General features: G+C 38.0%; 1 protein-coding gene across 4 annotated transcripts; it reads left to right on the forward strand.

Moving 5' to 3' along the window:
- The first annotated feature begins 14138 nt into the window (after positions 1 to 14138).
- LGSN (lengsin, lens protein with glutamine synthetase domain) lies at positions 14139 to 54267 on the forward strand. Of its 4 annotated transcripts, XM_045070413.1 has the most exons (7): positions 14139 to 14433; positions 26108 to 26231; positions 37240 to 37365; positions 38043 to 38169; positions 38873 to 39070; positions 45206 to 45372; positions 51096 to 54267. In XM_045070413.1, the coding sequence occupies exons 4-7, from the start codon at positions 38082 to 38084 to the stop codon at positions 52293 to 52295; spliced, it is 1653 nt and encodes a 550-aa protein (XP_044926348.1). In that variant the 5' UTR covers positions 14139 to 14433; positions 26108 to 26231; positions 37240 to 37365; positions 38043 to 38081; the 3' UTR covers positions 52296 to 54267. The 4 variants fall into 4 exon arrangements, with proteins under 4 accessions (XP_044926348.1, XP_012902844.1, XP_004775703.1 ...); XM_013047390.1 differs by lacking the exon at positions 37240 to 37365; XM_004775646.2 differs by lacking the exons at positions 14139 to 14433; positions 37240 to 37365 and having other exon boundaries at positions 26027 to 26231.
- Positions 54268 to 72089: the final 17822 nt, after the last annotated feature.

Raw genomic sequence — 72089 nt, forward strand, 5'->3', positions numbered from 1 at the left:
GAACAGAAGAAAGTATTTTCCTAGCCAGAAGAATATAGTGTATTGTGACTACCTATTTGCTACAATAATCTCTGACTCAAACTTCTTCCCATGTGACAGTGGTACACAGGTTATCAGTGAGTTTAAACTAATCCACCTGTTTATTTGCCATTATAAACTTTTTTCTTGAGTTGTAAATAATTTCCAGATGTTTTAGCCTCTCCTACAACTGTATGGCATATTTCCATCTGCCACAGCTACTAACGGACACACACTTAAAGAAGGGTGACTTACTTGCTTTATTATAATTATTACATGCATTTTAAATGATAAAAGTGATCTTACAGAAACTTCAGGAATAGAAAAAAGACTTACAAATCATCTATAAGCCTGCAACACTTATAAAATCACTGTTACTCTTGTGGGTATTTTCTTGCAATTATTTTCCATATATATATATATATGAAAATATAGTTTACATAGCATATAGTTTACAGAACATATTGTTCACATAATTGTTAAGCCTTCTCTTTTCCAGCTAAGGAAATTTATACCTCCTCTCTTAGTGTGAGTAAAATGGGTTACTTTCTAAGGGGAATGTTGATAACATAAGTGACGGAAGACACAACATACTCTTTGGTTTAGCACTACCATGCCTAGAAAAATTTTGAAGGACCTCAAAGATATTATTATTTTCATGAATATTAAGAATATTTGCCAGTGCTTTATAATATTGAAAGTTGAGCATGAGCATAGTGATCTAAAAAAGATGAGATTAATTAAATAAACTGTAGTATAACAACACAATGGAATAACTTAACTATTAAACTTATGTTATAGGAGTGAGTATATTGATTAGGGAAAATGCTTATGGTCTATAGTTAAGGGAAGATTTAGACTAAAAAAACAGTGTATTCTATACCATTCCAGAAAAAACTTGTATGTATCCATATATAAAGGGAGACAATGAAAGGCTAATAGTGATTGCCTCTGGTTTATGAGATTATCATTAAGACAATTTGGGTTTAGTTGCAAGTAAAAAAAGATATTCTAGGAAAGCAATGAATGTGAGACTTTAGTGTTCACAAAATCATTGGAAGAGTTAGAGAAGCAGGTTCCTGACTGAGTTTCCAAAAATGACTCCTAGACTTGCTAAGTTGGCTGCTTTCTCTGCCATGATCTGAAAACTGCCACCATGATCACTGGCTCCAGGACTAGACGAACTCAGCGGAGATCCATGCCAGCAAAATGGTGCAGCCATGAAGGCAGGGAACACTCACTGTTACCTCTGTTAGCATTACTAACAGAAAAACCAATGCCAGCAGGACTGTGCCTGACAGCAAGAAGTAGAGGCACAGACACAACCTCTTTCCATCTGCCAAATCTGTGTGGGTATATCTGCTTAGTGGAAGCTAGGACACACATGGACACTGAGCTCCGCATACGTTTTAATCTAGAGCTCTCCATCATCTGAAAGTGGCACGGGGCATTGGAATAGACTTGTGAACCGATATGCCATAGCGGACCTAAAAACTGATTTCAATGTCATCCCTTTTGATGTGATGTTTTCTAAGGTTATCAGCATTGAGCATATCTTTATGACGGGAAAGAAAAAAAAGATTTTATATTGGGATGTCTCACTGTTACTACACAGGCTAAATACCCATCACTTTTAATAGCCACTTCTTAGCTTCTCAACTGGAAAAAAAAAAAAAAATTCCCATGCTTTCCCTCTGCAAAGTGAGGCCCAATTCTAAATAGTTTCTGTGTGGATGTAAAGTTCCTGAAAATATTTAAACCTGTATGAGACTTAAAACAAAACCACCAATGTAAAAGGAAAAAAAACTTGCGACCTGTAGAATGAGGATCAGGGGCACATGTATTTAGGGGAAAAAAAAAGAAAACAATTTTTCATCTTGATGCAACGATGATGCACAGTATTACCTTGTTGGCCAACTTACAACATGACAAATAAAAATGCTTCCTTACAACTTTCCTATGAGGACTGAAAAAAATGTATTTAGAAAGTGACTCTTCTTGAGTCAATCATGTAAGATTCCACCTGTCACGCATGGCAGATTCAGGTTGGTGATGCTTATGACGTCTCCACCCAAAGAGAGCAGCTTGAATGTAAAAATAGTTTTGTGCTCTAGGGGAGGAATGCTATTTCTTTCCTTGTGATATCCATTTGCAGAGTCACCTCTCTCTAGAAAACCCATTGAGTTTGATTTTATTGCTTTTTAATCTGGATTTTTGAGGTGTTAGCTGGGTGCCTACAAATGTGCAATGTGGCACAGAAACTCAACAGTAGGAATGGGGTCTCTGGTTCTTGGAAAACTTTCTTTTTAAAGCAATGCGTTGAGACACCCACATTTATATAATGGGAAAAAACTGCAGATTTGGTGTAGTCGGGGCAGGAGACATGTAAAGTTGTGCTAGCCAGCAAGCCGTGGGTATATGTGATTGGTGTCTCTTCCAGGCTGAAATACATAAAAGACATTTGGGCATCTCTTTCCCTGTTGGGGTGATGAAGAAAGCCCACTGTTCCTGGTATTGCAGCTAGAAGACGACAGGTGGCCATCATCTTAGACCCCCAAAGTGACGGTGCACCCCACCGCACCACTTCTGACTTGACCCCAGCTTACACTGGACATAGATCGTGAATGAGACGTGACTGTTACTGTGTCGCATCATCATTTGATATTTGGGTATTTGTTACTTGAGTATAACCTAGATAATCCTGGCCAATACATAGAACTTGCTTACCCTTCTCATTTCACGTTTTGTCCTCTTCCTTACATTCAAGGCTTCAGCCAGATCGAATTTCACGTTTCTTGAACGTGCCCACCTCTGATCCTTGATCCTCTGATGCTAGCTCCTTTCTTGATTGCTCTTCCAGTTCTTCTTCGTTTGTCTGACTTTTCGTCCTCCTTTCCTCAATCAGGACGTCACTTCCTCTGGGAAACTTCTTTTGATCTTTCAAGTCTGCATCAGATGCCCTTTCTATAGCCCCTTGAATTTCCCCTCTGCTTACCACACTATGAATTCTCTGCTTATTCTTCTGTCCCATATCTAACCATATATGTTTTGATGACTATTATATTTCTCATATGAAGACTAATGCCAGCCCCAGGGTGAGCGCTCAGTAAATATCTGTTGAAAGAACGGCTGAATGAACAAACTCACCCAGCTGGGGCTAAGCTTGGAGGGCTAGGGCAGAAGGCAGAGTGGCGAGACAGCAGGGCAGCAACTGTAAGGCTGCTATATATTTGCCTTCAGGGCATGTGGTTTACAGTTCTTCATCTTTGCTCTCCTGCCTGCTTGGCTGCTGGGACCAGAGCACCCTTCCTGAGTTGCTCTCTCCCTGTTGGCTTGCCATAATTTATCGAAGATATTGTTTCGATTGCCAAAGATTAAAAAAAAAAAAAAATTCCAACTGGCTCCCGAATACTAAGTGGCAAATGTTTACTAAAAGCCAGAGGAAGACAGGCTGTTCCCGTGCTATATTTTGCTTCTGTGTAAGAAGAAAATTAATCTAAAATTTGATTACTATAATGTCAAGGAGGATCAGGACATATCTGTCTGTTTCTTTTTGAAGTATCCTTTGCACTCTAAGTAATTTTCTTAAAATGGGAGTGGTCTGCTCCAGATTGGAAAAGCTGAAAGAAGGCATGCCACATAATGTATTTTTCTTTTGTTTCTGTTTTCTTCTGGGTTTGGTAATCCAGGAACACCACTTCCCTCTGCTGAGTGATGTTGGGATAAAAATAGTGGTCATTTGTGAACGTATACCATTGTTAAAATGCACCCTGTTTATTTTAGTGAAAGTCATTCACCCAGAAATCTTGTTCCAGCTAGCAAACTGACTCAATCACTGAAAGTAGATGACTTGATTAAAAAAAAAAATCAAATCAAATACCAATTTCCCATTTTCCTCTTCATTTTAAGCCTATTCGTTAATGTTCTTTTCTCATATTTAAAATTCTACTGGGCTCAAGTAAAATGCAGTCCGATAATTAGAAAAGGAACTAAAGAGAAATGCAATGGTTGGATGTTTTTTAGAAGCTCAGAAAAGGTTGAGCGTATCCATTGCCATTTACTTGAGTCTATTTAGGGAGTTAGAGTGCAGAATATTGAACCCAAGCCTTGTGATTTTTCTAGATGTCAGCTTTAGTAGCCAGAAGGCTTGCTCTTCATCAAGACAATCTTCACCCTTCATAAGCTTGGGCCTGAATAAATAGAAAGTATTGATTAAGAGAAGTGAGGATGGGGAATATTTTTGATGTTTCCTAGGTAATATTACTCTTGGGTGTTTTGTTATTTGCATTACTCTCTGTTGAGAGCCTCAAGGGAGTTTCTCCAGAAATGCTCTGTGGTCTGTCTTTAGTAATAAGCCCTTTGGGTAAGTAAAACAGAAAGAGAAAGCTTTTTCCCTGCCTTTGAGGAGTATATTGGAGAGACAATACACAGAGAATTCAAGCCCTGCTAGAAGACAGCAAGGGAATATGGGCAAGACAAACAGGTATAAAGTAGGGTCTATGGAATCAAGAATCAGACACTGTGGGGAGAGCACTGCACCGTGTTTGAGAATACAGGATCCGGACTGCTTAGGTTCAAATCTCATCATTGCTATTTATATTTAAGGTGTGACTTTAGGGAAGTCGCATAACCTCTAGACAAAATAGGGATGAGAGAGTCACCCAATTTGGTTCTCAAGATGAAATGAGACTTAATAGAAGATTCTGTTTTATTCCCAGTATCTCTTTTGCATGAAAACTGTAACAGGAGTAGTAGCATAACCACAGAATTTCAGTCACAAAATTGCCTATTCATCCATATGAATTATGTACACATCATTCCTGAAGTCAACAACTCGAAGATGAAGGTTGGGGAGGATTCTGCAGACATCGATGACCTTAAGCATAGATTAAAGAGCTTTATCTTGAAAAATGATAAAACTTGGAAATACTGTATTTATTCTACAAAAGGAGAGATTAAGGGGAAAATGTGTTTGGTGCTATAAAAATTGGAACTAGGAATAAGCAGTAATCTAACATAACTACTCTTTAACAGCACTACTATTTTGCTTTTGTTACTATTACCCTGGACATGAGAAATTACATTGCCCAACTACTAGAACCTAAAAGGACCAAGTGTCATTATCATTGGCTCATAGCAATCCAAATCATTCCATATTTGGCTACTATGCCTTTAAATTAATAAAACATATATTGTTTTGAGTCCTGGTTCTCATTTACAGGTGACTGTAGGAAAAAAACATGGTGACTATTTTGGCAGCTGCAGTGAACAGAGAACAATTACTTCCTTCTCTTTTTGGCTTTTTTGAGTTCTCAAGGAGGTACAGCAGAAAAATCAAAACCAGATGGCTCTAAAGGAGATTACATTGATTTTTTTTTTTTTTTTACTTATGTCTTATTTCTAATAAAAAGACTTTAAAGTAACTCAAAGTCTCAAATCATTTGCAGAGTAGAAACTTCTTAGTATTCTGGATGGAAGTCTCCCTAGAGGAAAATGTCATTACCATTGTTTTACAAAGCAAATCTTGTGTTCAGTGGTTTAGAGACTTTGTTTGGTTCTTGCATGATGAGGTCCAATGAATTTAATTGCTGTGTCACGAACCCCACCTTAGTCCTGTTCCAAAGCATCTAGAAAATAGAAACTGTCAGAAGAAAAGCATCCAAAACATGTTCTAGATTATCCTCAAAGTTCTTAGATAAAACTGGATAGAGACATGTCCATCAATAATTAACCACTTACATTGTTGAAAGGGAACAACACATTGACAGAGATGAAGACAATGAGCTTTTTTGAGAAAGTGGCTAGGCTTTCCACTCTGACAGAGCTAATCTATTTGTCTCATGTTTTCTTTCTGATGTATGTACAGAAATTATCTATGATACAAATCTATGGTTCACAAGCAGCTTATGTAATTTTCAGGGCTCAGTGCAAAATGAAAATGTAGGCTCCTCATTCAAAACGCAGGAAGAATGCTTTTTCTTCTTTTCCCAGGTTTGTTTCCCTACCTGTGATAGTCTTGTGTATTAGTTATTTAGTAACTTAGTCCCCCGTTTCTTTCTCTTTCTCCCTTCCTTCCTTCCTTTCTTTTTTTCTTCCAAGAGGAAGAGGGGATAGGGACAAAAGAAGAGGGAGAGAGAAAATCTTAAACAGGATCCATGCCCAAGTCCTACACAAGGCTCCATCTCACAACCCTTAGACCATGACCTGAGCTGAAATCAAAAGTTGGATGCTTAACTGACTGAGCCACCCAGTCACCCCTGCAGTGCGATTTCTCACTTGAGGGCAATGTCATACACAGTTCAAATATCTTTGTCACAGACTGAAATAATTGCATTTTCACTCTCATAAATGATAATGCCTATAAATCTCTGTGTTGTAAATACCTGGAAGAGAAACATGACTCTTGCTTCTTTTTCTTGAACCTTTCTGAAGACCCTATTCCTATGAAGACAGTGTGCTTCTTGGAACAATTCTGTAAACTCAACTTACAAGTCTAACAGTACCTTGGTCATTTCCCAGAAAATAGTTCTTTACTGTATTGGGTCTCTACCTACATGCGCATTAGAATCACCTTGGAAGCTTAAGAAAATGCTTGGCTCTACCTTACCTCTTGGAGGGAGAACTAGGCACCAGTGTCTGCAAATCTTCCCAGGTGATTCTAGTTTGTGAATAGTGTCAAGAACCACTGTTCTACTTAGAGCCCAGCCTGACGTGGACTAAGTTCTTCCACAATAGGAGCCTTTTCATTGTCAGAATAAATTTCAAGTCACCTAGCATCATTTCCAGCTAATATGTAATATTTACAATTATATCTACATAGAAATGTGGTCAAGCTAATGCCAAACAGTTTCTTCCATATGCACTAACTCATCATAGTGGACCTCTACCGACATTTTAAGAAGCAGCATGTACGCATGCAAGTCACATGACTTATTCCATCTACAGATCACGCTGGGTGTTTGGTGAAATCACTGTAAGACCTCCCTTGGTCAATCTCTCCAAGTTTTATCTGTGTATGAATTAGTTCATCATGAAATAGCTTACTTGAACTGAGCTTCCTTTCTTTATTAAGATTTAAAGACACACCCTCACCCTTTATAGAGAGAAATATGAGCAACATCGATTTGAAGGAATGTCTCTGAATTTTCCACAACTGTAATTGAAGAGAGTGCTCATTGTTAATTCAGATATGGCCTCCCTGCAACAAGCTGATAGCTGTCACTTGACTCTCCCTTAGCACAAATAGAGGGGCTGCTAATCCTAAATTTAAATGACCGTTCCTTAAACAAACATTCATTTTGCAGTTGTTCTGTGCAAGGCGTGCTTCTCATTCCAGAGGACATGGCAGTAAATTAAAACAGATATAAATTTTTGCCTTTATGAAGCTTACATTCCAATGGGGGAGACAGACAATAAAATAAATGAGTTTAAAAAATTAGATGATGATACAAGTTTTGGAGAAAAAATAACGCAAAGAAAGGGAATAAAGAAAGTGAGGTAGCAACATGGCGGGGGTGGTGGTGGTTATTTTTAAATGGGGTAGCCAAGAAAGACTTACTGAGAAGGTGACATTTTAATAAATATTTGAAGGAGCTGAAGCAGCTAGCCAAGAATGTATCTGGAGAACAGCAAGTGAAGAGCCTGGCGTTTCCCAGGAAAAGCAACAATTCTGTTTGGGGAGTAGAGGGCTAGAGAGTGAGAGAAATTCTAGTCGATGGTAAAGTTGGAGGGATTGTGAGCTTCTGTTGCTAAAGGTGTTGGCATACAATTCGAGCCATTTTAAGGAGAATCTTATCAAAGAATCACTATCTGATGAATACTTGGACCAGATAACTTTATGGGTCCTAATGAGATCCTATGATTCTGGGTTTCTGTTAAGATGCAAGTTATTCTTACCGGGGTAAGTTTCTTCAAATTCCCACTGGGCAGAGAAAGGATAAAAAAGTCAAACTTGATCTCCCCTTTATTGAAATGTAAACTCATTGAAGGCAGAGTGTTAAAGTTTTGTTCACTGCTTTGTCCCCAGGACCCGAAAGTGTGCAAAATGAATATTTGCAGCAAAATAAATATTTGTTTAAAGAAAAATCATGTAAGCCTATAATCAATCCATATCTCCTCTATTCTTGCTAAAGATAAGTTAACTGAAAACCATCAACTTGTTCAGAGCTAAAAAGAATGATTTATGGTTGTAATATGCATAGACCTTTCTTTTATAATCATGAACATATTTTAAAGAATGAAGACAACTGGTCACATTACAATTTTGGCACTTAAAATCCTGTTTTTTTTTTTTTTTCAGGAGCAGATATCTCTTCTTTTAGTTCCCCGCACGCTCCAATTTCTCACTTCTTTGTTCAGATCTCACTTTATTCAAATGTCATTTTCCATGACCACCTTTTCCAAACATGCCTCCCCTCCTTTTACTACTTTCTCTTTCCTTTCCTTTTTTATTTTTTTCATCATATAGGTTATGAGCTGAATTGTGTCTCCACCAAAATGTAACTCCTAGCATCCCCCATTGCAAGCTTATTTGTTAATAGGGTCTTTGTAGTTGTAGCCAAGTTAAGATGAGATTATTAGGGTGGGTCTTAGTCTGAAAAGACTGGTGTCCTTTCAAAAAGGAGCAGTTTGGACACAGACATAGACACGGACAGAAAGAAGAGTATGTGAAGAGACAGGAAGAGATCACCTCTGTGAAGACAGAGGATGGAGGTGATGTACTTACAGTCCAAGAAGAGCCAAGGGTTGCTGGGAAAGCACCAGAAGCTAGGAAAGGCAAGGGAGTGTCCCTCCAGGTTTTGGAGGGAGCATGGCCTTGCAGAGAACTCTATCTTGGATTTCTAGCCTCCAGAACTGTTGGTTGTTTGAACTCGTCTATTGTGTGGCACTTTGTTGTGGCAGCTCTAGGAAATGAATATACCACTTGACATATACCATTTATTTGTTTAACTTCTGCCTGGCCCCGCTAGATTCCAAGTTCCATGAGGAAAGAGACGTGATGTATTTTGTTTATTTTGTACCCCAAGTACTTAGAACAGTCCTTGGCACTCAGTAAGTATTTGCCAAATGTAAGGATAAAATATTTTATTTTTTTTCCTATCCTTTTCTTTGCTGTTGTTTGTTTTTTCTTATCTGAAGATAAGTCCAAGTTCAGGATTGGAGAGGTAGGAAAAAGTTTCAATAACTGTAAAAGAGTAGAGTGGAAAGTTTTACTTCATATTCTATTATGGTTCTCTCTAAAAAAAAAAAAATACTCTGTGGTAGAAACTAATTCTTTGGTAGGGAGAGTCTGAAATATTTCTGAGCATGTCCAGGAAGGCAGTAGGACCAGGATGGAGACATTGGCTGTCCAGGAGACACTGTTGGGTATTAGGATTAGGATATCCTGTGTGTTGTCAGCCTCTTGCCTGTTGATTGTGCAACTCAAAGAAAGTGACAAAATTTCTGGCCGGATTGCTCCATTTCCTTCCCCTTTGCTGTTACTGACCTCTGCTGTTATAAAGCAGCACCTCTACTCACCTCTTAGGGCTGCCCTCTGATTTCCCACCAGGAAAATGCTCATTAACAAATCTCATCATTCTGGAAAATAAAAAATAACCCCTAAGCCTCAAAGGTCACAGTGACTTCCGCCACTCACCTCCTAAAATGGCTTCTTAGGTTTGGAAACTCATCTGTGAGAACCGCACACAGGGTCACAAGCCTTCGGCCTTCAGTGTTACCAACAGAATCAGATGTGCTCAAAAGAGAAAAGGAAACTTGACGCAGCTTCTGCCCTCCCTTGGCCCCTAGATGTGCCTCCTGTAATAATTTGCTGCAAACTCTAGTTATTGAGCTCACGCTACGGCTGGCTGGCTTTCTTTCTTTCTTTTTTTTCTTAAATGTAAAATAAAGCATCGTGTTTCCCCTAATCTTCACCCTTGTCTAACTCAACCACCTCATCTGACCAAAGCCTGAGGGGGAAAAAATTCTATCCCTTCGTTTAGATGAACAATCTAATATGCCTCACAAATAAAGCATTAAGATTAAATGATTTCAGTGAAGTCTTTCTGATAAGGCGGCAGCATAATATTCTAAAATAGAAAGAATAAAAACAAAGAACATGTTCGTGCATAAATAGCCCTTTTAATACACGAGTTTTGGAAAGTCCCGTATTTCATGAATCATTAGCTTGTTTTATCTTGGTGTTATACAAGCATTTCAAAAACAAGACTGTGTAAATGTTGCCACCTACTGTTTGCCTGGAAACATACCCGTGTAATTCACTTTACATAACTATACTCTTCCTTCTAACTGCATTTCTTTTTCTACAAAGACCATTTATCTCAGTTCCTTCTACTTTTAAAATGCTTTATTGAATGACTGACTTTTACGTACTCTACAAAATAATCAGAAGAAATTCTTCCCTTGACATACTGGGAAATCCTGAGGAAGTGACATGATTTTTTCCTTAAATCTTCCCCAGTATATAGAAATGATTTTTAGGTTTGAAAATATATACAGTATGTGAAATTGAAACCCCATATGAAAAATACATTAGTTGCCAATCAAATTCAAAGAAATCAAGATTATGGGATTCCTCTTAGTTTTAAGACTCAAATTTAGGATATTTATAAGACAAATATCTGCTTTTCCCCCTGTAAACATATTTAGATGTCTCTGACAAGGTCTCTTTATAAGGATAAAATGCCAATTAGTCTACCAACCAATATTTACTCCATAGTTTTATGAGGTGTGTGTAGCCTTATTTTAAGTGTGGCATTGATTCAAACTAGAAATAAAGTAAAAATTTTTAAATCTTTGCAACCGGTTCTATTTCAATCTAATTTAGATGCACTGAGATAATCTATGGCTTGCAGACAAATAACTGTTCTAGACCCAATAATAATCATAATTAAAATTTGTGAACTGTTTTATAACATATAATTTTTTGTTTTATTTTAATAAATTTGGTCCTAGTAACAATACTGTGAAGTAATTAGTACAAAAAATTTTTCCATTTTACATATAAAGTAAGACCAAAGGAACTCAACTTACTCATTGAATACTACATGGCCAAAATAACTATAAATTCAATTGTCTTAACTCTTAAGCTTATTCACTTATTATTCCTTATGAACTAGTTAATTTACATGGTAGGTACTGAAGTCTTTTTCAACTTTTGCCTGTTCAGTGATTAATTTTAAAGTGTTTTAAAAAAATCATGCCATTCACCTCCAAATCTTAGAGCAAGTCTCTAATAACTGAAATTTACTGAAATTATTATTATCCTTTGAAACTGATCTGGAGAAGTGGGTCCCAAAATGCTACCCTCCCTAAGTATGTGCTTAATGCTTGGTCAGTTAAGAACAGATCTTTTAAAATGGTATAAAGTACTATACATTTCATTACTTGTACTATTTCTTTTCTTTTCTTTTCTTTTTTTAAGATTTTGTCTATTTATTTGACAAAGAGAGAGAGAGAGCGCATGAGACAGAGGAGGCTTAAAGGGAGAAGCAGATTCCCTGCTGAACAGGAAGCCCACCATGGGGCTCCATCCCAGGACCCCGGGGTCATGACCGGAGCTGAAGGCAGATGCTTGACTGACTGAGCCACCCAGGTGCTCCTACTTGTAATATTTCTATTACTGTTAACAATTTACAAAAAACGTAGAGGCTTAAAATAACACAAATGTATGATATCACCACTTCTGTAGGTCAGACATCTTGACAAGATGGGAGTGTATTTTGGGCTGAAGGTATCAATCAAGACATTGGCCAGACTGAGTTTTTGTGGGGAGACTCTAGGGAACAATACACTTCCAAATTTATTCAGATCAGGGACAGAATTCAGTTCCTTTTCATTGTTAAGACTGAAGTCCCCATTTCTTTTCTGCCTGTTGACCATTGGGGCCAATATGAGTTCCCAGAGGCCACTGATCTTCCTTGCCATATGAATTCCCCTCCATCTTCAATGCAAGTAATGGAAAAATGTTAAACCCCTCTCATGCTTTGACTTTCTCTAACTTCCCTGTCTCTGATTTCTTTCTTTCTTTCTTTCTTTTTTTTAAAGATTTTATTTATTTATTTATTTATTTGACTGACAGAGACCACAAGTAGGCAGAAAGAAGAAGGGAAGCAGGCTCCCTACTGAGCAGAGAGCCAGATACAGGGCTCGATCTTAGGACCCTGAGATCATGACCTGAGAGGAAGGCAGAAGCTTAACCCACTGAGCCACCGTCTCTGATTTCTTGACACAGATAAATTGAAGGGACTCATGTGATTTGGTGAGGCATTCCTGGATTTCTTTACCTTAAGGTCAGCTGATTTGGGAACTTATTCCATCCCCAAGTCCCTTCACAGCAACACCTTGATTAATGTTTGACTGAATAACTGGGAGAAGGTGTTCGCACACCAAGGGCTGGGAATTTGGGGGCCTTTTCAGAATTTTGCTGACCATGCTTGTCATCTGTGCAGCTACAAGGATTTTCTAATTTGGCCTCTAATCTCCAGTCTCTGCCTTAATACTCATTACATAAATTCACATTACAAAGTAGGACCCTCAATGAATCTTTCTAAAGCACAGTTCTGATTAAATTTAATATCTTGCTTAAATTGATAATAAAACAAGCAACATTTTGAAGGTCTTTCATGGCATGTAAGTAAGGTCATTGAAAATCAAGATCTGTGCCACCTGTTTCTCTCTACCTCCCTTCACACATCATTAAATCGAGAATTCACCCTGTTTGTCCTGTGTATGGTAAGCTCAGTAAGCCTTGGCTTCTTCCTCTTTTCCTTACCCTTATCTTTACAAATATAAAATGTTGTTTAAAGGCTGCATCCCAAAACCAACTCTTCAAAAAGCTTTGCATTAACCTCTTCCCCTTCACATGCTTTTGCTTTATTATTTTACTTTATTTTTTATGTAGTGTTCCACCTTGGATTAAGGTAAGTAGTAAATGCCTTGTTGTTCCCATGAATGGTGAATTCTTCTAGGCCAGATCTGGATTTGGTTCATCTTTGTCTCCTTACCACACTGGATAGTACCTTGTAGAGGATTTATGTTGCAAAATGTTTGTTGAACCATTAACTAAAAATTAAAATAGAAACCAGAAGGGGTCAAAAATTCATACATCTTCACTGTAAAAGCTTAATTACATTTCCACATCTTTGGCAGTTTGGACTGATAATCTGTTCTTTCAAGAACATCTGTATTTCAAGGTCATTGACTCCAGAGCTGTGGTCTTTAAGTTAAACTGTATTCTTCAAATGCTTACCTAATAGTGAAAGATCAACTCATTTATGTTTCCTTCTATTTTTTTTTTAACTAGAGAAAAAATTTTTTTGTTTAAATTTAAGAAAACTTTCAAGAATCAGAAACAGATCTTATTTTCTCATTCACACGGAGTTAACCATTATCTAATATTGGTAATATTTCTCTACAAGTCATTCCTTGACTAGTGGGCTCTGTTGTATGAGTCATGCGTGACTCAGCGATTATTCTGGATTTTTAAATGAGTTTAAAAATTTATTTAAGTGAGTTTCAGAAACATTATTAGTCATTCTGAGATGCAGCTTGCACATTTCCAGTTATGATTAATTAAAAATAAGAACAGAATAGATATATACTTGGTAACTTTCTGCATTTTCAAAGGACTTTGGCATAATTATCTAATTTTATTTCATAAAGCATATAACTCATCAGCTGTAAAAAATGGTACCTTGGTTTAGAGATCCCTTTTAGGACATACTGGAATAAGTTATTTTGGAGAAAAAGAATTAGTTTATGAATGAAAAAAGTGAATGAACTTATGGAAAAATGGATTACAGAATAAACTGAAGCAGTTTCAGATGTGCTTCCATCTGAAGCGGTTTCCCTTTGGGCCTTGGGTACATTTGGGAAATTCTGTACCCCTGCCCATGTTTGAGATCCTCTGCTTCTGAACTACATCATTTCTTACTTTTAGTTTACTTTCATTGGGGTAAAGTACATTCTCGGCTAGTCTCTTGAGAAAGAAGGACGATGATGAAGAATGCTAGTGCACTCTAAAATTGCATATTTGAACAACATTCAAAACCTTACAACTTAGCTAACCGCCCCGCCCCACCTTATTAAAACATGTTAAAGAGGAAAGAAAGAGGAAAGAGGGATGAGCCTAGGTTTCATCTCTTGACTGCTGATATAATAACTCTTTAAAGGGTTGTCTTTATTTTTGTGGGATAATGGTATATGTTCCAAAAGTTTATTTGCAAGTTTCTTGATTAGGATCTGGAATATATTTTCTCATAGAAGCAAAGTTACAGATGATGGTTGGATTCCCTTTAAGCCAGTTGCTACAGAGGACCATCGTGGGTTTTGATGAACACGCAGGACTTTGAATCGGAATACTGACAGTAGTGTGTACTTTTAGTCTTCTATCTTTCTAATATAATCACATTGGTAAGTTTATAGTATTATGTGTTTTTGTATTATCATGAATGCGAGAGTTATTGATTGCTTAGCCAAATATTATACTATCATCATTTTTCCTTTACCACAACTCTTTGTTTTCACTGGGGTGAATTACAGTTTACTTCTTTCGTTTGCTTATCTCTCTGTGAGCTAATTATTAAATTAGCCCTACACTCAATCAATAGTCTGAATCTCTTAATACATTCAGACCCACCAGATATTCTTACAAGGCTCATCCTTTTGAAGACTGTCTCCCAGATCTTCAGATGTGCTTCCATCTGAAACGGTTTCCCTTTGGGTCATGGGTACATTTGGGAAATTCTGTACCCCTGCCCATCTTTGAGATCCTCTGTTTCTGAACTACATTGTTTCTTACTTTTAGTTTACTTTCATTGTGGTAGAGTACATTCTCGGCTCGTCTTTTGAGACAGAAGGACAAAAATGAAGAATGCTATGTTTTTTGAATGTCTTAGTACATCATCACACGTTCTCCATAGTCTGACTGGGTAGGAGATTTTAGATTTCTTTCCCTCAGAACTTCAAAAGCACCATTCCATTTTCTTCTACATTATAGCTTTTCTGTTGAGAAGTTTGAGTCACTCAGAATCCTTCGTCCTTTTTTCGTAACTATATTTGTTTTCTACTGCTGTACACTAAATTACCACAAATTTTAGAGACTAAAACAATGTCTATAATTATCTCATAGTTCTGTAAGTGAGAGGTCAAAATGCTTTTGGCTGGACTCTCTGCTTTTAAGGAGACACACACCAACACCAGCATGTCAGCCAGGCTGGGCCCTCAAATGGAGGCTTTGGAGAAGAATCTACTTCCAAGCTCTTTTAGAATTTTTGGCTAAATTTGACTTTCATTTGTAGGATTCAGGCTCCCATCTTCTTGCTAGAGCTCAGCTAGGGGCAGCTCACATTGCTTGTCAAGTGGTCTCTTCTATCATCAGTGAGCAATGAATGGTGTCTTGAATCTTTCTGGTGCTTTCCATTCTGACTTTCCCTTCTGCTGCTGGCCAGAGAAAATTCTCTGCTTTTAAAGGGCTGATGGGATTCGATTACCCATTTGGATAATCTCCATATCTTAAAAATCTGTGATTTGGAATTTTAATTGCATTAACAAAATTTCTTTATAGCAGTACCTAGATTAGTATTCAATTGAATAACCTGATGATGGAAATCTTGGGGGCCCATCTTTAGAATTCTGCCTACCACAGTAACTCTGTACTTTGGAGTGAATGAATTCTAGAGTTGCCTAAATGAGTATGTATCAGGTAGGGGACTTAGTAATGGAAGTCAACTCTGATACGTTTAAACAGAAAACAAACTTGTAAAGACATCAGACAGCTTTCCGAGTCACCGAGAGAGATGATACTGGCCCCAGGAAATGGAGAGAAACAGGCTATAGCTGGAAGAATGGCACCAAATTGACCCTACAAGGGTATTTGCACCACTGAGCACTGGGTGATGTGGCTTGTCCCTAAATCACTCATGGGACACCAAATCCTGCCCCTTCTGCCTCCGGAAACTGGATCTTTCAGCTGCTGCTATCATGTCCAAAAAGAAGTCTTCCCTGTCCCTGCTCCATTGCCCAGTAGCTTTTGACTGAAAATCCTAGTGGCTCTGCTTGATTGGCTGAGTAGAGGACAAATCCCTGTCCCTAGATGAGGTGCATGAAGGTTAACTGTAGGGTAAGAAATGTGAGAATCTGATATTTTCAGCCTCTGTAGTGAGAATTATTCTGTTTCCACAAAGACTCTCAAATACGTCTTTTTCCCCGACACAGGAAGGGTTCTAGATTTTGGGCAGTAAACGAAATGAAACAAAACAGCACTGATATCCATAATGGGCTATGAGTGAACAATGCTTATTAAGAATCTAATTGAATTGATCAAGCAAGAAGCAAATTGAATATTTGTACTTTTAATATTCCCTGATGACAACATTTAAATTGCCCCAGTTTTAATCATTTTTTTTCTTAAAGTTTAATTCCTATATGGGGTCTCACATCATGTTCTGAGATATCTGGGCTACTTCCTTTCTCTTTTGGATTCTGAAAAAATGATTAGGAGACAGTGAGGGCCTGAGAAGCTGACAGCTGCTCTGGAGGGATGGGAAGGTCCTCTCTACCCCTCCCCCTCAGCTCAGTTACAGTAATATCACAGTGCCCTCAATGCCATCTTGCTTATTTTTTGAGACAATTTAAAACTTACAAAAAAGTTTCAAAAATAGTACAGAGTTCCAGTAGGCTCTTCTACATTCTTCTTAAGTTTGTATCTTATGTAACCATAGAACATTTACCAAAACTAAAAAAATTAATCTTGGCACAATACTATTAATTAGAGAATTTACTTGTATTTCACCAGTTTTTCCAATGTTCTATATTTGTTTTAGATCCCACCTTGTGTTTAGGAATGCCATCATTTAAATTTTTATTCTGTTTTATTATTCTCGATACTCTACACACAGAAACTTTACAATTCTTAACTGGGCCAGTTATGCTAGATGCTTAGTTGGAATTAATGTGTGAGGTCAGTTTTCCAGCACAACAATTACAGCCCGGAAGTGAAGGGCTTATATAAAACTTGGAATATACCACAGGGAGCACAAATAAGTGTAGGGCACTCCCCCCCTCAAATAAATGTAGGGTACCCTGGGTGGGTCTCCTTTTCTTTATTGTATTACATAATCATGGAATATTAGAGTTGGGAAGGATCTGAGAAATCATCTTACCCCATCCTCATTTTGCAAAGGAACCGAGATCAAGAAAATTAGGTGATGTGCCTTTAAGGAACAAGGCTTCATCTGGAGCTCTGGTCTTTAATCTGCTGGCTGTTCCACTACAACAGGAGTTCTCAGTGTGGTCCAGGGTCTCCCAGGAGCCCCCAGACCCTTTGAGGAGACTATGAAGTCAAAGTTATTTCCATCCTCAGATGTTATTTGTTCTTTTCACACTCATTCTCTCACAACGTACAGTGGAGTTGCCCAGAGGCTGCATGGCATACGGTACAGCAACGGAATGAATGCAAAAGCCAAGATGAGATTCTAGTGATTTTTGACTTCTAGATATTAAAAAGATTTGCAAAAATGTAAAATGGTGTCAAGCTTCTGTTACATTTTTATGCTTTGGAGAATAAAATATATTTATTTATCTTAACATATACTAGGTTCATTACTATTCTATTGTTAAATATGATAAATGCTGATTGGAATTTCCAATCATTTCTGAGCACTGTCCCAGTATTTGAGCACTCTCCCATTAGTAAGAGGAGAAAACATGGATAACACCAACTAGCAAAGTCATTAAATTAATGGTGTCATAACAGTGTATTCTGTGACACTCCCCTTGTTTTTTTAAATAGAGATCTGGCTGTTTTGGGGTAATTTTTAACTCATTACATGTGACTGAAAGCTCCTTATGCGCCTTGGGACTCAGATTTCATGCTCCTCCTACATTCATGATTCACTTGATTTAACTTTATAGAGTTTGGCTAAATATATGAATAATAATTGAGAATGCTGTATTAAAATGATATTAAACTAGTTTTTTACGTTATCAACTCTATGTAGTTGTCAGGTCCTTTTTTCAGGGAGTAGCACTGTTTTGTACTTATTACTTAATGGAATTTATAGAAGGGTCAGATGATAGGAGAAATTCCCTTTCCAGAACACATGAAAAAGCAACAACAAAAATCCCCCATTCCCTTCCTGTGTGTGTTTTAAGATTTATTTATTTATTTGAGAAAGAGAGAAGAGAGAGAGAGGGGGAGGAAGAGAGAGAGAGAGAGTATAAGCCAGGGAAGGGGCAGAGGGAGAGGGAGGGAGAGATCTTCAAGCAGACTCGTGCTGAGTGTAGATGTGGACACAGTGTGGGGCCCAGTCCCAGGACTCTAAGATCATGAACTGAGCCAAAATCAAGAGTTAGCTGCCTAACTGACTGAGCCCCCCAGGAGCCCCCCACCCCATGTGTGTTTCTGCTTATTCATGAAATCACTGATCCCCTACTCAGCCCTACCCAAAGTATTTTTTTAATGATAGACTTAAAATCTCAATCCTGTAAACAGATCTCCTGTTTCCTTAGAAAATGTGCTGTTTCTGGGCAGAACTGGGGAGAGGAGACGTTTGGGTAGGTGGAGGGAATTACCAGAAGCTGTTGTGATCAGGAGTTCCAGAACTACTGAGAGAACCCAAATATTAGTCTTCACAATGTTTGGTCACACTCTCCGCAACTGAGGGTGTCAATGGCAGGTTCTCTGCTTGCCCGTCACAACTGGGTACATGTGAACGAGGAGCAAACCCAACCAATTTCTAGAACGACCACAAATCTGGAGAAAGAAAAAGTGGGAGTATCCTTCTGTCCCTGTTGTCAAGGCCTCCTGCTGACCCAAAACTATGATTTTTGTCTGAGGGGAGATGTTTAGAAAGACAATTCTCTTCTTCGTATTCATTTATTATTCTCACAAATCAGTTAGGCCCTTAGTCACTTTGGACATGTTTTATCCTATTTCTTTAGCAGTCAGTGCTGAGAACTTTGGGTTCTCATGCATTATTTTGTAACATATAATACACATAAACATGAAATAAAACCAGAATTCTTGTGGTTTCATTTTCTCCCTCTTTTCTTCTTCAGTGAAAGAATGGGTTTAATCTTGTACTCAATTTGCATCCTTTTCTCTTCCAGTCCTGCTAAATAATTCATCAGAAGGCAGTAACTTAGTGGTGAACAACCCACTGTTTCCCCTTGGTGGTACTCAGTAAACTTGAGCTGCTGCAATCTGTTCTCATACAATGAATCCCATCATTCCGTTAATCATTTTAGCCACTGTCCTCTTGATCCACTCAATTAGATTACCTCTTTTTGGCAAGAGAAGTGCTCGCGTTGAACAGTCTTCCCATATGTAGTCTCAGAAGACGGGCAGTGGAAAGACTTGAATCGTGGATTCATGGCTCAGGGTCTGTAGTCATTTGCCTGATGCAGTCCCTGAATATAGTAGGTATTGAACACGTGCTTGTGAATGAGAAATGTTCAATATGGACTTAGAACAATTCACTGTTTCTTCCCATCGATCTCTTCAACGCTTTCTTAACATTTGGCTTCTGGGACACTGATTTTCACAACAGTAAGACCTTTAATGTATCTCATGCTAATATCACAGATTTGGCTATATACCATTTTTCCAAGCACAACAAGTGATCATGGTAGCTGCCTACGGAGTTGCCTGTGATGGCAGCTCTTCACCACGCAGGTGCTAGGCTGTATCAAATAAGGGGGTGAATAAATGGACGTGCAAAACCCCGAGAATTTCCTAACGTGACTTAAAATATATACACATGAACATGTGTGAGTGAAATAGGGGATACCAGCAGAGTTTCCTTTAAGCTCTATGGCTCCTGATAGGCTTGCATAATTGCAAAGGGACAAAGGTAATTAGAGTTTCCTCACTTTATATATATGCATATATTTATGCTTTCTTGGGTTCTGTGTTTTTTTAAGCTTGAGTGCCTTCCCATCTTGCCTTTGTGGTTAAGAGTGTGGATTTTGGGGTCAGGCTATTAGAGTTCAGATCCTGGCCATGCCACCTAAGCTGCAGGGCTTCAGCAAGATACATGGGATTTCTGTGCCTCAGTTACTTCATCTGTAAAATGGGGGTAATAATAGTACCTCATTAATTTTGGGGAGATCAAATGAGTTAGTATCTGTGAAGTACCTCATTAATTTTGGGGAGATCAAATGAGTTAGTATCTGTGAAGCACTTAGACGTTCACCTGTACACACAGAGAACTATGTAAGGGTACTTATTTTATCTCTTATAATATTGCAACAGTGTTAAACATTTGTAAAATTCCTAAAGGTTTTGTCATAATTACAAGCTTTTACAACTCGAGTAGAGGAAGCACGTGGATACTCCAGCTTCGTCTAGATTACAGTTCCAAAGTAAAGAGATTGAAACCCACTATCTAGGCAAAAAGGCTTTTATTGAAGAAGCTCAATTAGTGGGCCAATGAAAAAGGTATCCTTGGAAGGTTTTTTTTTTTTAAATTTTTTTTTTCTAAAGTATATTTGCTTAATTAAAGACATATTACTTTAAAATGTATGATGCTTTCAGAAATTTGTTTGTGATAATAGCATAAAATACACCCATGGACTTGAGATATATACCATTTAGATTATCACCTACCATCTTTCATAACAGCCAGCACACAATGAAAGTCAAATTTTTCAAATGAGATTGTGTCCTATTAGAGTCTAATTCTTTATTTTTAAAAATATTTTGTACATAGATTACAAATCTAATTTGTAGAAAAAAATTATTCATAAGTCATCTAGATTTAAGTAGAGGTACAGCTTATCCTTAACTCTGTCTACTATCTAGGAGGCAATGTGGTGGGAATGTGGCATTCAGTTTGTGAATCGTCCTTAACTGAACACCGCTATAATGATCCTCAATAAACCTGAAATAATATATGTTATTTTCTAAAGTAGCAACCTGGTCAGAGAACACTCAAATGTTTGGCATGTAAACTGTATGAAGGGCTTTGACTTTACCTAAAACATAATCATAATCATGAATACAAATTGTCACTTCTGGGGAAGATGTCTGACAACGGATGTTTTTAGTCCTTTATCTAATGGAAATGAAGCACTCATGATAACTTCAGTAGTTACAGTGAAAGACTGGAGAATGGAGGTTCTCACTTGAGACTAAGTCATCGCAAAATTTTGATTTAGAAAAGCATAAGAGACGGTTTTTTGGCGATATATACTTAATTCTCATAACAGAAGTGTGGTGTTTTTTTTCCGTAGGTAGTAAATTCAGTGTTTCTCATACCCCATTCATTCATTCAACAAAAGTATATTGATCTCTTATTATGAAATAGGCAGTGTTCCAGGTGCTCGAGTTATAAAATAGAATCAAAACCCTCTAGAATTCACAGCTTAGGTGGGAGATATAAAGTCAGGCAAAATACTCGATGATATGATAAACACTCTATAAAGTTATGCAAAAAGATAAAGTGACTAACTGGACATAATGAAATTACATGAGACCTCTTAACCCCCCTCCCCCACCAAAGAAAAAGAAAGAAAGAAAGAAAAAAATCAAGTAAACACAATTGCAAGAACTGCTTTTTGAAGAGAGAATATTAACAATTCATCTCCCCAACACACTAATTTTCAGTTTATTAAAGACACATATGCCATGGTTTAAAGAGTCAAACAGTTCCTCATCCCACTTCTGTTTCCCTTCCCAAGATGTCAAGTCCCAATTTCTTTAGCTGGATCTTTTTGTTTTAACTTAGTATCTCTAAAAATTGCACTTTTCTTACTATTTACTCATCTTTAGTTTTTTGGCATTAACTATGGACTTCTCACATTGGATAAACGAGCATTTAGCTCTCTTTCCTTGATCCTCCCTAAATACACATGCACACTTCCAATTCCACAGTTGTTGTAATAAAACACTGAAATGTTATTAGGATCAATATTTAGTATTTACATTACCATGAATATGTAAAGCTGTCCACAGTTGAGCCATGTGGTATTATTACAACATTATTTTTTCTGGCCCATATCATTTTTTCTTTTCTGTGAGGTTATTAATTGTCTCCCCCCCCCACCCCCGGTTGCTTATGTGTAAGGATTCTATGTATACATTAAAAATTCAGTTTCAATTATTCCCCATTCAGACACAAGAGGTTTTTAATGAATTTGTCCTTTTTGAAAATTATTTCTTGAGCCTTTGTTGTGAAGATATCTGACAGTACTTTACTCTTGGTATTCAGGTGTCATTCTGAGATTTTACTTTATCAGTTTCCCTTTATTCTCCCCCATGCTGGATCTGCTGTTACTTGGAGTTCGGGTTTTCTTCCGTATTGGTTTCCTGTTTTGGAAAATCATATGCATCATTAGTTTTCCGAGAAAGGGTATATGAGTGGTATGTGAAACATATCTCGATTTTGCTCATCCAATCAATAGTTTTGACTCAGTATAGGACGATGGGTTAGGTATTTTTCCACAGAGTTTTGAAGTCTTGTCTTCATTGTTTCCCAGCTTCCAGTGCTGCTATTAAGAAGTCTGGGGTCCCTTGTATGAAGAAATACATTGTATGTGTTAGAGTTTTGAAATTTTATAACGAGCCTTGATTTGTATGAATTTTAATCCATTTAGCTAATTTTCCAGTGTACCCTTTCATTCTGGAAACTCATACCCTTCAATTCTGGGAAATGACTATTTTTGAGGATACCTTCCCCTCTATTTTTCTCTATTTCCTTTTTCTGAAACTCTTATTATTCATATGTCAAACTCCTAGAATGGTCATTTCTTCTTCTTTTTTAAGTCCCTTTGTTCTTATTCTTTCATTTCCTTGCTTTTTTTTTTCTTCTTTCTGAGAAGTTGTACAATGCACATTGCATTGTTTCTTGACTTTTTTCATTGATTACTTAGGATTAGCTTTTGGAGGTTTGTTAAAAGTTTGTTACAATTTGTCCATGTGCTTTCTACCACTCATATCTTTTTTCTGTTGTCCCCATCTCTATTTTCTTTTTCGCTTATGACCTTTGGTTAGATTTTCTTTTTCTTTTTGAACAAACAAAAGTAAATGCTTAAGTGGGTAGAAGAAGAATAAATGAAACAAGATGGGATTGGGAGGGAGACAAACCATAAGTGACTCTTAATCTCACAAAACAAACTGAGGGTTGCCGGGGGGAGGGGGTTTGGGAGAAGGGGGTGGGATTATGGACATTGGGGAGGGTATGTGATTTGGTGAGTGCTGTGAAGTGTGTAAACCTGGTGATTCACAGACCTGTACCCCTGGGGATAAAAATATATGTTTATAAAAATAAAAAATTATAAAAAAAAAAAAAAAAAAAAAAAAAGTAAATGCAAGTATTACATCTGAGATCTCTCTCCAAATGGTCTCATCCACTTTTTAAAGAAAAGTTTATAAAGATACAGATAAAAAGTTATAAAGATATCTTTATCTTAAACAATCAAGTAAAAAATTGGTTGGTTAACCAGGAAAGTCAGCTGAAGTAAAGTATCCTAAAAAGGAGTACTTATTTAAAGACATTCTTTTAGCCTAAGTAATGTAATTATACACTTATCAACCAATCTATTGCTTCTGGATCAATATTTTGTTTTGGATCAATACATTCATTGATTTGAATCTCATATTGTCTCTCATATAAACTGTTATAATAGTGCATCATGTAAGAATAATATAAGATTATTTTTTTATTTAGTGATTAAGATCTTAAGCCAAACCAAAAGAAAACTCTTTATTAAATTATCTTATAATTTATCTTATAAAATACTTTAATAAATTATCTTAACTTTTTACAGGCATATTACTTAAACAGTATTTAGCAACCATTTTTATTAGACATGTACTGCTATTTACTGAATCTTTCATGAATGGGATTTGTACCCTTGTGAAGGAGACTCCAGAAAACTCTATGTGAGGGCACACTGAAAAGACTGCTATTTTACCAGACACTGAATCTGCTGGTGTCTTGATCTTGGACTTCCTAGCCTCTTGAACTGTAAGAAATATATTTCTATCATTTATAAACTACCTAGTCAATGGTATTTTTGTTAAAACATAGAAAACTAAGACATACCATTTTCAAGTCCTTTTAAAGCACTCGTCTTAGTTTTGAAGCAATGTGAAACATCTTCCTTTGAGTTAGTTTTAATTAAACTGCGCATTTGCAATAACTAGTGCAATTTGGGTAAGTAATTTTGAAAATAACTACAATTAATTTTAGTAAATATAGAATTAGACTGGTGGAAGAAGTTGTGGAAGGGACTTATTCAAGTAGCTTATCTTGAGGTTTTGAGTGAGGAATGTCTAAAAACTATTTGACTGGATGGGATTGGGAGGGAGACAAACCATAAGTGACTCTTAATCTCACAAAACAAACTGAGGGTTGCTGGGGGGAGGGGGTTTGGGAGAAGGGGGTGGGATTATGGACATTGGGGAGGGTATGTGCTTTGGTGAGTGCTGTGAAGTGTGTAAACCTGGCGATTCACAGACCTGTACCCCTGGGGATAAAAATAGATGTTTATTAAAAAAAACAAAAAAAAAACAAAAACAACAATTTGACTGGGAGAGTGGAGATGATGTGGTAGAAGTCTAGTGAGTACAATAGAATTGGATAGATGCTCAATGAATAAGTTGTCACCAGAAATTAGAATCTCTGAATTGAGATCTCACTGACTTATGGTATGCAGCTCATGCCATTATTGTGCAGATAAAACTGCTCTGCATGTGACATGAAAACTCTTACAAATGAATAATAAAGGAGTTCTAACAACTTAGTTAGACTTAACTATTGATCTGCCCTATTTTTCAGAAATGTACCAACTCCCTGTTTTATGATACAACAAAATTTTAATTTTATCTTACTTATTAGAATGGGAATTATGAATTAAGGAGGTTAAAGAAAGAGGGTATGGTTATGGGTAAAAACGGTATGTAGGGTGTTGTATTTTATATAAATAATATTGATTACCTGCAAACTTCAGCTATATACTTTTTTTACTTTGTCCTGATTTATTGAACTTTTTAAAGAAAATCAACATTTAGATTTGGATGAAATTACAAAAAATCAACTGAAAGTAATTAAACAGGTCCAATTTGATTTTTTAATCTTTAAGAGAGAAACAAAAAGCTTTTTAGATACTAAGTTTTGTAATTAAGAACAAAGAACAAAATTTCTCAGCAGTATAGCAGTACTGTAAACAGTGTGTTTAATTCTGTATTATGGTTTGATTAGAAGTAGACACAGAGGGTGAACTGAGAAGATACTGAAATTTGTAAGGTAAAAAAGAGACCCAAAGATGGAGACGGGGGAAAGATGAGCAAAGATACAAAGGGAAGAGTGGAGTTGATTACAACAAACAAAAATAATAACTATGCAACTGTGGAAATAGAACAAGAGAATCAGGCCTGGCTGATGGGCTGGAGTGCTAAGCTGGGCAAAGTCCAGGGTGGACGTGATCAGCTATGGAGAGTATACACTCATACATGGAAAATACTTAGAGAGGATTTGATTTGATTTAGAAAAACCCTCTACCCTCCCCCACCAATTCCAAGTGGCAATTGAAGGCAGCAGAAGCATAATTTCAAATTCTCTTTTAGAAAGCATTCCCTGTTCCTTCCAACTGAGTTGAGGTTGTTCCTAGGACCTCGTGGGGCAACCTGTAGATGGTTCTATGATCCTTGTGGCCAGCTGGGAGGGCCTGGGTTTTGTCAGAGACTAATATTTGTAGAATTAGAAAGGCTAAAGAGAGATGGCTGTGATTATGTAACGAAGGACCAGAATTAATTTAGAGGCGAGAAGGAACCCTAGGAAAAAAAAGGAAAAGAAAAATGCGAATTACAAATGAGCGGGTCTTTGCCATTGGTACAAATCTGGGTCACTGACAGTTGTATTTTTCCATTTGTGTTTTGTCTGTGGACTGTGATTGCATAGTTGTCTAATAAATGTGTCATCATCTAAGTGTAACAATAGATTCATTCTAGAATACAATTGTTACATAACAAAATGCAGTATGTTGGAGAAAAAGTCAAAATCAACACAGTTTTAAGCATTGTAATGTCCTTTGTTTGTAGGGATTCAGGCATAAATGAGCATTTGTCATTTGACTCTTCTAGTGCATTTCCAGCATACTGTGCCTTGGGCGTGACACATCAGAGTCCAGTGTTTATCTTTTATTACGTGCCAGACCCCTCTGGAAAGAGCCTCCATGGAATTCATCATCCGCAGTGTTTGGTTCAGGTATACATATAAATACATGTTGAATGCATTTGTTGGGGATATTGTGGTTTCCAAAGTCGACTTAAATAAAAAAGTGTGAGATGAATGATGAAGGGGACCTTCTGCAGGAGGTATGAAGTTAATAGTTAAAATGTTATTTACCAAAATACTGACAGCAAAGCTTTTTATTATTCTGTGTCAACTATTTTTGAGTGCCAGTATGAATAAGGACAGCATGATTATACTTGCTTTATGTCTGCTTTGGAGAAGTTTGCGAAGAAACTCTACTAAGCATTGAGTTTATAAATATAATAAAAGTGAAATCCAGAATTTGCGTTAGAACAGCTCACTTAGTTTGAAAGACCATTGAAAATAACTTCATTAGGCACTGGGTTTCAGAAGCATAAGGATGCTATAAAATTCTTTTATGCCTATTTTGGTTGTTATCAAGAGCATGATCTTTGTTTTTCTCAAAGCTTTTGTCTCACTGTATTAAAAATGGTTTGAGGTTAAGTGGCTAAAGGTGAGAACCCATTTTCAAATTATAATTGAAACTCACGGCATTTTAAATAGTGATGGCCTCTCATCTGCTCTTGAATATATTAAAACACTCAGTTGTCAACATGTAGCATTTCTTCCTAGTTTTAATGTGTATGTACCCAACATCTACTCTTATATTTCTGGCAGATCATTCTGCAAGACTGAAATGCAGACTGTGAGGCACGCTGTGGTCAAATCTGGGAGGATGTGGGTTTTCTTTAGATGAAATTAAGAAAATAAAATACAAGAAGCAAAACTATTATGTGCAAAGCACAGTGGTAGACCAACGCCCTGTGTTTAAAATAGTGGCAGAAAGAGAACAGACCTGATCCCTACCCCTCCATCTAGTGGAGAAGACATCTAGAAGATTAAGGAAGAATGGGGTCACTGCTATGTATAATGAGTATGGGCAGCAGGCTTTGAGATGGAGACAACAGATGTACTTTCCATAAGGAAACTGGGTAACAGTAGGTAAAGAAGGGACTCACTGGGAATAGCTGTGGCTCAGCAATCAGTGTCCTGTCATTGTCAGAGGTATCAAATGACAGATGTGTTTGTTTCATAGAACGAATTTATCTGAAAGTAAATTTGTAGCTTCAAATGATGGCTTAGAGAAAGTAACTAGTATGTACATTAGTACTTTTTTTTTTTTTTTAGATTTTATTTCTTTATTTGACAGAGATCACAAGTAGGCAGAGAGGCAGGGACAGAGAGAGGAGGGAAGCAGACTCTCCACTGAGCAGAGAGCCAGATGTGGGGCTCAATCCCAGGACCCTGGGATCATGACCTGAGCTGAAGGCAGAGTCTTAACCCACTGAGCACCCAGGTGCCCCTGTACATTAGTACCGTCTTGAGATACTGGTGTCTAACTATTCAAAGTCTTCTTGGTCTAGGTTTTACTACTGGTGAGCCTATGTCAAAATTGTGTTTCCTATCTCCACCTCCTATAGTTTTAGCCAAGGATTCCAGGCGACCCAGATTTTGTGAAAATCTTTGAGTCACAATCTCCCAAGACCAGTCTAGACCAATGTTGATGGGAGAGTAGAAAAACTAGCAGTATGATTTGAAAGGACACAATTTTCACAGCAAGAGACAAACCCTGTCTCTTGGGAAGAAGTTCCTTGATAACTGGGATGGAACATTATATTTAAGAGATATAATAAAAGTGAGTCTTGATTGACCCAACTCTCCATTGAATAGCCCCTGTGCTGCCCTGTGTAGGGTTGTATTCTCAGGAAGGGAAAGACTTTGGGAGGTGGGAGGGAGGTGGTGTGTGACATTCCATTTCTAGTTAACTAATATCTGGAAAGGAGAATGGTTTTGTTCCATGCCAGATGCTCTGGTAACGTGAGCAGCAGCAGCATGAGGTTAACTGCAAAAAACGCAGCAGCTGAGCAAAGGCTTGATGAATCAAAAGGGCAGGTTGTATGGTTGAAAAAATATCCCAGGGTGATTACTCCCCCAACCTGAACAAATTCCTTGGTAGAAGCTTCAGTGAAAATGAATAGTTCCTAGTCTTAGATTTGGCATTTCCCTAAAGAATATTTTACTGAGATTCTCTATTCAAAACAATGTCATAAAGTCATGGATTCAGCCAAATTCTTAGCCGTAGTAAACAGAAAATAGATCAAAACCACATTCGTATTCCCCAAAGTAGACCCTATGCATGTATGAAGTCGCAAATTGAAGGAAATGGCAGCACATCGTGATAATTAAAATCTATTTATCAGTAAAGCCTTGTGTGTGGTATTGAGCTGTGTGAGTCACCAAGCGATTTGGGGAAGATCTGTTCTCTGCCCTGGGGCTGATGCTCGTGCCTCAGTATCTGGGAGGTAGACGCAAAGGAAAACATCTGCACAGGTAGACGCATAGAGGTGATGTTTCCATATTGCAGGAAGAACGGATTCCATCTGGGTGAGACCAGAGGTTCATTCTGCTCTGTAGCCTGTATCATCTATGTGTCTGTACGTGTGTGCGCGCGCGCGCGTACGCATGTGCGCTGTGTTGTTAAGTGCAGCTCTGTGGGAGGCTGGGACTGACTTTCTAGAAGTAGGACTCAAGGCTAGGGTTTTTCCTACCTCAGCTTACCCAAATGGTCCCTGCTTTATGCTTGTCTGTGGAACTCTATAAAGACCTCCTGATTCTATTTTTATATTTTAAATGTGTTTGGTCTCTTAAAATTCAGTTTTGTTTTTAGATTCCAAGGTTTTTAGTTCATTTTATATTTGTTTTTATTTACCTCAAATCTATCTCCCTTTAAGCACCTCTCTTGATGTTAAAAATTAGGTCTGTGCTTCATTCATGTGCAGTGGTTAAGAGTATTTTCCTTGAAACCAGAATGCCTGTATTTTAGTCTTGGCTCTACTACCTACTGGCTGGGTGAGATGGGACAAATCATTGGATTTCTCTGTGCTTCATTTGGACATTAATAGTACTGACGGCAAGAGATTTTGTGGAGAGATTAAATGAATTAATGTGTGTTCAGTGCTTAGAACATAGTGATTAACAAGAGTTTCTTGTCATATATACTTCATTATGTTGTGGATACCAGTAATCTCTCCCCTAAGTTTTCATTTTTATAGCCTTGTAGAGTTTTGCACCTTCTTTTACACAGTAGAATTTTATTTGCCTTTCTGTATGGTAATAACTATTCTAGGTGGTGTACATTTATATAAATAAACACATATTGATCCACTTCTAGCCCATTAATGTTTTCCTGGGGATAGTAACTAGAACTATATTTAGTATTCTTAGCCCTAAGCACATCATATTTTTTTTAAAAGATGGAACACCTCTTGCTGTCACATTTAAAATATTCTTTTTGAGGAGACCCAATTTTTTTTTTAAAGATTTTTATTTATTTATTTGACAAGAGAGAGAGATCACAAGTAGGCAGAGAGGCAAGCGGGGGTGGGGTGAGAGTAGGCTCCCCACTGAGCAGAACCCAATGCGGGGTTCAGTCCCAGGACCCTGAATTCATGACCTGAGCTGAGGGCAGAGGCTTAACCCACTGAGCCACCCAGGCACCCGTTTTATGGGCCCAATATTTTTATCTGCAGCATCCTATTAGCTGGTATCTTTGCTGACAGTTCTATAATGTTCTTGGATCTTATTTCATACCATATTATAGAAATCATTACCATAAATATATACTACATGTATATTAAATTTTTCTACAAATCTTCTCTCACTTTTGAAGCATATTTGTTGCTTTTCTGCCCATCACAAAGCCTTCAAAAAAATACTTTGATCTTATTTACATAGATATTTTTGAGAGAAAATCTTCATTTCTCTGGAAAATACAGAGATCTCTTTTTCAGTAAAAAAGAAAGCCAGTGCTTAGCACCAAGTTCAGGTAATAGCCAAATTCTTGATCCTTTATTATTTTAGCTCTGTTTATTATTTAGCTTCCTATTGTGAAAATGACATGGTGTTAGATGTTTATAAAGTCATTTTTCCCTCTCTGAAACTATCGGCTAAGTACACTTGTCTCATATGGAATGTTCTGTTGCAGATTTTGCATTGCCTTACTCCCAGAAGCGAGATTTGCTCCAGGCTTGCTGCTGCTGTTGCATATTTTGCTGTCTTGCTGGGAATGGAAGTGAGATTCAAAGCTTTGTTTCTCTATAATTCGTGGGTCTTAAAGGGAGTAATCATAACCTTGAAGATAGGTGTGGCTTTGAGAATAAATACAGTGAAAAAATCTTCAAAGAAAGGTGGAATTAATGGGGTAAAGGGACAGAGTCCTTGTGGAGCAGCTTGTCACTAGCAGAGCTTCTCTTCTCTCAGCTCCTCACAAAACTGAGGGAGTCCATGTAATATTTTGTCTGGGAAAGTGTTCAGCCTACTGAATTATCATCAGGTTTTATTGGACAGTCAAAGATATTTCATTCTGAATCATTTATGAAGGAGAGATGTGAGTCAAAATTTCCTTCTGGTCTTATCTTTCAACATTGGTTGCCTTTCATTTATTAGAAAGTATTTCTTGATTCCAAGTTTATTCTAACCAATATATTTAGCTCAATGATACATCTAAAATGCTACCTTCTAGGGATCTCCAATCCCTTGTCGGTCTTTCTTGATCTCGTTTTCTATTCCATCGATCTTGGATTCCATATCTCATTATTTTAGTCTTTCTTGCAAGTATCTTCAACTTATTTTTGCCATTGTCTTCCTAAGTTTGTATCCTTACAAAACCTCTATCCTGTGTTTTTCACTTCTCTGAAAGAGCTTTGCTGGAAGAAAAATAGTTTACCTGTGCAGATTTGATGCCACTATAACTTAAAAATCTCCGGTTTCTGTGGGGCACTGAACAGTTTTGTTCTTTGAGTTTTTTTTTTTTTTAAACATTCTCTGCTATGACGATGGCAAACCATTTGCATTCTCTTTAAATATTTAGTCTTCCATATGTAAACTGTCTGAGCATCTCCTAGCAGAGAAAATTGGAAGTTCTGCAACTGGCTAAGAATAGATAAGAAAGATCAAGGGTTTAAAATTAGTTTCACTTTCAGATTCTGCCACTTACTAGGTAAACTTAATTGTCCTGAGGCTTTGTTCTGTCATCTGAAATTCCTTCCGTCATCTCCTTCACCTAATTTTCCTTTCCTCCTTAATTTTTCTCTTCTCTCCTTCTAATATTCCCTCTTTCTTTCTTCCTCTTGTGGAGGAGGGTACATTAAAGTGAATCCCTTCATTTCAATTCTAGTTTCCGTCTTTTCTACCCTTTCAAGGACCTTTTTAAAAACCTTTTTCTTTTCAACACCTCTATTAACTCCTTTCACTGAGCATTTAAACATGTGTAAGTCTGATCTTCCTAAAAGCAACATAAATTTTTCTTGGGCAGACCCCTGTGCACTTTTCCAGGGATCGTTGTGTTTGTCTCCATCTCTTCTTACTTTTCAGCTGTATATCCTGACCGTCTCCTTTGACTGTAGAGAACGATTCTAGCGTGCTTATCAGATGCCGACCCTGGACTAAGCACCTCTCGTTTCTCCTCAACTCACAGCCATCTGGCTGCTGCTCACATTCTTTCACTGAACCTGCCTTTTCCAATGCCCCTAGGGACCTGGTTTGCAAAACACAACGGACTAGTCTTAATAGCAACCTTGTTTGTAATTTCAGTAGCAGGCCTATTGGTGTTTCCTTCTTTTAATGCAGCTTTTATCTTTTGCTATCAATGAAACCACTCTGTCCAACTTTTTCTTTCACCTTCTGGTCATTTTTTTCTCTGACTGCTTTTTTGGGATTCCATTCCTATGTTTACTTAGCACACATTATTGTTTCTGTCTCAGTCCTCTTATTTTCTCAAGCTCTGCTCTTTCTCTTAATGATTCCAACCACTTTCAGGGTTGTGCTTTTTACTTTTCATATCATCTTTTGGATTCTGACCCATATGGCCACTGCTTGCTGGATGACGTCAGATGATATAGTTATTGTAGATTCCATGTACTTAGAACAGAAGCCAGCAACTCTTCCCTCAGGTCTCCTCCTCTTTCTGGGTTCCCTTGTCAGACACCTGGCTGTCACCTTTGAACCTCTGTCTCTTGCACTTCCTTTATCAAGTCAATCACCGAACTGCCAAATCCACCTCCCAAATCTATCTGTAGTAAGCTCATTTCTCCATCCCCAGAGCCGTAACCATAGTCAGATCAACCTCATCTCTATTCTACATTGCCCAAGTGGATATTGGGGCTGTAAGTAGTTCCTTGTATTTTGGGCTGCAATGATTCCTAATTCTAGAAGGATGCCTAAATACATTTTTGGCACTTAAGGAACCATAGTTCTTAGGTTAAAGTAATCACTGCCTTTTGGCGTAGAGAAAAAAGTATACAAATGAAGAGTTAATGATAAGGATTCTGAGAATTATTTTACAAAGCACTAAGTAAGATCTCTTGGAGGAGGCTAAACGTTCATCACTTGTGATGAAGAAGACAATAATTATGAGTTATTTTGAATAGATTACAAAATTCAATAAGGGATCTACTTTCACTGGGAATTTGAGAATATTGAACTTCTTTGAATGGAGTGGCTCTAGCAAATTGTCTAAGGGGTTAATTTTGAGCTGTGACAAGAGGAGTAGATAACTGTTTCCCTGGGACAGACTAGAAAATTGATAAGAACCTAGGAAAGAAGAAGAGTGTGGGTCTTCTTGCACACTAGTTTTGCATGGATGGAGATGAAGTTTGTGCATGAAATGGTGTGCAGGGATTGGTGAGACTGGCCTTGGCAGGGCCTCAGAGAATACTAATTTGAATTTTTCCTGAAGGTGATGCAAAATTGTGGAAGCATCCCAAGCAGAGAAATCATAAGACCAAAATTGTGATTTAGAGAAGCACTGTGGGCAGTAGTCTGGAGGATGGGGAGAAGTGGGGAACAGAGGGAGGACAGTTTGGTGTAACCATCCTGGTAATCCAGGTGACATGGATAGGGAATGGAATCACTCATTTTTAAATGGTGAATTCATTGGACAGAATTACCACAATGCATTTAGCCCTTCCCACTTCAATGTGTGCTGCTTTCAAGTTTTTACTATAACAAAGGCGGTATTGGACATGCATACAACTTTATATATTTTGTATTATAGTCTTAGAACAAATTGCCAGAAGTAGAACTAGTAGTTAACAGGTATGGATATTTTTAGATTAGTCGATGAGAGTTTGCGATGTGTTCTTTCAAGGATCTCTTCTGTAAATATTTGAATACGTTTTCCTCCATTTTTCTTTGAAGAGCACACATTAGGGAAACTGAAGGCACGTTCATATTCTTTTACACCTGGTAATCATTGATCATTTTTCACCATTATTTCTAACAGAGGTTAAAGCTTTATGAGATTTTTTTTGGGTTGCCTTCTTTGTCAAGCACCCAATCCGAGTGTTTGGTAAATGCTTTAATGATTATATTTTCAGACTGTAGCCAACATACAGAGGTCAAAACAAAGGTTTTTAAAGTATTGATAGTAAAAAGGTAGCTGTTAGAGAAAATTAAAAACAAATGAATAAAATCAGTGATATTTAGATTCTGAATAACACCAGTTAATACATTGAAAGGAAACTTATTAGGTCAAATTAGGGTCTAAATTTAATGGTTGGAAGGATCCCTTTAGATGAAGCCTTTTTTAGTTAATTTGATCAAACCACTGCATTGAATTGCAAAATGACAAACTTGTATTAAACCATAAAATAACTTTAAAAGAAACAATGTGATGAGAAAAACTTGAATAATGAAAATTCTTGTGATATGAAACATTCTTTAAGGCCAGGCCCATGTATGAGACAAAGGAGTCATCTAATGGAGTAAGAGCAGAAACATTTCTGAAGCAGGAAAAGCTTCTCTGTTGGAAATGTCAAATCAAGTCGGGATCAACCTGCTGTAGTAGAATTTTGAGATTGTCTAAATTAAGCATGAATTAGATCTGCATATTTATGCCATGCGATCAAAATAAAATTGCATAACTGTGCTTATGCTTCTGGTTCTTCCAACCTGGTTTACTTCACCTCTATCTTCAGCTTAAGTGTCCCTTCTTCTTTTTAAGCTTGCCCTAGTTTCCCTGGCTTTGTAAAGACTCTTTATAAAATACTGTGCCTGTTTAATAATAATACTAGGGTCCGAGCATGAGCATATCGGTCACAGTACCCTCTCTGAGAACCCTCAGACTGCTTGATATACCCTAACCTCTCTGAGAGGTTCTCCTAGTTTATTGTTCAGAATCTAGAGCTGTTCAGGTAAAGGATTAGGTTCTGACTCAGTAAGAGCCATCGCCCATGAGTCAGGGGCCCATGTGGTAACCTAGAATGAGGTATGTCCCCAACAGAGATCCCCAGTAATGCATGGTGCTTAGGTAATAATAATCAGGATGAACATTTGTTTAGTACTTACTATACATAAGGCACTGCTTGTCCAACATAATGATGCAAGCAAGAGATTTGTAAATTGGAACTATATTACTGAATGTGTGAGAAATGGTGAAAAAAAATTTTTTTTAAAAGACTTTATTTATTTATTTGACAGAGAGAGATCACAAGTAGGCAGAGAGGCAGGCAGAGAGAGAGAGAGAGAAAACTGCGGGACTCGATCCCAGGACCTTAAGATCATGACCTGAGCCGAAGGCAGCAGCTTAACCCACTGAGCCACCCAGGCGCCCCTAGTGAAAACTTTCTAGTCAGTAAACAGGTGCTGATAAGAGTCCTTTAAGATTCCTCCCAACTCTCTTAACTTCTGTGACTATCCTACTAATCCTCTTGGGCATTTGGGCCTTTCCCGGATCCATCAACTAACAGAAGTGAAATTTCCTCGGATTCTGGTAATAATGATGTGGGAACCTCCTTAAAGAATTCCCATTCTTCCTTGGCAGTCATATGACCTTAAATAAATAATTTAACCTCTGTGGACCTATATCTGCTTTGGCAAAATATAGGTAATTATAAATGTTCTCTTGATGTTGTTATATTAAATGACATATAAAGTATTGCCTGGTAATGAAAATACTTATAAAACATGAATATATTTGCTGGGTATATTTATATTTATAGCAGTGTCTACAGATAAAAAGAACAAGGCTCCAGAAGTACTTGCTACTTAGTGGAAAAGTCAGAACCCAAACTTCGTGAATCTTGGCTAGTAGGCTTTTTTACTGAAACATTATCATATTGTAACCAAATATAACCAAAAGATTTAGGAGAATGAAAACATTCTACTGGGGGCAGGGTAACTCAGGGATACAATAAATTAGGTTCCGCTGTTAGAACTGTGTCTATACTTTGATCATTCTTGTATATAAAAAAAAATTCAAAGGACTGAACTAAATGTATTCTTCGTTTGAAAAAAAATTCTTTTGAACATCTATTACAGAGTCAGAGGCAATGTATTATGACTTAGTTCTTGGGCTTTTATTGATGAACATCTCAGGTTAGTAACTAGGTGAATTTGAATTGTCTTTGTTTATTTCTTAAACTTTCCCTTTTGATCTGGTTTCTATGAAAGCAGGTGAATGTTATTAAAATGAACTTCCTGTAAACTCTAAATCTCTGGCATTTAGGAAGTAGAACAGCATTTTGAAACCGGAAGACCTATTTGTAAACTGCATCTCTCCTTCACGCTGTGGCCTTGGGCAAGTCATTCTGGGTCTCACTTTTCTCATTTGTAAAATAGAGATTCTATTTAGGGTTATGCTGAGAAATGTGCCTGACAAAGTGCTCAGTTTTAGCACATTGTTATTCAATTACAGGTTAGACTTTAAAGCTGAGAGAAATCTTCAAGTCTGTTTCATTTGATTCCTTTAATCTGTATGTGAGAGGATCCCCAACGGGTAAAACAAACACAAATGTTAATCTGTTTAATTTCCTTTCATTTTTATATACCTGACCAAGTATTTCATTTCTAAACAAGACTTCTTCTTCTTCTTTTTTAAAGACTTTTTTTTTTTTTTGAGAAAGAGTGAGAGAGCACAAGTGTGTGTGCAAGAGGTGGGGAGACTAGAGGGAGAGAATCTTCAAGTAGACTCCCTGCTGAGCCCAGTGCTGTGCTCCATCTCAGGACCCATGAGACCCAAGCCAAAACCAGGAGTCAGAATCTTAACTGACTGCGCCACCTAGGCACCCTTAAACAAGACTTCTTAATAAAGTTAGAGTCATGTATTTGTAAAGACACAAAAAATGCAAATACTTAATGTATATTTCTGGCAAGGTCATTTTGGAAATGGTAACTATGTACAATAGGTGAGCAAATCACTTTCAGAATTCTATCAGAAGTGTATTGGAAAAATATTTATTTTTTTAAAAAAGATTTTATTTATTTATTTGACACACACAGAAAGAGAGATCACAAGTAGGCAGAGAGGCAGGCAGAGAGAGAAAGGGAAGCAGGCTCCCTGCTGAGCAGAGAGCCTGAGGCGGGGCTCCATCCCAGGACCCTGGGATCATGACCTGAGCTGAAGGCAGAGGCTTAACGCACTGAGCCACCCAGGTGCCCCTGGAAAAATATTTAAATAAAATAATAAACTGCTTGAAAAAAATGAACTACTATATCTCACAATAAGTATCACACCATCCAAATATAAAATTATTTGGAGTAAAAAGGACCACAATTTTCTAAGATGTGAGATTTTAAAATGACAAAGATTTTGTCCTATGAAATATATCTTTTTAAGCATAGTAACAATAATAACAAAGTGTCCTAAGTACACGTAAATACCAGTTAAATTATTTTTTCTCCTTTTAGCTTTCGGAGGCTGAATTGATATTGACAAATGAGTACAGCTGTTCCCCAGAAACCACTCTGGACATGTATTTAGAAGTTGCTCTAAGATATGGAGTCTTTCAGAATCTGCTCTTCAAAAAGATAATAGCTCAAAACATTTTAGACTATAGTTTTGACCCTGCCCCTTCCCCTTTCTTCTGCTGTCTTCAAACTACAATGAGAGTTTGTAAAAAAAACATAAAAATACCAGTGTCAGCTTTTCTTATTCTTTTTTTTTTTTTTTTTTTTTTTTCAGTGTTAGCTTTTGTGTTCTGGGACGTCAGGGGTGATTCTGCCCACTGTTGGTGCAGAGATGTCTCTGCTCTTCACTCTCCGCTCCTGCTTCACTGCCCAGCTCCTTGCTGGGAATAGTCCTTGACAGGTCTGTCTACCAAGGAATTTTGTCAAGGATTAGAACTAGATTTTAAAAGTTAGATTGTTTCGTTTTAAAATATCTTTTAGATTTTCCTAGGCTATAAAACTGTTTGAGTATAACACTTGTTTTACATATGCAAAATAATATTTTATGAATGCAACTGCTTTTTTGAAGTAAAGTAAATATTGATATACTAAGGATGGGGTAAGAAAAAAGAATAAAATTAAATTCTTCAGGTACTGGTGCTTCTGGTCAAAAGGTTAGAGATTCTAAAAAAGATGGAATTCATAAAAAAAAAAGACTTTGCAGCTGAAATGGATTTGGTAAAATATTTTTAGGAATTGATAATATAAAATATCCCAGAGTAAAAAAAAAAAAAAAAAGAATAGAAATCTTCACTTATTGGACAATTTATTTAATGACACTACTATACCATATATAAAAGGAATGCAGAATATCCTGACTATAAGGAGAATATTGGGCTTCTTAATTTTGAATTATTCAAGAGCACGTGAAGGTGACAAAATTTACCTCATTATCAAAGTCTTTTTTTTTTTGTTCATTATCAAAGTCTTTCATATGCACTTGAAAACTTAGCTCTCCAATTGTCATACTTTCTTGACATGCAAATTTAGTTGCATGCAAGATCTGTTATTTGCCTTTTTGTCTATGAATTATTACAGGATACGAGAGATGAAAGTAATGAGACTGAAGCCAGCAGGATGAGTAAATTAAGAAGAACAAGAAAGAAAGTCACGAAACATGTTTTCTCAACTGAAGTAGGAGAAATGGATATATCCAACTCAAAAGGTATCTTAGCTATTATGATCTCTCAGGAATATGATGCCAATAACAATCTCTATTTTGTTCTCCTTTTCATAAAACATTTTCTTTTCATCAAGGGGAGAAGCAAAAACAAAGACCTAAAATTTATTTCTACATAGACAACATAAAAGATAGCAAATGTCAAGGTATAACATAAATATATAAAATTAGCCAATCAAAATATTCAGAATTGAAAGGGAGCAGAAGTAGGATGGTGGTGAGGGGGAAAAAAAAGAAAGAACACAACAGAAGGAACATATATGGAAGAAGGGAAGCATATTTCTGCTCCAAGACCGAGTGTAGAGATCATTACTAAGGATTTGGGAGACCATAGTAAAGATGTGGAACAAGTTTTCGTATCACATGTTGGAATTCCAACTAAACTTAATAGATTCTGAAACAGTGCTGAAACTAGGAGATAATCAAACAACAAGAGACTTAATCCAGGAACAGTGGTGTTCCAAGGCAGGGATAATAGGAATGGCCAGTGCATGGTAATGGTAAAAAGCAACCAGAGTTTAAATTTTCTACAGACAACACACCACTTTATGGCCCACGACCAGTGCAGGTCATTCCCACTGCCCTTCGTTTGGTATGTCACTGCCCAGGAATAAATTATTTTCTCATGTTAGAAGACAGTTGAAAACAAAGGCAGTGTGCTTTAACATTTTTCCATTCTTTATTAAAGAAAGGATCAGAAACCAAATGGTGTGCCACAAGTTGGAGGATGTGAGCAAACCAGTTGTGGGAGCTGGCTCCGCAGACTCCTATCGGCCACAAGATGACAAGGACTCCGAGAATCAGACAACAGGGATAAAACCATCACCCCTCAAAATTGCAGCCAGTGCTCCTGGTCGTGAATTTAACACAAACTCCAACCATACCGGTAAGGGTGCAAAAACAAACTGACTTGAGATTCTAGCCACTAATCCTAAATTTGTATTTAAATTAATGTTAATGTGGCATGGATTGAGGAATGGTCATCTGGGAGTCAGAAGAATTTATACACCTATTGTTTATAAGTGGCTATGTAGTTTTCTTTAACTACTAGGCTGCTCATCTAGAAAATGGAAGGGTTGCCATGGATGATCTTTCTAGTCTTTTCTAAAAGTGAAATTTTGTTATTTTAAGTTTCTTGCTTATTAATAGTAATACAACAATTTGGCCTATCAGTGTATTGGTCAAAAATCTCTGGGATCCAAGTTAAGAGACACTAGTTAAAATGAGGTATTTATTCCATAAGGCAATCCATCATGAAAGGGTTGAATAAACAAGGTTTGGAAAGACAGAAATATAGCAGCGTGTGAACTTAGAAGGACAGTGTCCGCCAGGCTCCCCTCACTAGTGACACCAGTTGCAAGTTAGGGGACTCCCCAAGACTAACCCTAGTTTTGATAATTTGCTATAAGGACTCACAGAAGTCACTGAAAGGTCTTATACTCAAGGTTATGGTTTAATACAGTGAAAGAATACAGATGAAAATCAGTCAAGGAAAGAAACACAGCAGGGAGAGTACAGGAAAGTTCTAAGCATAGAGCTTCCATTTGTCTTCTCTCAGTGGTGTCATGGACAGCACCACTCTTTTGGCAGTGATATGTGACAATATATGTGGAGTATTGACAACCATGGGATGCTTGTCTGAGTCTTGGTGTGCAGAGTGTTTTTTTTGGGGGGGCACTCCATAGTGGGGTTTCATGTGGCTGACCTCAGTCTCTGGCTTCCTTGGGAGTCAAGCTGATATCACATGACTCAAAGCTCCCAGAATAAATGACCTTATTAGATTTTCTAGTGTGGCCCAGAAGTCCCAGGTAAACTAAGGCTCTCTTGTCAGGCAGGACATTCCAGATTATCTTCCAGGAGCCAAGGGTAAAGAGGTCTCCTTTGGCAAGGTTAACTTCTTTATGACACCCAGGGCTTCCGGAGGAGCTAGAGCCTGGGAAGTGAATGCTGTCAGGATTCCATATGTCAACTGGGATGTCTCAGCTGGTTTCTCTGATTCAGATTTTGCAAGGCTGAAGTCAAGGTGTTGGCCATCTGGGTTCTTATCCAGAGACTCTAGGGAGTGCTCAGATTGTTGGGAGAATCCAGTTCGTTGGGGTTGTAGGATTGCTGACTGTCCACTGGGGTGGCACTTAGCTCCTGGAAACCTTGCTCTGGTCTGGTGTCTCAGGACCAAGACAATCCCTCAAATACTTAATGTTTGAAACCTCTTGAAATTCTCCTCCCTTCACACCTCTTTTCTGCCTACACCTAGAGAAAGTTTGCTGCATTTAAGAACTCTGGATAGTCCAAGACAATATATCCTGATTTTAAGGGTTATAGCCTTATTTGCATTTTCAAAGTCCCTTAGGGCCTGCAGTTTGACATATTCTACAGGTTTCAGGGTTTAGGATGTGAACATCTTTGTGGGCTGTTGTGCCTACCACAGCGTCTCTCATCTGTGCGCGTCAGTGTGCGTTGGCTTTGTGAAATTCTCCATGAAATGGAGATGAGCACTGACAGCCTAGCATCAGACGCTCCCAATCCAAACGCCACGGGGGCCAGGTAAATAATGCGAATGACGGAGATGGCTCGTCTAAGGAACCAGTCAATGAGGCTGGCTTGTGAGAAACTATCGCAGAGGTTGACGACTGGCCCACAGGCCAGATTCCGTCTGCTGGCTGTTTTTGGTAAATAAAGTTTATGTATTGTCTATGACTGCTTTCGTGTCACAATGGCACAGTTGAGAAGATGCGACAGATACCAAATGGCTTACAAAAGTGCAAATATTTATTATCTGGCTCTTTAGAGAAAACGTTTGCCAATCCGTGGATTAGAGGATACATGCCCCATTTCAGGCCGCCTCAGAGCTCTAGCCAGTGGTCACTCTGGAGAAACAACCAGGGTTACCAAATTTAGTTTCTTTAAGAGAAGCTTGAACTCAAGATTTTTGTACAAAATTTTCAGATCTATAGGTGTTGACTATTAGAAATGTTTTCAAACACTGGGACAACTGGTAAAAAGTATCTCCAGAGCACCTTGGTTCTTCTGCCATTTGTGACCCTTGTTTTATATAGACTCAGCCATAAAATAGATGAAATTGACCATTTCTTAGTTTTATATCAAAAGAATCTGAAGAACGAACTCATGTGGTGAGCTCTCTCTGCACCGACTGACTGTGACTGAGATAATGGGTATCATTATTAACCTGACTTGGTTTGTTCAGAAGCTTCCTCCTTTTGCCCCAGGCTAGATTAAGCTTTTTACAGGCCCACAGCACCAACAAGTTGATAGCTTCAAAAAAGTTACCAATACAGAATTTAAAGATAAATATGAAAATATACTCCTCAATCAGTGTTAAAATTTTGACATTGTGTTTTCTTCTTTGTGATACCACTTTGACTTAAAAAAATTTTTTTTTTCCAAAGAAAAGCTCCCCCTCCCCACTTTTTTTTTGTTCTTGCTTTTGTTACTGCTTTTACTTGGTTATTCTGCCAGCTGGGCGAACATGGTATGGCTGGAGACTGGGGTCACACTTGCTCTAAGAGGGTGTCTCTCAGACTAGCCACGTGGATGAAGGAAGGCAGGCTCTGGGAAAGGAGTTTGGCGGATCATCCCAGGCATTCCATAAACTCAATGTGTTGCAGAGTATATTCTTGAATGCACTTTTCTCTTTTTGAGTTGATATTTCTGAAAGCTCAAATGCCTATTATAAGTGACCATGGCTTGTTCTCTATGACTGAAATAGGTCCTATTGTCACTTGAACACAGACAACATTTCTCCAAGGCCTTCTAATTGCTATAGAACTTTGAGGTTTTATTTTAACTTTTAACTTCTTTTGGTTAGTGTTTTCTTATTTTTTTCCCCATAAACAGTCACAGTAGGAAAATTTTCTCTGTAAAAGCAGACTGATTTAATTTATTGGTTCTCTGAGGGGGAGGGAAAGGAGAACACCTCCCAGGAACCATACTGTAAGAAAAACAAATGAGTCCCTGAACTAGCAATTACCTGCCCGCTATTCATCATGTGCATCTGGGAAGGTCTGACCCAAAGGTTTAATTGTAACTAACAAGTATGATTTATTTGAAGAAAAGAAATTCAGACAATGATTCAGTAAGATTAGTTGATTCCTTGAAAATGAAATTAGATTGGATAGAGTTCTCATATTTGGTGAAAGAATTTGGTGAAAGATGGTACTTAATATACTAACCGAAATATGTGATACCAATTCCACTTAATTAGACAAAGTCAAATCACCCAGGGTGTATTAACTAATTAATTTACCCACACACCCCCTTGTTAAAGAAATAGTCATTGAGCATCTATGATATGTCTATATGGCTGCAGGTACTGGGGATATAGCCACGAGTAAAGTTGAGCTCCTTTTCTCCTGATATCCTTGAACTGACATGCGAGTGGGGAAGCCCAGAAAATAAGCACATGATTTTACAATATGGTGGGTGGTGATGAGAACTCTGAAGAAAATGGAAATGGGATGCTATATTATTATGGGTTGAATTGTGTCTCTCCTAAATTTGAGTCTTATTCCCTCATGCCTCACATGGTGTTTGTATTTGGAGGTAGAGTTTTAAAAGAAGTAATTAATGTTAAATGAGGTCTATAGCATGGGCCCAAATCCAGCATGACTGGTATTCTTTTATGAAGAGAAGGTTAGAACATGCACAGAGGGAAGATCACGTGAAGAAGAAAGCAATTTACTAGCCAATGAGAGAAACTCTCAGAAGAAACCAACACTGTTGACACTTGGACCTTTGACTTCTACCCTCTGGAACTGTAAGAAGATAAATTTCTGTTTAAGTCACCCGGTCTGTGGTATTTATTATGGCAGCCCTAGCAAACTAATTCATGTACTTACTGTCCAGCTGTAGTGCAACTTGACAATCTTCAAGTGAATCAGAGGTTAGACCTGTTTATATTGTGATTAAGTCTCATAGAATCAATACTCCAGATGATTATATTTATTTATTTTCAGCACTTTTAACAATGGCAAAATATACTGCCTTTGCATTTGATGGTGTATGTATTGTCTATAGCTCTTCCATTCAATAATATAAAGCTCTATGAGGAAAGGGCTTTTTCTGGCTTCTTCCTAGATATATGTCTGATATAAATAGTACATAGTAACTAAACAATCCATCTTGAGTGGATGCATATTTTCCTTATTTTAAAAGAATGCATATTTATTGTAGAAACATTAGAAGATACAGATAAAGCAAAGAACTAATGAGACTGTCTGTGATCGTATTACTAGTGAGCCAATAAAATGACTTTGTTCCTTTAGTAGGAGACGCTTACTGATTTTTTTTATGTTGTTAAAATATTTATAGCTTGTATGTAATTCCTTATTATTTTTAGAATACTGCCTGTCTGAAATCTTTCATATTTTAAAATGCGTATAAATTGTATTTTCTTTAAAGAGAATTGTTCAACTTCAGCAGAACACCCAATACTTCAGGATAGGTTGGGAAGACAGCAACTGCTAATTTAGCATGAAACATTGAAATTGCTACAGCTTAATTGTTTGTGTTAAATGGAAGGTAGTTATAAAGCCTCAGGAGTCTCAGAGTAGCCAAATGTATCAGTGACAGGACATTATCTCTAATATATTTGTATAGGTGGAACCAGTAATTTGTTTTCCTCATGCTTCATGTACTTAAAATCTACTTAATCTCTGTTTTTAAACTGTCAATCTTTATGTTTATTTTTAAAGCCAATTATATCTCAGAAAAGGATATTCAGGTATCACTTTAAAATTATAGGTGCTCAGCATCAGTAATGTGACAGATTGATGGATATTCAGATTCAGGCATGATCATGGTACCATTACCAAGGCTAGAGTAATTGTGTTCACTTTACGTATTTAAGAAGCACTTACATGGTGCTCAATGTCTGCCAGGAACTGTTAAATAACTTGTTTAATCATCACAACAAGCCTATAAAATGGATAATATTGTATCAATGAGAAAACCCAGGCTCAGAGAAGTAAGGAAGTGTCTAGGGCACAGGCAGGATTCTGAGGGAGGCAGATGGCTTTGGTGTTTATGCTGAATCTCTACAGTCTGCTACCTCTTCTGAAAGTTTGGATGGTAGCTAACATTTGTGGTGTGTACTACGTGCCTGACCTTTTAAATGCTTTGGATATATTCATTCATTTTCTGGTAATGAGCCACCCACTGGGAGTTAAGAGGTTTGGTTTGTAACTTCGATTTTTGACAATGAACTGAGAGTGATTTGGACTACCTCACTGCACCTCTCTGGGTGCAATTTGCTTGCAAGCTAGCAAACTGGTTGGCTTAGGTGATTTATTGCCAAACTCTCTTCTAGCTCTGAAGTTTTAGAATTTACAGTCTATCTTAAATATATATATATATATATTTAGGTTTCTGGTTTTCAGTCTAGATTTTTCATCTCTTACAGTCTCATCCTTGAAAAACAATTTCGTTTGCTCATTTATACTGATTTTTAAGTTTAAATTTGACAGAGACATGTAGATGTCTTAGATTCAGATGCCATAAATCCCTTTTGGCAAACAAAACAAAAACAAAAAAATGCAAATCTGCACAAGGTAAACAGAACCAAACAATTTTGCCTTGAATCATACGGGAACCTTTAAGTAGTACCAGTTAGTGCAAGAAGCTTAGTCTTTTCAGTGATAGTTATCTGTACACAGACTTGTATGGTGCCTAAGCTGTCACGTTATGCAAATGTATCCTAATTTCCATAAGCAAAGACATTTTCAGTAAGTATTTGCATATGATATTGCTCTATGCTTATTCAAATAATGTTAATTTTTGCTTAACCCCAAGTGCTTTATAAATAATCGCTTAGGCTGTTTAGAGACTGTGTTCTTGGGACTATGGTAAAGGCAGGATAAGAAAGGTAAGATCTCTACCTGTAAGTCAAGGACGAGTATAGGATGATTTTATTAACAATCATGATGACAGAGTCACTCTCTGTAGTCTCCTTTTGCTTTTCCATTCATCATGATGTCATGACTTAGGGCCATCTTCTATCCTACAGATAACACCAGGGACGGCACTCAAATTCCGACCACACCTCATCTCTCCTCTAGAATGAAGCACATTAAACAAGAGATGGCCAAAAATCATCTTCAGTTTGTGCGATTTGAAGCAACAGACCTCCATGGTGTGTCCAGATCTAAGAGTATCCCTGCACACTTTTTCCAAGTGAGTTTTACAGGTAGAGTTATGAGTGAATGTCATTTCATGACCATGAGCAAGCAAATGATCCTTACTGCTCTTTCTTATTTTCTTATAATCTATACAGTAATTAAAGCTGAAAAACAGTAATTTATTTTGTTTTTTTTCCCTTGTCCCTCCCAAAACACATTATTGCTCCCTAAGGGGCTGAACATACACACTTTCAGGGCCCAGATAGCAATTCCTTTACCCAATAGAAATATAAAACTAATTAAGACTGGTAATTTTAGTCTTTCTGCCTTGAATAGTTTCCCTCCATAGAATTATCTTTTCTCTCCTATTGCAATTATGGAGATTATATTTGGGTTGATGTGAGAAAATTGCAACAGAAGACCCAAGAGCAGATATAAAATGAAAAAAAAAAAAAAAGATTAAATAGAAACAATTTGCTAGATAAAAAACATACCCCTTTCAGGTTCTAATTCTGATAGGAAAATATCCTATTCTTGTTGGATGACTTAATAAATACCATTAAATTCTTGAAAAGAGTGATATTGAGAATATTATATTTTTGGATATGTTTTGAGACTTTCTGAAAATTTTTTCCAGTTTATGTCATGTATTTGTTTTAATGACTGATTTATTGTGTCACTGAAACATTTCTTAGAAGGAAGGGACATCAGTCAGTATGATATATGAAAGTACAAAAATTAAGCCACCTCTAACTTTATTTCTAAGGTATAGATTATTTTTACCACTTTAATATAAAATTGTAATTTTCTCATTTATGTTGAGAAAAAGTGGGCACCTTCAAAAACACTTTTTAAAAGAATTCTAACAGGTTCAAATTTGTTTTTTAAAAATGCTCAACTTCACTCATCATCAGAGAAATGCAAATCAAAATGACAATGAGGTATTACCTCACACTAGTCAGAATGGCTGGTAGCAAAAAGACAAGAAATAGCAAGTGTTAGCAAGGATGTGGAGAGAAGGAAACCCTTGTGTACTCTTGATGGGAATGTAAATTGGTGGAAACACTATGGAAAATCACAGGATGAGGGTTTCTCAAAAAATTATAAGTAGAAATACTATACCATCCAGTAATTCTATAACTGGGTATTTACTCTGCAAAAATGAAAACACCAATTTCGAAAGATATATGTACCCCTATGTTTATTGCAGCATTATTTATAATAGCTAAGATATGATAGCAGCCCAAATGTCCATTGATAATTGAATAGATAAAGAAGACGTGGTGTATATATGCAATGGAAAATTTCTCAGCCATTAAAAGGATGAGATCTTGCTATTTGTGACAACATGGATGGAGCTAGAGGGTACTAGGTTAAGTGAAGTAATTCAAAGAAAGACAAATACTATATGATTTCACTTACATGTGAAACCGAACAAAACAAAACAAAACAAAACAAATGAACAAACAAACTGAAACAGACTCATGAATGCAGAGAACAAACTGGTCATTTCCAGAATGGGTGAAGGCAATTAAACGGTACAAAACTTCCAGTTAGAATTAAATCACAGGGATGAAGATTACAGCAAAGGGAATAGAACCAATAATATTGTATTAACATTGTATGGTGATATACGTTGAATACACTTATCTTGGTGAGCACGGTATAACATGTACAATTTTCAAATCACTGTGGTGTACACCTGAAACTGATAAAATATTTATGTCAACTCTACTTAATAATAATAATGAAAAAAAAGGAAATGGACCCCCCCCCAAATTTGTCTCTTAAGAAATCCTTTAGACCTGTTTGCAGACATTATTTTCTCTTCATCCATGTAAGAATACATGTTGGTTAATTTTGACAAGAAAATGTGAAATTTCCTGTGAACAGGCCGAGAATCTAATTTATATGAATTTCTTTCAATCAATAAGAAAACACAACTGACACCTCAGGCACTTGCCAGAGACCTCAATATAAAACTGCTTGCTATTCAGTTTTTGTCAAATCCTAATCATTTATTCCACTAATGGCATCTCAAAGCTACATATTTAGAGTATTATTGTAGTTCCTCAAAGAAACTCTTTAATGAAAATATAATTTAATATGCTCCCTCCACTTGCTGGGGATTGATAAAATTGACATAAAAAGAAAATGTCTGCAATTCTTTTTAGAAATACTATTGAAAATACCTTCCATTATCTCATTCAATGTCCAATGTATTAGAATCAATTTTTTTCCTCTGGAGTTTATGCAGGGAAAAAGTTTGTCTACCATAAGAATTTTAATATAACTTATCATACTTCTTTTCATTTGCTGTATTTATTTTTTGTCTTAATTTGCAAATACAAACTCACTTTCTCCTTTCATTACCTAGTCATTATTTTATTCTTATTTAATGATTATAGAGTATCTATTTATTTTTTAACAAAACACTTTGAATTCATTTTGGAACTTGTGAAGGTATAGGTAATATTGAATATTTACATCATGAGTATTTGTAATTAAAAATTAAATAATTCATTTTGTGAAATTCATTGCAAATGGACATAAAAAGTAAGTTCAACTGTGCAAAACAATATAAACAACATGAGTCTGATATAAATACAATTCTGTATGGGGAACTCATTAAATGAAGAGTGGATCCATGATTTGAATTTGCCTATAACAGTGAAAGTAATTTCAGTCTTTCTAAAGTAATTTTAAAACTTTTTCTATTTGTGGAAAATAAAATGTCAATTTAAAAATTATTGTTATTGTTAGACCATGCAGGGAAATACAGGAGGTAACATAACCTATCTTCATTTATACATGAGTGAAGGGAGGCCCAGAAAAGTTAAGGAAGGTGTTCTCAAACTACACAGGAATTACAGGCAGAGTTGGGATGTCCACCTCTGATTCTTCACTTCCAGTTACAGTATTCCTCCTTCCCCTTCTCCTCCTCCTCCTTTTTTCCTTTTTCTTTTTTTAAAAATTTATTTATTTAACAGAGAGAGAGATCACAAGTGGGCAGAGAGGCAGGCAGAGAGAGAGGGGAAGCAGGCTCCCTGCTGAGCAGAGAGCCCGATATGGGGCTTGATCCCAGGACCCTGAGATCATGACCTGAGCTGAAGGCAGAGGCTCAACCCGCTGAACCACCCAGGCGCCCCAGATGGTATCTACTTTTTAAAGAAAACTTATCATATGCCTGGCACTGTGCTAAATGCCTTCCAAACATTAGCTGATTAAACCTTACAACCAACTGTCTCTGTTCTAGCAAAAGACTAGTTTTTATTTAAATTATATGCAGATAATGTAGATTCTTTCTATCTTTGATCTAATCAAAACATGATGTATTGCAACAGAATTTATAACTAATTCTTCGGTGGCCTTTACAGTGATCCAAATTTCAGTTATCATAGAGATTTGAGCTATTTTGCTAGAGTTTTTATTGAATCCCTGGTGATCTATATTAGAGTGTGAAGTTGTCCCAATACTTTGTATTTAATAAACACTTGTGAAGATAACTTCATTAGTTGTTATGAGCAAGACATGTTTATGTATATTTATATATTTCCCACTACTAATAAAGAGTCGTTTGAATTCAGAATGTTCAAAAAAGAACAAAGAAAATGACAGTGTTAAAAAAGAGTGCTCAGAAAAATACAGATTAAATCGTTTGAAGAACAAAGTGCAACTTTTTCCTATTGTTTAAATCTGTGAAGGCCTAGTAGAATGACATGTAATAAGTTCTTCCCTATTGTTCACAACCAGGTGAATACAAACACAGATTTCAGTTGCAGGAACTCTTGGAAATCTCCTGGATAAAATGTTACCCTTTGTTTTAGGGATATACAGAACTAACATATGGATTTTCAAACTAAAAAATTGAAAAGTAAGGACATATCATTATTTCTTATAGTAAAAATTCAAACGAAAGGATTTCATACTAAAGTACTCTGAAATTCCACAATGCCTCTGTGTGTGTGTGTGTGTATGTATGTGTATGTGTGTGTGTGTTTGTGTGTATACAGGTCATTGAGGGAACTGAAAAAATTAAGCAGGCACTGAATAGTGCTTGACTTTCTCAACTTTATTACTGGCAAAAGCAGATTTGGATCAGTCAAGTCAAACGACATTTGAAAGTATATGTACAGATGTGAGGAAGTGCGGGGGCTCACGGTCAAAGGCAGAAGAGGGACCAATAGTGTGGTCCCTGTTAGCACCTATCTTTGGTAGCCATTTCTTTGGGACTGGAGGTAATAGAAGAAACAATTTGGCTTATAGAATGTTAGCATGTGCTATCAACCTCATGATACGCACTGACATAATGGAAACCAAACCTTACAGTTAGCTTCTCCCCTACCATTAATGTAACCTTCAACGCATGAAGCTTTGTTATATCACTATGACAAAATTTCTAGAAACTGTTTTAACGTGTCTGCTCAACTTTATAACCTCATCATGTCCCTGTTGTCTGGAACATAGCAAAAGTTAAATGAATGACCAAATACACTGACCCCAAGAGGTCTATGGCTAGAAAGTGCCTAAGCAACCATTGAGCCTAATACGTTTGTTACACAGACATGGAGGCCGACTCACTCGGTCCAGTGATTTGCCTAACTTCACCCAAGTGATGAATGAAAGAGTTAGGCTTAGAAGTCAGACTTGTTGACACTCAGTTCGTGGCTGACTTGAAGGCGGTAACACGTTTTGGAACTATAGCTTTGGAGATCTAGGTCCACGCTCACAGGCCAAGTTTCGGGGACTGTGAGGCTGTTATGTATTCATTCTTAGTGGGTTGTGTAAGTGGATGAAGAGAGGAGTGCAGCTGTCAGCAGACCTGGGACCTCTGGGTGACAGACCAGGTTCCTTAGGATGACTGTTGTGTGTGTCCTAGGACTAACCACTGTTAAGTTCCTGGAAGGACTGAAGATTCTCAATTAACTATAGGGATTACAACAAAATAAGCCATAAATAAAACCTTAGCTGAGATATTAGCAACTATGCCATAAAATAAAAAGTGCTTTAAAAAGGACTAGGTTATGATCATTTCAAACAATTTCACAAGGCTTTACCTTTGTCATTTGCTATAAAGACATTTCCTTTATTATTGTACCTTTTATTTAATGACTGCTATTTTCAGATCTCAAACATATAAAGCCTTCTAGGCTAAAAATATTAAGAGTTGTTTATAAAAGTAACTCGGGATTTATTTTAAAATATTTTAAATTTGGTGGCCCCTGGGTGGCTCAGTTGGTTAAGCAGGCAACTCTTGGTTTCAGCTCAGGTCATGATGTCAGAGTCCTGGGATCAAGTCTGAGTGGGGGGCTCCCCATCAGCAGGGAGTCTGCTTAAGGAAGCTCTCTCTCCCATTCCCTCTGCCCTGGCCCTCACCATCTCTCTGTTTCTCTCAAATAAATAAATACATTTTTTTAAAAGATTATATTTGTTTATTTAACAGACAGAGATCACAAGTAGGCAGAGAGGCAGGCAGAGAGGAAGGGAAGCAGGCTCCCTGCTGAGCAGAGAGCCTGATGCGGGGCTTGATCCCAGGACCATGAGATCATACCTGAGCCGAAGGTGGAGGCTTAACCCACTGAGCCACCCAGGCTCCCCTAAATAAATACATCTGAAAAAAATAAAATATTTAGAATGTATTTGATATTAAGCTAATGTTAACCAATGGATGTTAAAGACATTTTTTTTTTCCTCATGAGCAATGTGTCTCCCCACCCCCACCCTTTCCTTTGCTTTCAAGGGTCAAAACCTGATTGCTCTGATCTTTAATTTCCTCAGGAAAAAGTGATCCACGGCGTCTGCATGCCCCGAGGTTATCTGGAACTGATACCGAATCCTAAGGATGATGAAGTGGATCACATAAGAGCAACGTGTTTTAATAGTGACATCGTCCTGATGCCAGAGCTCTCAACCTTCCGGGTTCTGCCATGGGCTGAGAGAACTGCCAGAGTGATATGTGACACGTTCACTGTGACTGGTGAGCCTCTTTTGACTTCCCCACGGTACATCGCCAAAAGGCAGCTGAGCCAGCTGCAGGACGCTGGCTTTTCCCTGCTCTCCGCCTTCATCTATGATTTTTGCATTTTTGCTGTGCCCGAAATTATCAATTCAAAGACCATCTCTTTCCCTGCTTCAACACTGCTAAATAATCATGACCAGCCTTTCATCCAGGAGCTCGTTGATGGTTTGTATCACACTGGAGCCAATGTCGAGAGTTTTTCCTCCTCTACCAGGCCCGGTCAGATGGAAATCTGTTTTTTGCCTGAATTTGGCATCAGTGCAGCTGATAATGCATTCACCCTCAGAACAGGTGTCAAAGAAGTGGCAAGGAAATATAATTACATCGCCAGCTTTTTCATCGAGACCGGATTCTGCAATTCAGGAATTTTGTCTCACAGTCTCTGGGATGTCGGGGGGAAGAAAAATATGTTTTGCAGCAATTCTGGAGTCGAGGAGCTCACGATCACTGGGAAAAAATGGTTGGCAGGGCTCTTGAAGCACTCTGCTGCTCTCAGCTGCCTGATGGCTCCTGCTGTTAGCTGCCGGAAGCGATATTCCAAGGAGAGTAAAGACCTCAAGGAGAGTGTGCCTACAACATGGGGATACAATGACAACAGCTGTGCTTTTAATATCAAGTGTCACGGTGAGAAAGGCAGCCGAATAGAAAATAAACTGGGCTCCGCGACTGCAAATCCATACCTGGTGCTGGCGGCGACGGTTGCTGCGGGCTTGGATGGACTTCAAAGCAGCGATGGTGTCCTGGCCGGTCCCAATGACAGCACGGACTTCTGTCAGGCCAAATCTGCAGAGATCCCTTTGAAACTGGAAGATGCTCTTGTAGCACTGGAGGAAGATCAGTGTCTGAGACAGGCCCTGGGGGAAACTTTCATTCGCTACTTTGTTGCCATGAAAAAATATGAGCTGGAAAATGAAGAAACAGATGCTGAGAGAAATAAATTCTTAGAATATTTTATTTAGACTAGAACCCTTAACTATTCTTTTGGAGATGTGTTTTTTAAGTAGCTGATCTCCCAGGGAGAAAAGAGTGGATTTTTATAATCAACGACAAAAGGACTACATAGGCTTTCGCTCTTTTTTTGTCCCCATGGAATATTTGACGGATGAAGTGGGACTGCCGAGAGGATTCTGATAGTAGAAGCAAACAATAAAGTTGTGGTGCAGCTGTAATATGCAGATTTCCCAGGTCTTGTTGGTCAGTCATCGTTTCCGCTATGTATGTTGACCTAGAGAGAAATATTCAGTTATTTCAGGCAACAGATACATTCATACAATCAAAAAGTCTTAAGAATTACCAAGCAAAATGTAAACGACTGAAAGAAAAAAAGAATTTCAATTATACACATACATTGTGACAGCCAGGGAGACAAAAATGCTTACTAATACAGTATCAGTAATCTAGATAAATAGAGGGCAGCCACTCTGTTACCTGCCCTTTCCCCATCCTTCTGCCATTACCCCTCCCATTGGCTCACCTGCCAGGAATGTGGCTAGGGGAACGCTGTTGGGAATGGAGCTCATGCAAGATGGAATAACAAGGAGGAAGCTCTGCTTTATGGAGCAAAATTTGCCAGAATCATTGTGATCTTTCTAAATATGTAAGGTTCCAAAAATATGTCACGATGACAAGTGAGCGGAAGGTTTCCCAGTACGTCAACTTCTTTGTGCCCTTCTTTACTAGCTCCTGAAAGTCCTGGGAAGTTCAAGGCTACAATGTGCTCAAGAAACAAATCCATAAGAAATAAAATTTGATGGAGAACAATGAGGTCAAATATTTGAAAGTCATGAAATTTTTTCTTTAAACAATAGCCCATATAAAGCCCCAGATATAAAACACAGGTGGAACGGGTGTGTGCTTGGGGATACGTGGGCTCTTCATGCTTTGTTCTGTTCTTCAGAGCTATGATTTCAAAGGCACCTGTAGTGCTTTGTGAAGTGTGAGAACAACAGTCTACATAACCAGGGCTATGTTTGCAGTTTAAATATATATATTTAAATGACTGGTTCTGCTGCCCACAGAGGACGCTATGTCCCCAAGAATATTAAATGTTCCAGACCTTCATTTGAATGAGACAATATTGTAATTATCACTAAAGTTTAGCCTCTTTGGGGAAGAAATCCAAAATCCACTGACTAGCAAATGAAAACCCTATTCTCCTGCTTAGGATCAAACAGGAGATTTTATGTTCAATTAAAACTGACAGTGGTCTCAATTTAGATAGCAAACACAAAAGCAGAGGATTAGACTTGGCTCAGATCCTCCTATTTGAATTTGTAGTACCCAGTAGCTTAAATAGGGAAAGTAATCTGTCCTTCACTAATTGCTCCCCTCTTTGCTCCTCTGAGCAGAAGTGTGTCTGGATACATAAGAATAATGTTCTTGGTGGATTAAAAGGTAGAGGAAAAGGTAGAGCAGGGTGGGTGGAGAAGGAAAGGAATTTGCCCTGAGTGGTCTGAGTATGAAATTCCATTCATTCTGTCATGGGAAGGATAGTTGGGAGGAACCAAGCCCATGACAGCTTGCTAGTTATTTGCCAATATCCATTCTCCCTCTGTTCTCAGGAATACCATCTAAATGTGTCAGTTGGGAACACACACTATGGAAAATAAAATCACATTTCTGAGTTCCCACTGTGGCTGAGCGTGGCTGTGTTATTAGAGTCTGGCCAAAGAGCTGTAAGTAGAAGTGTTGTATGGAAGCTCTGGGAAACTTCTTTGAAGGACAGATACTCTGTTTCCTGCCCTTTCTCTATCCTTCTGCATTTGCTCTTCCAGTTGGCTAACCTGCAGGTGTTGTGGCTAGAGAAATGCCCTTGGGAACGGAGCCCATCTACAGTGGAGTAACAAGGAAAAAGCTCTGCCTTGTGAAGCAGAACTCGACTTGCCTACATTCAGATTTTTACCTGGGAGAGAAATAAACTATCTGCTTTAAGGCACAGTGATTTTGTGTCTTTGTTACTGTAACAAAACTTACCTTCCTTCCTGCTTCTGTGACTGTGTGTATATGCATGTGTGTGTCTGCGTGTGCACGTGTGTCTGGGTGTGTGTGTATGTATGTGTGGGGGGAAACATTTGAGGCATTTGGAGATGAAGGATTAAAGATAGAATAAACAGGGAAAGACCATTTCCTCAATCTTTGCACATTTATTTTTTTCTTTTTGAGAGAGACAGCAAACATGCCCTCGTGTGCAGAAGGAGAAGGGGGGACAGTCTTCAGCAGGCTCTTGCTGGGCATGGAGCCTGACGATGCGGGGCTTGATCTCAGGATCTGGAGATCATGACCTGAGCCGAAATCAAGAGGCAGTCACTTAACTGATTGAGCCATCCAGGTGCCCCTCAGTCTTTCTGCCTTTTTTTTTTTTTTTTTTTAAGATTTTTATTTATTTATTTGACAGAGAGAGATCACAAGTAGGCAGAGAGGCAGGCAGAGAGAGAGAGAGAGGGAAGCAGGCTCCCCGCTGAGCAGAGAGCCCGATGTGGGACTCGATCCCAGGACCCTGAGATCATGACCTGAGCTGAAGGCAGCGGCTTAACCCACTGAGCCACCCAGGCGCCCAGTCTTTCTGCTTTTTGAGAGAGAATCTGAATTAGAGGGATCCATACACATTAAAAAACACAAAAAACAAAAAACAAAAAACAAAACTGTACTGTTTCCCAGCCTAACAGAGCTGTATAGGCAACTTGGTCATGCATGGGCCTTCATGAAACATGGCTAGTGCTTTGGTTTGTTTTTTCCACAACAAATAGAAGATGTTATAAAAATTCTGCTAATCAAGTTGTTTGTAACCCCCTCCCCCTTACATCCTATTGGCATAACTTAAAACAACACAATACTCAGGATGGCGGTGTGTGGGATTTATGTAACTAGGAATAATACCTTCAGTGTTAATTGTGCCGTAGTGAGTTGACAGAAAATATTCAGTCATGTGTTATCAATCAATAAGTTGGTATGGCCATCTTTGCAGAGATTTCCCTTGCGTGCTGATGCATATTGTTTTGTAAGGTAAACCCAAAGTAAACATGGACCAAAGTTAGGGGGCTAAAGAAATATTGTGTAGATGTAAAACATTCCATCACCTGTCTTTTCTATTTCATTTATCTGTTCACAAGCTTTCTATTTCAGAGGAGAGTTTTTAAAAAATTTTTTATTTATTCATTTGAGAGAGAATGAGAGAACGCCAGCGGTGGAGGGGAGGGTGTGCAAGCAGGGGTAAGGTGGGGAGAGAGGGACCAGGAAGAAGGGCTTGATCCCAAGACCCTGATCATGTCTTGAGCCAAAGGCAGACACTTAGTCAACGGAGCCACCCAGGCACCCCTCGAAGGGGGACTTTCTACTGATGCTTCTACCTTTTTAGCCTCAGCAAGAGAGCCAGATACTCACTCAACAGCATTTATTGGGTACATTTTGTGTGCTAAGCCTTCATACCAGGCTAGACTCAGTAAAAGATGAGCAGACAATGAAAGCGTTTTGGATCTGTTTATCTTCAGCAGAATAAAATCTTTTTTTTTTTTTTTTTCTTGGTAGACCTAATGCTGAAAAAAACTATTTATTTGGAAGGCTGCTTTATGGCTTGAAAAGGACGCTTTATGAATCTCTTTACAGAAATTACTTTCTTATTTTCATTTGCTATAATTGTTCTAATCAAAGCTTAGGGGAAAATGTGATTACTGAATTTAAAGTTGGTTATTAAATGAGTATACATAAGAAATGTAAATGAAAAACTATAATGTTTTAAGACTAGAAACTAAAACATTAGTATCATAGTGAGAAGTTTCTATTTTCAAGGACACTTTATGATCTTAAATTTCATTTTACAGTGTCTGAATAATAACGAAGCTTGAAATGATGATTTGAAGGCAATGAAAGATCTGAAAACTTTAATATGAATAAAAATTGAAAGTGTACCGTTAAGGTCTGAACTTATCAGCAATGAACAACAGTTTATTGACTCACCTCCAGTCTCCTGTTTCACAAAATAGACTTCCCAATATGTTTGCAATATAGGTATTATTGGACAGTACCTTTAATCTTGGATTTCCTATTCAAAGTGTCTCCAAACATTACATACGTACAAAATGGCCTATATATTCTGTTAAAGTGTTTCTCAGATTGCCTGGAGTTGGCAGGATGGATTTCCCAAGTAGGATGTGAGTTCCAAGAATGAAGGGCACAGATCTGATTATTATTTGTGTTTGTATTTCTTATTCCTTGCAAATGTTCTGGAATTCAATACATGTTTAATCAACCAACCAATCAATCAATCAATGTATATGGGATAAGCAGAATACAGTTCTATGTTTGTACAGTATAATACGGTCACACATATTCTCGTGCCCAGAGAGAGTAGCAAGTAGAAATGGGGATAGCTGAGAGTCAATGATGTGTGTGTGTGTGTGTGTGTGTGTGTTTAAAGATTTTATTTATTTAACAGAGAGACGGAGAGAGAGACAGCAAGAGAGGGAATACAGGCAGGGGGAATGGGAGAGGGAGAAGCAGGCTTCCTGCAGAGCAGGGAGCCTGATATGGGCCTCCATCGCAGGACCCTGGGATCAGGACCTGAGCCAAAGGCAGACGCTTAACGACTGAGCCACCTAGTGCCCCCTGATTTGTGATTTGTTATTAGCTCTGAAATTTCTGCCATTAGATGAACTTCCTCAGCTTCTCCATTTCTAGGAACTCTTGAGTAAACAATTAGATCATAAAAACAGAGAGCAGAGTGGAGTAGTAATCATGCTTTTTGGCCACACTGAATCCTTCAGTAACTGCGTTTTATTTTGAGAATTCCTCACCTTTTGTCTCCTGTCACCCAAGGTAGAAGTTAGAACTTCAGTTTTCCAGGTTTTCTTGCAGTCGTGGTGCAGACTCTGCCAATCAGATGCAATCATTCAACCCTCATGGACTCTACTTCGGGTAAATCCAAGGAGGGAGCAGTGGCCAGAATTCCTGTGGTAGCATCCTGGGGTGGCGTTGGTGGGACAGTTTTGGGTGACAGTGCCTTAGGGTCTCGTGCAACGGTCAGCGTAGCTTCTAAACCTGACTTTCTGACCCTCTCAGATTTTGTGACTTATCTAATATCTCTTAATAAATTCATTTTTCTGCTTAAAATAGCTAGAATTTGCAAAAAGACCCAGAGACAGTACATAAGGGGAAAACTTGGATAAGAAGAAAAGGGATAAAAGGCAAAGAGTACGTCTTAATCTGAAGAGTAGAACAAGTTGATGTTTATATTAGGTTTCGGTTAAACAAAGTTTTATTAGGCTTCGTGTACCAAGCATCATCCGGGTGCTCTTGTACTTGCTGCCTCATTTGACGGTCTCTACAATTTCAGGAGCATGGTATGCTCATTGTTGTAGGTGTAAGAGAGGTAAGAATCAGGAGTTAAGTGTTGGCAGAACTGAGGATCCAATCCAGCCTTCCATCCTTGGAGCATCACGGTCTCTGTGTTCTACCCAAATGTCATTCCCTACACAGTTCCAGCTGAGAACAACCCTGAAAATGAAGCTGCCCATCATATTTTAATGTTAAGGCTTTGGGGCACCAAAGTGCAGGTAGACCCTTAACTAAACGTGCCTTCCCTTTTCGTTAATATGGGTTCAATTTAACGTCATTGCACCAAGTTTTAGTCAATATGTTCGACAACAAATAAATCCCAGCAAACCAGATGTGGAATTGTTCAGGTAACAGATAGCAGATACCTCTACCCAGGCCAGAAGATCTCATCACAAAGGAGTATCAGGTCACAACAGCATCTATTTCAGAACTATTCTTAAAGAAGAATAGTAATCAAAGCCTTAAATAGTTTTATAATTTTTTGAACGTAAATAACAGGTTTCGCACAGTCCTTAGAATTTGAACTGAAATTATTTTGTTCCATCTTCAGAAATATCCTTTGACAGACAAGTGTTCAGCATTCACCGAGAGCACAGAAGATTTGATACTTCTCTCTGGCTGCTTAAGGAATAAAGGATAAGAAAGCACATTGATTTTTAAAACAGTCAGCTCACCTGAAGGGAAAAGGTGTAAATTAAGGTGAAAAGAGAATCCACTGAGGATCTGGCACATGATGAGAAGGTTTCTTTTTTTCCTTTAAGACTTTTCTTTCTTTTATAATTTGATCCAGTTGATTAACTGAACATTTATCTGGAAAGGAAAGAAATGAATGGCTTTAATTAATAGCTGTACAAAGAACTTCCAATATGCAATTCATTGAAAATGAATGAGTGTCTGTGGATTGGACATATACAAGGGATTTGCTGAATAAATTGTTACATGTGGAGAACTTCGCAAAATTAAGCTAGAGGGCGGCAGCGTACCATCAAACATTCAGAACCGGTGGCTTGGAATTCATCACGAAACCTAATATTAAACATGAAAGTAACCAGACCTTAAATGAATGGAAATTGAAAAAAAAAATGTATTAGACATACTAACAGTAGAAATGCATTTCCAATCACATGACTTGCATTTGAATATATTCAGGTTAACAGATATTAAGTACAGGCTCAATATCGGGGCCAGGGGGAGAGAAGAAAAGAGCACTGGAAGGATATAATATTCCTGACACTGAAGGGTAGATTCAAGAGCCATTAGAAATATGAAACCATGGAAACATTAGCTTCATTATGTGATGCCTGAAATTAATCCAGGTTTTTAAAATTCTGGATGACTCTGCAATGGCTTTGGAATAAATAGTTCTGAAAAGGACTAAAGAAGAAATGTTTAATATTTAATAAGCTATGAAAGGAATGATAAAAAAAAATACCTAGCTATAATTTGTTACTTATTTGGAGGTTCGTTTCCATGAATCAGACTATAAAAGCCTCTAAAACATCTATAAATTAAATAAATTCCCCAAAGTGAGAGTTTTCTTTCTGAGATTACTAGAAAACGCATGCCAACTCACCTTGTATGATTACACTTAAGTGTCAGAAGTGAAAAAAAGGTGGCTCGATTTTAGATTGTTATTGACTTAGATCCTAAACAGTTTTTCTATTTAACTCATTAAAAAATTGTTTTGGAGAGATCTTTGTCCATGAATTACTGAAGAGAAAGGTGCAAAACTGAACAATACATGTTTCATTCTCACAAAGAATTTTCAACTTCACTGAAGGAGTAAGACGTATTTTTCAATGTCTATGAATTGAGGACAGTGTTGCAGAAGAGAACAAAACAGCATAGGGGAGAACCCCATTGATCTAGTAATACTAAAGTCTGTCTGTATCTTGTTTGTATGTCCCTGACTCCAATCTTTCTCTCACCAGGATAGACTGGGTTATCAGGATCCATGTCTCCAGGACATGAAGAAGTGTGGCTGGGAAGGAGAGAAGAAACAGCACCTGCTTTGGGCTCTTCCCCTTCCTTCATTCCCTGACAGGGAACTGGCTTTTCACCCCTGCTTTGTCACCTAATGTAAGAGACATCTCTTAGATATTCTAAAGGCCCTGCTCTTCTGGCCTTCTCAGACTCCAATGCTACCAATTACCCTTCTTTACTGTATCTCCTGTGTGGCCCATTCTTGATGTTTCTTTCCCACCAGAATTTAAACATGTTGACACATTTCTAACGGGTGTAATACATGCACACACATCCCAGGAGTGGGAAGAAACTCAATCAATCCCAAGTACCATTCCTACTTTCCAATTTTAAATCAACTTTTTGATTAGGTTACATACCCTTGCTCTTTTTAAAAAAAATTTTTTTAAATTATTTTAGATTTTATTAATTTGTCAGAGAGAGAGAGAGCATGCGGGTGGGGTGACGGGCAGAGGGAGAAGCAGATTCCCTGCTGAGCAGGGAGCCCCATGAGGGGCTGGATCTTGAGACTCCAGGGTCATGACCCAAGGTGAAGGCTGAGGACTGAGCCACCCAGGTGCCCCGCCCTTGCTCTTTCTACCTCCTGTTGTCATTTACTCCTGACAGGTCCGTACCAACAGACTGCTCTCACCCACGTCAACAGTGACCTCCCTCCCTCTTGTTAAACCTGATGGCCATGTCTCCTTTATGTTTCAAGCCTGCAAGGCAGGTAGAATTTGATACAGTTGACCTCTGCCTTTTCGTTGAAATGGTTTTCTCTTGACTTGTAAGAGGCTCCAGGTTTTCTTCTCTCTCCTCACTTCTCAATCTCCTATGAACTTCTGTCTGTCTGATATTTATTGTTGGCTATTATTCAGGATCCTTCTCCTCTCTCTCAAAAGTCCTCTTCTCATTCTAAAATGTGTCCCTGTAACATCTTATCTATTATTAGTTTTACTTTTCATTGATTAACAGTTTTAGTTTGAAGTAATGGCAACCACATTGAACTTGATTAAATAAAAGAGGAGTTTTGGTTTTTTTTCTGGTAGATGTAGAAGTATGCCTCATGGGCCATAAAAACTTGGATGCAGTGAGGTCCCAGAAATGGGTCTAATCAGGGACCAAAACACTGCAGATAAACCAGGACAGCTGTTCTCATCTGTGTTTCTCTTCATGCCAGCATTGTGCTTTCTCTCTTGCCATAGCCTGGCTTTCTGCGTTTCTTTCTCTGTGCAATGGAGAATGGCTCTGGGACCACAGACCAGATTCTTATCTCTTATGTTCAATAAGCCCCTGCCTGAAGCTGAACTTTCCAGTTCTGACTCCAAATTGTCTGGTTCAGTTTGGCCAATGTGCCCACACATGCAGTTAACTGTGGCCTGCAAGGGAGAAGTGACAGTGTACAATCATGACTATTTTCTCTATTACAACATGGAGGGGGCACAGAGAAGGGGGAATCCTTGCAGGATGATGGGAAAAACCCAGTGATTGTCCATGGTAAGTTACATCACTTCCGTTGTCATCTACAAGCAGATGGCTGGCAAATTGATTCTTCAAAAGGCATTTCCACTCAAATGCCTCCCCACCAACCCCCCAACTTAAACTCAAAATCCAGTATTTAACTCATGACCTTTGGCCTAAAAATCTCCATATCAGACCTCTATTATTCTTTCAGTCTTCACTGGTCTCCTTCTAGAAGAGCTCCTTGTCACGCCAAGTTACTGGTCATTTGCTGCCATCCATAGTTTAAGCCCAGGAGACCTGGTGAGACATGTGGTCTCTTCTCTTCAAATAGTCAGGGCTTCCCCTCCCCGCTGATCCCTCTCATCTGTCCACATTAGCATTGCTTCACCTTTTTCTGGTCTAAAGGGTCTTCTGAGTCTGTCATGTCCTCCATCCCCGATGGGCCTACACAGTCCACTGGGCAGAGTCAGCTATGGTTTCACCCCATCCCACACACTGGTTCACAGCTGGTCTGTCATTTCTTTCTATGCTTTTGGCATGTGATCCTGGGCAAGTAACCTAATTTCTTTGAGCCACGTTTCTTTGGTTGATAAAATAAGGATATCCTCCTTCACCACAGCAGGAGGCCTGTTACAATAATTCGTCCTCCTGCCCACCTTTTTAACTTAAAAAGACTATAGGAGCGCCTAGGCAGCTCAGGTGGTGAAGCATCTGACTCTTGATTTCAACCCACATCATGAATCTCAGGGTTGTGTGGCGGAGCCCTGTGTCTGGTCCCATGTTGGGCTCTGCATTGGGCATGGAGCCTGCTTAAGATTCTCTCTCTCCCTCTGCCCCCCCCCCGTCATGCTCTCTCTAAAAGAGAAAAAAGCATCCGACTCTTGATCTCCGGATTTCTTTGTATATTCCTTTAAAAATGTTTCTTTTTATTTATTTATTATTTATTATAATACATGTTATAATAAATAATAAATAAATATTTATTTATTATAAATAAACATTTATCCTTTTTAAAAATGTTCCTTTAAAAATTCCTTTAAAGAAAAACACTAAATGAATGATCCTATGACTTGGTCTTCTAACAGTTAACTGAAAATTTTGCTAAGACTTAGATGAACAGAAACCTAAAGCTGAGTGGAGAATAAAGAAATGTCTTGACTGAAATCTGCAGAGAGCATCTGAATTGGACCCCACAGGCCGCCTACTTCAAATCTTCTTGGCTTCTCTTTCTAGTACAAAACAACAACCTAAGGCTTCGATTGGCAAGGTCGCTTGCCACAGTTGGAGCTCCTAGAGACAGTGGGATAGAATGATACTCTCACTTCAGGGATACTCATTTTTCATATTCATGTACCCAGTCAAAGAGATCTCATCCTGCATGGTGGCCTTCTACTTTGTTTTGGTCAGGGCACAGTAATTGTTTCTGCGAGTCCTGCAGTTCCCAGAGCTGTTACTCTTCCCTGACGGTATGAGAGAGGAGGAAAAAAAAATAGTGAGGCAGCTTTGAGAATCACGTTGGTTACAGGGACGCCCTAAAACAGTGCTGCCCAGAGCTGCTCAAAGGGATCCTTGCAACAGCAGAAGCGTCATTTCCGAGCTTTCCAGAAATGCGAGCTCTCAGGCCCAGGAATGTGTGTTTTCATAAGCGCTTTAGGCGATCTCTCTGCAAGCTCAGGTTTGAAAAGCACTGACCTGCAAGAACGAGACCTGCCCAGGAGTTCGGGAGATTTCCGTAAGGCCCAAATCTAAGGGGAAGATACACAAAGTCTTTGTGGCTTTTGAGAAGCTACTCCCCTGCTTCTAGTTCCTCGTGCCCCTGAGGCTAACATTTGCTATTCTAAACTGCTACGGAGCCAAACAGCTGTTCTCACACCTAGGATATCTTCTTAATACTCTAAAAAGGCTTTTACACGCTTCAAAAAAGTACGTTATCTGCTGTGCTATTAGGTCCAATGTGATGACTATTAATCACGTTTGCAGCTAAGACAGTGAAAAGCTTCTTGACAGGTGAATGATCTCACTTCAGTTCCTCACTTCCTTCTTTAAGGATGGAGAGAGACTCTATATGAAGAATAGTCTCAGGGCACCTGGGTTGCTCAGTTGTTAAGCCTCTGCTTTCAGCATGGGTCATGATCCCAGGGTCCTGGGATCGAGCCCTGCTCAGTGGGAAGCCTGCTTGTCCCTCTCCAACTGCCCTGTGCTTCTGTTCCTTCTCTCCCTATTTCTTTATCATAAATAAATAAAATCTTTAAAAATATATATATATAGTCTCTGATTGAATGGCTCCCAACTTACTGGGTTTAGGATATTAAGAATATAAGTTTGGCAGGACATTTAACCTTGTTAAGCTATCCGATATTTGCAGCAGGCAAAATTCTTGCATGATCAAGAAGTTACATGGCATTTGTTTGGTACTAGTTGGGGTTATGCAACGCCTCTTAATTCTCTCAATGCCTCTTAGTTCTCTCTGATAATAAGCACATTTTTCTCATAGGACAGAAACAGCTAGGTCAGGATATACACTCACAATAGGAAACGCATTGTATACATTGCATTTGTCCACGTTCCTATAAAAGATTCTGAAATTTCTGAAATGCATTGTCCATATCAGATTCACACACACACACACACACACACACACACACACAGGAATAAAAGAGAGAGAGACGTGTATTTATCCACAATAGATCTAAGCCTCTACGTAAAAACATACACAAATGTGCGATTTGCAAAGTGCAGTCATTATGCCTACTGGGACCGCCTAGTGCAGAATCTTCCATGATGCAGTCTGAAATTAGACTCTTGGCTTGAGTCCCAGCCCTATCTCTCATTATCTCTGTATCCTTGTGAAGATTTTGTAAACTTTCTGTACTCAGTTTCTGCATCTGTAAAAGGAGGCTCAAAATAAAATCTCAAAAGTCAACGTGAGGATTAAATTAGTTAATGCATGGAAAGCCCCTGAAATAGTGCCTGATATTTGTTAAACATGAAGTAAATATTTGCAAACAAATCATAGTATTATTATTTTTCTTGTGACAGAGAAAACATGGATTTCCTTTTACCCGTCCCTGTGGTTTGAGACCTTCCCAGCTGGCGGCTATGGTTTAAAAAAAGGAGTTTTCTTAGAGACATTTATGGTAGGTTTGTATAAAGGAAGCACATATGGAGGCGCCTGGGTGGCTCAATGAGTTAAGGCCTCTGCCTTCGGCTCAGGTCATGATCCCAGGGTCTTGGGATCGAGCCCCACATCGGGCTCTCTGCTCTGCAGGAAGCCTGCTTCCTCCCCTCTCTCTCTCTGCTTGCTTCTCTGCCTACTTGTGATTTCTCTCTCTCTGTCAAATAAATAAAATTAAAAAAAAAAAAAAAAAAGGAAGCACATATGGAGACCAGTTTTAGGCTTTAACCCTGATGTCTTCTGGCCTCTGTGTTTGTTTTCCTCTTTCCCATTGTAAATAATTCCCGGACAGGATTATGGGAGTGCCCTCCTCTTCCCTCCTCCTCTTTTCCCTCCTCTTCCCTCCTCACTTTTCTCTTTTTTCTCCTCTCCTTTCTTTGTTTTCTTAGTGTATGGTTTTTAAAAATTTACTTTATTACTTGTAATACACTTCAGAAGTCATCCTTTTTTTTTTTTTTTTTTAAAGATTTTATTTATTTACCTGACAGACAGAGATGACAAGTAGGCAGAGAGAGAAAGGAGGAAGCAGGCTCCCCGCTGAGCAGAGAGCCCGATGTGGGGCTTGGTCCCAGGACCCTGGGATCATGACCTGAGCCGAAGGCAGAGGCTTTAACCCACTGAGCCACCCAGGTGCCCCATCAGAGGTAGTCTTTGACTGACAGAAAATATAATAGTATATCAGATTCAAGTGGTCCTTCAAACATTATTCTTGGGGTCTGCGTTGGTGATATAGTGGTGAGCATAGCTGCCTTCCAAACATTATTCTTCATGGTTATATTTTATATACATGTAAGAAGAAGACGACTTTTGCAAGTGGAACTTTCTAGAAGAAATCCCACATACTATGGATTTTCATCTGCCTGTGAAGTTGAAAGGAATCTTTCTAGCATACCAAATCGCACTGTGTTTCTTGAACAATACAAAGGAATGAAATGCAAGACTATTCATTCATTTGCTTACTACCAAGTACAATTTTCATGTTAAGTCAAAGAAGAAATATGCAGGGTTAAGAGAAAGACAGATTTGAATAATTTATATAAAGGACAAAAACACACAAAAAACAATGTTTGACACTGGGGGTTTCTCTGAAAAGAGCTCATTTTATTAGATTTCAAGGAAATCAAGCTCATTCTAAAGAGTAGCCTTTTAAACAAAAATTGTTCTCAGCGAGGAATATCTATAAATTTAGAAATTAAATATTATGAATTAACAACAGCACTGAGATCAAGAAACATAATATTACACATTTTATGTTTCCTATATAATTTTCAAATCTGAAAACCTTGTAAGACTTTCTTTCCTGAAGACTTTAAAAAAAATCATCTTCAGTCTAGTAATCTATTTTGTGCTACCTCATTTAGTTCTACATGGTTCAAATAGTAATTAACAGTCTTTTCTATATAGGAAAAAAATGGGCAAGTTAAGATATTCAAAGTAATCTCAAAGTATATATAAAATATAGTTAATCTTAAAACAAATGATCACATTGTTATTTCTCCTTTCAAATTTATATTATGAACTTTGGTATTAACACTGTTTTTTGTGAGAACAAAATCTTTCATCTTTCTTCCTAGGAGGAAGATTAGCAACACACATCTTATGCCAGGAACTGTTCTCCTGAGGTTGTTTTTTCATGAATTCCATACAGAACACTGTTTGCTATTGTTCATGGTTGGTTAGAGCCATATCTCAGGCTACGAAGGGCTGCTACTGAGAAATTCACAATGAATTAATGAAATTTCAAGTTTTGTTACCATAGAGTGACACAATAAAATCCTCTGGGATCCATATTAAATCAGAGGGTTTCACTATCAAGTGACTCAGTTGGTTTCATGCTACTGCACAGTGAATAAGAGTCTCTCGATAAACCCACACCATGAGCTTCTATATATCGTACAGTAAATCAATAGCATTTTACAACAGAATTATATGGTAAGCTTCCCTGTGCTTTACTCTAAATCAATGGAGATTCACAATAGGATTCACCTTTTAGCTTCTATGAATTGCATGGTAAATCAAGTATCTTTATTTATTTTAAAACTGGAGAGTTGCTATTACATTAGGCAATATGGCTATAGGCATAACATTTCTGATAAGAATGAAGTCTTATTTCCAAGACTTGCTTCAAGATCATGAGGCAAGTTAGTGAGTTTCTCAAGAATAAAGGTAGGCATTTCTAGGATGTCAGTTATTGGGGCCATTTGGACAAAAGGAGCAAAACTTACTGGAAGGGGCAATACAATTTTCTGAACCATAAACTCATGAAGAAACCAAGGGCTAAGAAATCTTTCTGTTGGTTAAGGGTAAGATGATGATGGGAAAAAAGATTCACAGAGAATGAAGAAGTTGTAAAATGGGAGAGAATGGGATGCTTGTCAAACATTGATTGAAAATCCCATCTAGCAACTAGTAAAAATTTTATTCTTTCTTGCCAGAGAGAAATAGTTACTTGATTCCATAGTCTCTTTTTTATTTAGGATATTTTAGGGGTTGGGAAAAAACCATTTCAGGAGAAAATATTTAACCGATCTGGAAATATTTTCTCAATACTGAAAACTTCATGCCTTTTTGGCACAATGTTATTAATTTTATAGACTAAATTTAAATAGGGTGAGTTCAGATTGGGTTTTAGTGTATGGTAGAGGGGAAGAATTATAAATATCAAATTTGATTTTAAAGAGATTTTCACTTACATGATGATCAAATGAGGTAGACCTTTCAGAAAATCCAAAGTGTGAGTCTTCCAAGCAGATACAGAACAAACATTTTAGGTACCAGTTTAGGTACCAGATACCATTTTAGGTACCAGATACCAGTTATTCCTCACCTTTCTTTTAAGGATGAGGAACCAGGCCCAGAAAATTTTATATGACTTGCCCAAGGCTGTTAGTTACTGGCAAAACAAAAATTATATCAGGATCTGCTAATTTCCAGTCTTGTGCTTTATTTCCCCCTTTTTTATGCTGTACGATGTCATCTTCCTATTATCTCATATTTAAATAGAATTTTTGTGCTGTCACTGGAACTTGTAAAATATTTTTGCCCTTGAATATGCCCTTTTATTTGCGTTTTGCCATGTTTTAAAGCCCCATTGGTTTTCTGCCTAGAGGAATTTTGAATTAAATTGCCTTTTGGGTTCTAAATTTGTTTTAAAACTCATTTCAAATTGGCTCATAAAACTGTGAGCTTGTCCTGCTTGAGTTTGAGCCCATCCCCTGATTTAAATTGACTTAGACATAAACTGGAGGTAATTTCCAATTTTTCTCTACTTCCCAATCACCAGTCAGACTTCCGCTATCCTGTTCTACGTTCTTATGACAGAAACTGAAGAAAGTTTCCCAACCCCTGAGGTGATTTAGAAAACCTTGGGCTGGATTCACACACATTAAGAAAAAAAAAAAAAAGGAGTAGTGGTAGATTTTAGTATAAAAAGTATATTCAAACTTGTTCCAGGAAAAAAATGCCAGCAGGTATCGATGACGCATAGTCCTCAGTCCTTTTTCACCTCATTAGCTTTTGACTGCCTGACCCTGGGTGCTTATGGCTATGTCAGAGTCGGCTGCTGGCTTCCTAGTTTCTCCCAGGAACCTGAATCATTCCTGCTCACTCATCTTAAAGCTTTTATTGACAGTATCCTTTGGGATATTGGAGAAATACTATGTAAACACATTGGCTCTGTTTGGGGCACTGTGACCTCTAAGCTTCAATGACCTTTGAGATTTTAATTCCATCTACTTTGCATCCAGTCCAGCCTGGAGCTCCTAACATTTTTACCTTCCTTCCCCACACTGAAGTCCTGAAATACACAAGGGGGCAAAGTTTTAAGCAAGAGTTTGTAATGGAGATTCCATGAGTAAGCGTGTGAGGGTGTGTTTCAGCATTTGTGCGTAGATGCGTATAAGTAAGTTAGAAATAGAAAATCATCCACATATTTTTTTACATGAGTGAAAGGAAATGCTTATTCTTAGTTTATATCTGTTGGGCAAAGGAGTGAAATTAGGATACATTTCTGTTTGTATACATTTCTGTTGTACTTCCGCTTTGGATACTTTAGCGTCTGATCTGGTGGAAGGCAGGCTCTCTGGCAGCTGCCGACCCAGTTCTCTGCTCCCTGTGGGGGCTACACCCAAGCTGCAGACAGATATCCATATGTCATCATTCAGGTGATAACTCTATGACTGCAGCCCAGAGAAAGGAAGAAGGCACAGAGAGAGCGCTGAACTGGGGGAAAACTAAACCAAAGGGCTCTGACTGATTATTTCCACCCCAGGGATTCTCTCTTTGGCTGCACCTTGCAGTTATCTGGGGAGCTTTGAAAAACCCTGATGAGGTGCCACCCCAAACATTCCTGCTGAGATTGGTCTGGGGTGGGGCCTGAACATCAGATTAAAAAAACAAAAAAGAAAAACACAAACCCAAAACAACCTCCTGAAGTGATTCTAGTGTGCAGCTGAGTTGTCCTTAATCTTGGCCTTAAGGACTTACTGACTATCAGTTCTGCTTTTGATTTAACCAATAATTCTCAGACCTGCCTGTGAATGAGAATCACCTTGGGAGGCTATTAAAGACACAGATTCCTGGCCTCATCTTGCTCAACTAAACAGAATTACTTGAGGGCAGGTCCCCAAAAATCTGCTTATAAGGAAATACCTCCTCAGTGATATTTTACACAGCCAGCTACTTGAGAATTGCTTATTTGTCCTGACAACTGCGGAATGATTTCTACTGGCTTGTGTCCTTGAAGTTCCGTGGGGACTCCTGACAGTACTGTTCACAGCTGAGGAGGGGAAGGGTTTCCAGTTTACAGGGAAGTGGAATTTATGCTGGAAACACCTTCCAGATGGGAAGAAGAATAGGAGGGACTATAGAAAAGGAGGAGAAAAATCTTTGTGCCATTTTAATCCTGTTCATTGATAAACCACTCTTGAGGTAAGTATAAATCAATCAAGTGAGTCTCTAATGATACAAAAGAACTGGGTTTGCATCCTGGGACTGCCACTTACCCATGTGTAAACTTCAGCAATGAAATGGACATAAGAAGAACAAAACTTTTGTGGGGTTACTGTGAAATAACATATACATATACAGTCTTTGTGTGGGAGATAGTAAGAGGCAGCCATTACTTTTATGGCACATACATAATTTTTTTTTTTCTGAGCAATAATACATGTAGAGAGGATGGCAAGGAGAGGATAATTAAGCAGAAGCATATCAAGCCTGGAACAGTTGTAAAACTTAATTGCCATCGATTAAGAAAAACAAGAAATTTCAAGGTTGTTTTTTATTTGAGTCTTACTTATTACACTGCTTTTAAAAATGTAGGCCATTTCAAAAATGCAATTTTGTGTTTTGAAACATTTTATTTTAAAATCATTAGTGACTTTGATCTAACCAAGAACATATCTATCCAAGAACATGTGCAATTATCACTGATATTGCAATCATCATCCACAGAATTACTTTTGTATCCTAGATATGCAAAAATAGCTTAAAAGATAAATTTTTGGCTTCATCATATTGAGTTTTCTTTATTCTTCTCCAAAATCCTATAAGTTTCTTAAATTACAGGAAAACATAATGAGTGAATTTGAGTCTGATATTTATTAAATAGGCTACCCATTTGATCCGATGTATCAGTTTTAATATATTCAAGCCTCTTATAGACTATGTGAATATGAACAGCAGGCTGGCTACATTTCTTTGGCTTCATTGGTAAAGCCTATGATTATAAATGGCAAGAAGACTTAAAATATCTCCTGATCTGGCAATAGGAAACCATCACATGTACTCTCCTCATAGCCTAGTTTCAGAGAATGAGAGAACAAGGAAGACATGTTTTTACCATTGCAGAAGTTCCTTTTTTTACTTAGTATGGACCCCACACACAAAGTCCCCAAGACCTATGAGTGAGTCATAATATCGTTATCCCTTTATAAAAAATATAGTACTGGTGACCTACTTAAAGAAGTATCATTGGTAACCACCATAGGCCCATAAATGCACAAACAAATGAACAGAAGAAGACTTCCAAGGCCCAAGGGTATAGGGATGTGAGAACCATAGACATCGGTTCTCAAGGGCAGTAAGTCCAGTGGAAGAATGAGTGGAAGATGTGGACTTCACACAATAGCTTAAGGGTATGGAGTGAGAGCTTCAAGTTTCAATAGATACTGCAAAACAAACTTAAGAAATTAATGGTTTCAAAGACAAGGAAAGAAAGGAAGATTTCAAAGACTTCTCGGATGGAGGACATTTTATAACATTGTATAACATCGTAATGTTGATGGGGAATAGCTTATTAAAAGTAATTTGTATTTGATCAAAGCTGTAGAATAATTAGCTTAAGTATGTGGTTTATTCTCCAGTGGCGCACCCCATTTCTGAGAGATCCCCAGAATGGGCTGGATCAGAGCAGTTATGCATTAAGGCATGCTAAGAGGCCCACATATTCTTCTGACATCCGAATAGCAGTTGTTCATGGGAGCTTAAAGTGTTTTTCATTACTCACACAAAAGAGTAAGATCTCTGAGGATTGCATTCATATAATTAACAAAAAGACAGATTCCTCTAGCCTGGAGGATTCAGGTCTTCTCAGTAGGTGGGTTCTCCAGAGAACTTTTCAGAGAGGATAATGAATAATCCAAAATCCTATTAACATTTGAGTTCTCACAGGGTGGCATATACCTAGTCATTCTTGATGAGGGGGGTAATTTAGGTAACCTAAGCAGAAATCCATCCTTATGTCCCCTATTTTGCTTCTTTGATGACAAAGTAAGTGTCTATCATCTTTTTTTTTTTTTTAAGATTTTATTTATTTATTTGACAGAGGGAGAGAGATGACAAGGAGGCAGAGAGAGAGGGGGAAGTAGGCTCCCCGCTGAGCAGAGAGCCTGATTCAGGGCTTGATCCCAGGATCCTGAGATCATGACCTGAGACAAAGGCAGAGGCTTAACCCACTGAGCCACCCAGGTGCCCCCAGATGAGTATTTGAAATATAGTTCAGATATTGTCACTCCCCAAAACAAAAAACATCAGGGACTCACAGCTGCCTATAGAACAATATTTATATTCCTTAGCCTGTATCTACCATTCCCACTCCCCTCCAAAGACCCCATCGCCCAGCTAAACTGAACTATTCACAATTTTTATTTTTCACTTGGTGTTTTTGCACTGTTGTGGCTCCTTTTGCTTTTGGCATTCTTTTCATCTGAAATTCCATTTGTCCACATCTTTATTTGCCCCGGTTTTGTATCCTTCACAAGCTAGCTTTGGTATTCTTTTCCATTCCATCTCTTACTTTCTTTAAGCCACACACTAAATTAAAAATACATTTTTTTAAAACTCATAGATTAGCTTGCACAATAGGAGATTTTATGGACTCACAAACCCGGTCAGAATCTTGTGGGTAATAAGTATAACATCTAGACTCAAAGGAGTAAACATTTTCTCACATTTAGTACGGACAATCTCCATGTTAACGGTCCAGTGTCTTTTCTAAAAGGCATATTTGTTAACGTCCCTGCCCATAGCAGGAAAATCCTTGTTTTGACAGTGTCCGTTATTAACAGTCAGAGGGGGATGCAGATGGGGGGAAGCTTTTTGATATTTCTTTTTAGTTATTTCATCTACTACTCTGACATAAAAAATATGTCTTATGACATATTAAGACATAAAAAATGTCTTATGGTCTAAGTCAGTTCAGGCTGCTTTAACAAATACCATAGACGGGGGGGCTCAAACAACAGACATTCATTAGTTTTGCACAATTCTGCAGGCCGAGAAGTCAAAAATCAAGGTGCCGGAAGATTTGGTTCCTGACGAG

This window comes from Mustela putorius, unplaced genomic scaffold (assembly GCF_011764305.1).
Source record: "Mustela putorius furo isolate JIRA1106 unplaced genomic scaffold, ASM1176430v1.1 tig00003969_pilon_pilon_pilon, whole genome shotgun sequence".
Classification (NCBI taxonomy): Eukaryota; Metazoa; Chordata; class Mammalia; order Carnivora; family Mustelidae; genus Mustela; species Mustela putorius.

What these genes read in the sequence shown, in the direction of transcription:
- LGSN (XM_004775646.2), top strand. Translation starts at nt 26,049, where the DNA reads ATGTCCTTTGTTTGTAGGGATTCAGGCATAAATGAGCATTTGTCATTT. An exon ending in CACAAACTCCAACCATACCG is followed by an intron (nt 39,071 to 45,205) that starts GTAAGGGTGCAA and finishes TCTATCCTACAG; the next exon opens with ATAACACCAGGGACGGCACT. An exon ending in TCCCTGCACACTTTTTCCAA is followed by an intron (nt 45,373 to 51,095) that starts GTGAGTTTTACA and finishes TAATTTCCTCAG; the next exon opens with GAAAAAGTGATCCACGGCGT.